Genomic DNA, 72,089 nt, shown 5'->3' on the forward strand with positions numbered 1-72,089 from the left:
TGTACGAGTTGTGGCTGTGCCTTAAAAAAATAATTTTACTCTAGCACTGTGTACGAATAGAGTGCCTAAAAAAGAATTATACTATGCAGCCTTCTCTTTGCGAGTAGTGTGACTAAAAAATAATTGTACTCTGCCTCTGTGTCTGTTTGAGTTGTAGCTGTGCCTAGAAAGCAAATTTTACTCTTCCACTGTATCTATACAAGTTGTGACTGTGCCGAATAAACTAATTTTACTCTACCTCTGTGTCTGTACAAGTTGTGACTGTATCTAAAAAAATTATTTTACTCTACTTCTGTGTCTGCGCAAGTTATGGGCTGACCTGAGTTGGAGTAGTGATATTGCAATCACTAGGGGCAGCACCAGCAGGTAGGGTTGTCAGAAAATAGCCAGAGGTCGGTACACGGTGCAGCAGTATAGTTGGGAGGATAAGCAGGTATGGTAGTGAGGAAATAGCCAGAGGTCGGTACACGGTGCAGCAGTATAGTTGGGAGGATAAGCAGGTATGGTAGTGAGGAAATAGCCAGAGTGCACGGTACACGGTGCAGCAATAGAATCTTGAGGATAAGCAGCAGGTGGAAAGAAGCTAAACTAAAGGCTGGGAGCGCAATAATCTTTGCAAGGAAGGAAGTGCAATGCCAGGTTTAAGTAGGGTGTTCAATCAGGAGATCAGAGGGTTGAGCCAACCAGGAGCAACACAGGTATTAGTATCAGGGTTAAGCGAGGAACTGTCCAGCGAGCTGAATAGCTCAGAGGGAAGAGCTTCCACCTGGTGCACAAAAGCTGCTGGGCTCGAGTTCTGACAGTACCCCCCCCCCTTCCAGGATGGCCTCTGGACATCTTAGCTGCTGGCTTCAGTGCATGGATGTTGGCCTCCGGCTCCCATGAATTATCTTCTGGTTCATAACCCTTCCATTGTAACAAATATTGCAATCTTCTAAATCTTCTAGAATCCAGAAATGTATCCACAACATTACTCTTTTTCATCATGGACTTTTTCTGGTGGAGCAGAAGGCTGAGTTCTTCCTGGAAACAGGTTCTCACTGAATGGGTTGAGCAAGGATACATGGAGTAGCATGGTGTATTTTTAGGATGTTAGGAAATTTTAACCCCTTCACCCCAAAGCCTGTTTTCATCTTCTTGACCAGGCCAATTTTTACAATTCTCACCACTGTCACTTTGTGAGGTCATAACTCTGGAACCCTTCAATGGATCCCACTGATTCTGAGACAATTGTTTTTCTCTTGACATATTGTACTCCATGGTAGTGTAAAAATTTATTTGACATGACGTGTTTATTTGTGAAAAAAAAACAGAAATTTGGCGAAAATGTAGAAAATTTTGCAATTTTCAAACTTTTAATTTTTATGCCCTTAAATCAGAATCATAGCTTACAAAATAGTTAATAAATAACATTTCCCACATGTCTAATTTACATCAGCACAATTTATAAACCTATTTTTTTTGCCAGGAAGTTATAAGGGTTAAAATTAGACCAGCGATTTCCCATTTTTATGACAAAATTAGCAAAACCATTTTTTAGGGACCACCTCACATTTGAATTGAATTTGAGATGTCTATATGACAGAAAATACCCCAAAGTGACACCATTCTAAATACTGCACTCTTCAAGGTACTCAAAACCACATTCAAGAAGTTTATTAACACTTTAGGTGCTTCACAGAAATATTTGTAATGTGGAAGGAAAAAATTAACATTTACTTTTCTTTCACAAAATGTTTCTTTAGACCTAACTTTTTTTAACTTTTGCAAGGTTAACAGGTGAAAATGGGACATTCAATTTGTTGTGCAATTTCTACTGATAATGCTGATATCCCATGTGTGGGGGAAATCTACTGTTTAGGCACACGGCAGGGCTCAGAAAGGAAGCAGCGCCATTTCACTTTTTGAATGTTAAATTTGCTGGCATAATTTGCAGACGCCATGTCATGTTTGGAGAGCCCCTGATGTGCCTAAACAGTGCATACCCCCAAACATGTGACACCATTTTGGAAACTAGACCCCTTAGGGAACTTAGATGAAATACACACTACCACTACAATGGAGGGTAGAAAAATCGAAAAAAGCCAAAATAAAATATAATGAATTTTATTAGATATATTATTAAAAAAGAATGATAAAATACCAAAGCAAGCTACTAGAGCCACACAAAAAGAAGGACACACTTGAGAGGAAACCTATGGACAGTGCCCAACATATATAAATGTCACAATGATGACTAAAAGTTTTGTCCAAAATCAATAGAAGCACATCAAAAAATATATAAATATTTGATAATAATAATAACAAAAATAACCTCTATGCAAAAAATAACAAATAACAATAGTAAAAAATACTAACAAAAAAGTGCCTAGTGCAGGATGTAGACAGAAAAATCCATGAATAAATACTAATGTCAGATGATAATGATATAATAATATAACCTCTGTGCAAAAAAATGCTACAAATGGCAATAGCTAGCAAATGCTAACAAAAAGTGCCTAGTGCAAGGTGCAAGCCGAGAGATACATGTATGCACAAATAAAGTCTCCAAATGAGTAAAAAACACAATGAATTTCTCCAGGAGTTACTGAGGGTCATAAGTGTACAAAAAAAAAAAAATTATATATATATATATATATATATCTAGCCTGACACAGCAGATCTATGCATATGCAAAAATTGTACCATGTAGCGCCGTCCTGTATAAAAAGTGCTTGGTGTGCTGTGCAACTCATGAACTATGGCCACTTTTTATATAAAGTGCTTAATGTGCTGTGCAAAGAGATATAAAGTACAAAGGTGTCTATATGAAAAGTATGTGTGAACCTGCAGTCTGCAACAAATATCGGTCTGAAGCTTTTAAGCACAAGTGCATATTATCAAAGACTGCAGGCATAATCATTACATACAAAATAAAGGGCAAAACGTAATCATACCTAAATGTGAATGTAGCAGGTCTCCAAAACACATGTGTGTCCTCACCCCGACAGCGCCGTTTCGCTAAATGCTTCCTCTATGGAGCATCTAGAGGATGCCTAAACAGTGGAAACCCCAACATGTGACACCATTTTGGAAACTAGGCTCCTTAGGGAACTTATCTAGATGTGCACTGAGCACCTTGAACCCACAGGCGCTTCATAGAAGTTTGTAATGTAGAGCTGTGGAAATAAAAAAAAAAAAACACATTTTCCTAGATAAATCTATTTAATTTACAAATTTTGCATTTTCATAAGAGGAACAGTATAAATTGCTCTATACAATTATTAAGATATTATCTTAGGTGATGACCATCTGGGTCATCTTTTGCGGCTGCTCAATTTTTGGACACTTTTGACGATCACATTTTTATCTATACATTTACTATATAATTGTCTAAGGGTCACTTCCGTCTGTCCTTCTGTCTGTCTGTCATGGATATTCATTGGTCACGGCCTCTGTCTGTCAAGGAAATCCAAGTCGCTGATTGGTCGCGGTAAAAAAGCCACGACCAATCAGTGACGGGCACAGTCCGGAAGAAAATGGCCTCTCCTTACTCCCCGCAGTCACTGCCCGGCGCCCGCATACTCCCCTCCAGCCACCGCTCACACAGGGTTAATGCCGGCGGTAACGGATTAATGCTATGCGGCATAAATAGTAAAAAATCTAATGTTAAAAATAATAAAAAAAACAAAAAACCTGCTATACTCACCCTCCGTTGTCCGCCGAGCCGCTCGCGACGGCCGCCATCTTCCGTTCCCGGCGATGCATTGCAAAATTACCCAGAAGACTTTGCGGCCTCGCGAGACCGCTAAGTCATCTGGGTAATTTTGCAATGCATCCTGGGAACTGAAGATGGCGGCAGCCGCGCTCTCATCGACTGCGCCAGATCTGAAGGTGAGTATGCTACAACTACAATGGGCCCTGGGATCCGAAGGTGAGTATGTTTATTTTTTATTTCTTAACCTGTGACATACGTGGCTGGGCAATATACTACGTAGCTGGGCAATATACTACGTCACTGTGCAATATACTACGTGGCTCTGTGCTGTATTCTACATCACTGGGCAATATACTACGTCGCTGTGCAATATACTACGTGGCTCTGTGCTGTATACTACGTAGCTGGGCAATATACTACGTCACTGGGCAATATACTACGTGGCTAGGCAATATACTATGTCACTGGGCAATATACTATGTCACTGGGCAATATACCACGTCACTGGGCAATATACTACGTGTCTGGGCAATATACTACGTCACCGGGCAATATACTACGTCGCTGTGCAATATACTACGTGGCTCTGTGCTGTATACTACGTATCTGGGCAATATACTACATGGCTGGGCAACATACTACGTCACTGGGCAATATACTACGTCACTGGGCAATATACTTCATCACTGGGCAATATACTTTGTGACTGGGCAATATACTACGTGTCTGGGCAATATACTACGTGGCTCTGTGCTGTATACTATGTCGCTGTGCAATATACTACGTCACTGGGCAATATACTACTTGACTGGGCAATATACGTGGCTGTGCAATATACTACATCACTGGGCAATATACTACGTGACTGGGCAATATACTACGTGACTGGGCAATATACTACGTGACTGGGCAATATACTACATCACTGGGCAATATACTACGTGGCTCTGTGCTGTATACTATGTCGCTGTGCAATATACTACGTCACTGGGCAATATACTACGTGACTGGGCAATATACGTGACTGGGCAATATACTACTTGACTGGGCAATATACGTGGCTGTGCAATATACTACGTCACTGGGCAATATACTACGTGACTGGGCAATATACTACGCGACTGGGCAATATACTACGTCGCTGGGCAATATACTACATCACTGGGCAATATACTACATGGCTGCGCAATATACTACGTGACTGTGCAATATACTACATGGCTGCGCAATATACTACATCACTGGGCAATATACTACGGGACTGTGCAATATACTACATGGCTGCGCAATATACTACATCACTGGGCAATATACTACGTGGCTGGGCAATATACTACGTGGCTGGGCAATATACTACGTGAATGAGCAATATACTACGTGGCTGCGCAATATACTACATCACTGGGCAATATACTACATGGACATGCATATTCTAGAATACCCAATGCGTCGAATCGGGCCACCATCTAGTATGTAATATTTATAGAATTAATCAGTTTATGTATTGTATTGAGTACTTATCTCATATATTTTTGTATTAATAAATATTGTATTTTCTAATATATGAAGACTCAGGTTCTCCTATTTTCAATTGTTCCATACAGTTTGTTGTGCAATTTCTCTTGAGTACACAGATACCCAATATGTGGAGGAAAACAACTGTTTGGGTGCACGGCAGGGCTCGGATGGGAAGGAGCGAAATTTCATTTTTTGAATGTAAAATTTGCTGGAATAATTAGCCGACACCATGTTGCATTTGGAGAGCCCCTGATATGCAAAGTGAGCAAGTGCCGTGAAACAAGGTCAAGTTGCCGAGCCTGCGCCGCAGCATAGCGGTAACCTGGCAACGTCGGCGCATGTATATCCAGTGCGCAGCAGGTAAAGAACCAACAGATGGCGCCACTGTCGGTAAGTACGTGAAAAAAGATAAGGCTGGAAAAGAGAATGCAACAATGATGCAAAAAGAATGAACAAGTGCCGTGAAACAAATGTTGTCGAACCAGCGCCGCAGCGTAGCGGTAACCTGGCAACGTCAGTGCGTGCATATACACTGCGCGGCAGGTACAAAACAACAGATGGCGCCACTGTGAAAAAAAGTAAAACTAAAAAGGATAATAGAAAGCTACTGGATAAGACTTAACCTTTATTAGGTATACGAATAAAAAATACGACCACTAAATAACATAACAAACATAAAGGACCGGGGGAGGGATAAACCCAGTGCTCTAGTGAATCCTAACAACCACAGAAAAGGGAAAAAAAGGGGGTATATAAAAACCAATACCTCTGGCAATACTATATGGTTGCTTTACCACAGCACACCGTGATGCATGTCACATAACTTAGGGTGTCCGGATAGGTGCATCCAAATATAGTAGGCTGTACCAAAGGATATTACGGTATGTGATCACCTGTATGATTGTCAACCTATATATCTGTTAATCAATACATATGACCTTTATGGTGGGTATTCACTATAGCCATCCACCCTATACTGTCACAGACTCCTCAACTTGTTAGGGTCCTGACAATGGTCATGTGTGCTTCTCACTACAACCTTTTAGCGTTCATAGGTTACTTTGCTACAGATATAGATTGAGCAAGATTAGTCATAGATATATCTGCCCCATACCATTGTTATCCTCTGTACCACCGCCTTACAAAAAACATGCCATCAGAGGTTTTATAGCAGCATAAGAGAGGTATATACAGTGGGGCAAAAAAGTATTTAGTCAGTCAGCAATAGTGCAAGTTCCACCACTTAAAAAGATGAGAGGCGTCTGTAATTTACATCATAGGTAGACCTCAACTATGGGAGACAAACTGAGAAAAAAAATCCAGAAAATCACATTGTCTGTTTTTTTAACATTTTATTTGCATATTATGGTGGAAAATAAGTATTTGGTCAGAAACAAAATTTTATCTCAATACTTTCTAATATATCCTTTGTTGGCAATGACAGAGGTCAAACGTTTTCTGTAAGTCTTCACAAGGTTGCCACACACTGTTGTTGGTATGTTGGCCCATTCCTCCATGCAGATCTCCTCTAGAGCAGTGATGTTTTTGGCTTTTCGCTTGGCAACACGGACTTTCAACTCCCTCCAAAGGTTTTCTATAGGGTTGAGATCTGGAGACTGGCTAGGCCACTCCAGGACCTTGAAATGCTTCTTATGAAGCCACTCCTTCGTTGCCCTGGTGGTGTGCTTTGGATCATTGTCATGTTGAAAGACCCAGCCACGTTTCATCTTCAATGCCCTTGCTGATGGAAGGAGGTTTGCACTCAAAATCTCACGATACATGGCCCCATTCATTCTTTCATGTACCCGGATCAGTCGTCCTGGCCCCTTTGCAGAGAAACAGCCCCAAAGCATGATGTTTCCACCACCATGCTTTACAGTAGGTATGGTGTTTGATGGATGCAACTCAGTATTCTTTTTCCTCCAAACACGACAAGTTGTGTTTCTACCAAACAGTTCCAGTTTGGTTTCATCAGACCATAGGACATTCTCCCAAAACTCCTCTGGATCATCCAAATGCTCTCTAGCAAACTTCAGATGGGCCCGGACATGTACTGGCTTAAGCAGTGGGACACGTCTGGCACTGCAGGATCTGAGTCCATGGTGGCGTAGTGTGTTACTTATGGTAGGCCTTGTTACATTGGTCCCAGCTCTCTGCAGTTCATTCACTAGGTCCCCCCGTGTGGTTCTGGGATTTTTGCTCACCGTTCTTGTGATCCTTCTGACCCCACGGGGTGGGATTTTGCGTGGAGCCCCAGATCGAGGGAGATTATCAGTGGTCTTGTATGTCTTCCATTTTCTAATTATTGCTCCCACTGTTGATTTCTTCACTCCAAGCTGGTTGGCTATTGCAGATTCAGTTTTCCCAACCTGGTGCAGGGCTACAATTTTGTTTCGGGTGTCCTTTGACAGCTCTTTGGTCTTCACCATAGTGGAATTTGGAGTCAGACTGTTTGAGGGTGTGCACAGGTGTCTTTTTATACTGATAACAAGTTTAAACAGGTGCCATTACTACAGGTAATGAGTGGAGGAAAGAGGAGACTCTTAAAGAAGAAGTTACAGGTCTGTGAGAGCCAGAAATCTTGATTGTTTGTTTATGACCAAATACTTATTTTCCACCATAATATGCAAAAAAAAAATGATAAAAAAACAGACAATGTGATTTTCTGGATTTTTTTTCTCAGTTTGTCTCCCATAGTTGAGGTCTACCTATGATGTAAATTACAGACGCCTCTCATCTTTTTAAGTGGTGGAACTTGCACTATTGCTGACTGACTAAATACTTTTTTGCCCCACTGTATACAACAACATGTGACCAATAAAGAACATGCTATCACTGTATTGTCCTAATTACGGGACCATGCTGCCTCATGAACATACATCCAGAGCGTCCCTCAAATAGACACAACAGTGTGGTCACCATTTCATTGCTCCAGCCCCTGTTACCTTCGGGCAATAATATATGCAAACTCTGCAACTAGGAGCAGTCATGTGTTGTATCGATCTCACCCACAGTTGGAGAGAGTTAACGTATCTCTCAGAAGGGTGAGCCTGCCTCTCATTCATGTGTAGCGTCTCCCGACGCGTTTCGTCCTAATGGGACTCATCAGGGGAGTAAAGACTGCCGCTTACAGAACTTACCCCATCTGTGATTTAAAAGCATTGACGGAGGCGCGCCATTGAGGCTCCGCCCCCAGCGTGTGACGCGTCTCCTGTACTGTGCAAAGCATTTCCGGTATATCGGAGCCTACGTACAAGCTGTGGGACGCAGGATGTCATGGAGATGGAACGCAAGCGCTCCACTTCATTCTCGTGCGCCGCTTGGCACCGGATAAATGTGTGCTCCATACCTATGTGTCAGTTAGACAAGACCACTATACGGTCTATAACTCATGCATTAAGTGCCCCCATAATAATGCGCCAATATATACAATCGGCCTGCATAACGGGCATCATGCATGAACATATAAGACCACTATCCCTGCATCGGTCCCATCCGCCCCTAATATGGTACAGTATTACTCTGACTACTACTACGAACACCGCAAAAATGGCTCACCAAGGCAAGAATGATGCATCAAGATAGATCTAAAAAGGAGAACGCAAAAATGATGCAAAAAGGGATGTAAATTTACAGCCCCAAATAAAGAATGAAGTACAATAAACAGAATATAGCCGAAAAGAAAAAACATTAGTGAGAAATATTGGGATACAAATTTACAACACAGCAGATATATATACGCTGAGTAAATAAAGTACAATATGCAGAATACAGACAACAGCCTATAAATAGGGCAATGGCAAAACAATAAAACGGCAACCATAGCGCAGCATTAGCATAAAACAAGACACATGGAAAGAACATGTACACTATTATAGACATATAAAATATGTATTTATGAATAAATATAACACCTAAGTAACCAAAAAGCAATAATAACATATATAACAATACAAAACACATACAGGAGATAATCTCTAGTGTAGGAAAAGTGATGAACATATACAATATAAATATTAAGCGACAGTGAGATGACGCATATGACATCAAGGGAATATAATTTGAAGGGAATGAATCACCCAGGGGCGGACATACCGCCGGTTCAACCGGTGCAACCGCACCGGGGCCCAGAGCGAGAGGAGGCCCGACGGACATACACGGCACGTCGGCATTGTTGTGATACACTGCTGCGTGGATTCTGTAATGAGCGCCGGCGCCGCGGTACCCAGAGCGAGTCATTAATGGTGATTAGAAGCTGCCGTGCCCGCCGCTGCCCGGAGTCTGCGGAGACCATCTGTGTTATGAATTCTGTTATCGAACTCCCTCCTGTGGTCATGAATGGTACTTCGGCGAGTTCTGTCCATGGACTCCCTCTGGTGGCTGTGAGTGGAGCTGCTGCTTCTGAGGTTCCTTCCACAGGTGACGTAGTTTATTCTTTGGCTGGCTGCTCTATTTAACTCCACTCAGATCGTTACTCCATGCCAGCTGTCAATGTTCTTGTACTGGTTCAGTTCGCTCTTGGATCTTTCGGGTGACCTGTCTACTCCAGCAGAAGCTAAGTCCCTGCTAGTTTATTATTTGTTCATTGTTTTCTTGTCCAGCTTGCTATCATGATTTTGCCCTGCTAGCTGGAAACTCTGGGATGCAGAGTGGCACCTCCGCACCGTGAGTCGGTGCGGAGGTCTTTTTGCACACTCTGCGTGGTCTTTTGTAGTTTTTTGTGCTGACCGCAAAGTTACCTTTCCTATCCTCAGTCTGTTTAGTTAGTCTGGCCTCCCTTTGCTGAAACTTGTTTCATTCCTGTGTTTGTGACTTTCATCTTACTCACAGTCAATATATGTGGGGGGCTGCCTTTTCCTTTGGGGAATTTCTCTGAGGCAAGGTAGGCTTTATTTTCTATCTCTAGGGCTAGTTAGCTCTTAGGCTGTGAAGAGGCGTCTAGGCCTGTTAGGTACACTCCACGGCTATTTCTAGTGTGTGTGATAGGATTAGGGGTTGCGTTCAGCAGAGCTCCCACTTCCCAGAGCTTGCTCTTGTTAGTTTAACCATCAGGTCATTCCAGGTGCTCCTAACCATCAGGTCCATAACAGTACAGCTGGCCCAAAGTATTAATGCATCTCAATAGAGGGATAAGAGAAGTTCTGAGACCATTTTTTTTTTCCGCAGTGTGTTTTGTCTTTCTTTTCCCCTTAACCTCTGGGTGGTTCAGGACACAGGTGTAGATATGGACATTCAAGGTCTGTCCTCTTGTGTGGATCATCTCACTGCAAGGGTACAAAACATTCAAGATTTTGTGGTTCAGGATCCAATGTTAGAGCCTAGAATTCCAATTCCTGATTTGTTTTCTGGGGATAGATCTAAGTTCCTGAATTTCAAAAATAATTGTAAACTGTTTCTTGCTTTGAAACCCCGCTCCTCTGGTGACCCCGTTCAACAAGTAAAGATCATTATTTCTTTGTTGCGTGGTGACCCTCAAGACTGGGCATTTTCCCTTGCGCCAGAAGATCCTGCATTGCGTGATGTTGATGCGTTTTTTCTGCCGCTTGGATTGTTTTATGATGAACCAAATTCAGTGGATCAGGCAGAGAAAATCTTGCTGGCTTTGTGTCAGGGTCAGGATGAAGCGGAGGTATATTGTCAGAAGTTTAGAAAGTGGTCTGTGCTTACTCAGTGGAATGAGTGTGCCCTGGCAGCAATTTTCAGAAAGGGTCTTTCTGAAACCCTTAAGGATGTCATGGTGGGATTTCCCACGCCTGCTGGTCTGAATGAGTCTATGTCCTTGGCCATTCAGATCGATCGGCGCTTGCGGGAGCGCAAAGCTGTGCACCATTTGGCGGTATTCTCTGAGCATAGGCCTGAGCCTATGCAATGTGATAGGACTTTGACCAGAGCTGAACGGCAAGAACACAGACGTCGGAATGGGCTGTGTTTTTACTGTGGTGATTCCACTCATGCTATCTCCGAGTGTCCTAAGCGCACTAAGCGGTTCGCTAGGTCTGCCACTATTGGTACGGTACAGTCTAAATTTCTTTTGTCCATTACTCTGATTTGCTCTTTGTCGTCCTATTCTGTTATGGCATTTGTGGATTCAGGCGCTGCCCTGAATTTGATGGACTTGGAGTTTGCCAGGCGCTGTGGTTTTTTCTTGGAGCCCTTGCAGTATCCTATTCCATTGAGAGGAATTGATGCTACGCCTTTGGCCAAGAACAAGCCTCAGTATTGGACTCAATTGACCATGTGCATGGCTCCTGCACATCAGGAGGATATTCGCTTTTTGGTGTTGCATAATCTGCATGATGTGGTCGTTTTGGGGTTGCCATGGCTACAGGTCCATAATCCAGTAGTGGATTGGAAATCTATGTCTGTGTCCAGCTGGGGTTGTCAAGGGGTACATGGTGATGTTCCATTGCTGTCAATTTCGCCTTCCACTCCTTCTGAAGTCCCTGAATTTTTGTCGGATTACCGGGATGTATTTGATGAGCCCAAATCCAGTGCCCTACCTCCTCATAGGGATTGCGATTGTGCAATTAATTTGATTCCTATTAGTAAGATTCCTAAGGGCCGACTGTTCAATTTATCTGTGCCAGAGCACGCCGCTATGCGGAGTTATATAAAGGAATCCTTGGAGAAAGGTCATATTTGCCCGTCGTCATCACCGTTGGGAGCAGGGTTCTTTTTTGTGGCCAAGAAGGATGGTTCTTTGAGACCTTGTATTGATTACCGCCTTCTTAATAAGATCACAGTCAAATTTCAGTACCCTTTGCCGCTGCTGTCTGATTTGTTTGCTCGGATTAAGGGGGCTAGTTGGTTCACCAAGATAGATCTTCGAGGGGCGTATAATCTTGTGCGTATTAAACAGGGCAATGAATGGAAAACAGCATTTAATACGCCCGAGGGCCATTTTGAGTACCTGGTTATGCCATTCGGGCTTTCTAATGCTCCATCTGTATTTCAGTACTTTATGCATGACATCTTCCGAGAGTACCTGGATAGATTCATGACTGTATATTTGGATGATATTTTGGTCTTTTCGGATGATTGGGAGTCTCATGTAAAGCAGGTCAGAATGGTGTTCCAGGTCCTTCGTGCAAATTCCTTGTTTGTGAAGGGGTCAAAGTGTCTCTTTGGAGTTCAGAAGGTTTCATTTTTGGGTTTCATTTTTTCCCCTTCTACTATCGAGATGGACCCTGTTAAAGTTCAGGCCATTTATGATTGGACTCAACCGACATCTGTGAAGAGCCTGCAGAAGTTCCTGGGCTTCACTAATTTTTACCGTCGCTTCATCGATAATTTTTCTAGTGTGGCTAAACCGTTGACTGATTTGACCAAGAAAGGTGCTGATGTGGTCAATTGGTCCTCTGCGGCTGTACAGGCTTTTCAGGAGTTGAAGCGTCGTTTTTCTTCTGCCCCTGTGTTGTGCCAGCCAGATGTTTTGCTCCCGTTTCAGGTCGAGGTTGATGCTTCTGAGATTGGAGCAGGGGCTGTTTTGTCGCAAAGAAGTTCTGATGGCTCGGTGATGAAACCATGTGCCTTCTTTTCTAGAAAGTTCTCGCCTGCTGAGCGCAATTATGATGTTGGCAATCGAGAGTTGTTGGCCATGAAGTGGGCATTCGAGGAGTGGCGACATTGGCTTGAAGGAGCCAAGCATCGTGTGGTGGTTTTGACTTATCTCGAGTCTGCCAAACGGTTGAATCCTAGACAGGCTCGATGGTCGCTGTTTTTCTCCCATTTTGATTTTGTGGTTTCGTACCTTCCGGGCTCTAAGAATGTGAAGGCTGATGTCCTGTCAAGGAGTTTTGTGCCTGACTCTCCGGGTGTTCCTGAGCCGGCGGGTATTCTCAAAGAGGGGGTAATTTTGTCTGCCATCTCCCCTGATTTGCGGTGGGTGCTGCAGAAGTTTCAGGCTGATAGACCTGACCGTTGTCCAGCGGAGAAACTGTTTGTCCCTGATAGATGGACTAGTAGAGTTATCTCTGAGGTTCATTGTTCGGTGTTGGCTGGTCATCCTGGAATCTTTGGTACCAGAGATTTGGTGGCTAGATCCTTTTGGTGGCCTTCTTTGTCACGGGATGTGAGTTCTTTTGTGCAGTCCTGTGGGACTTGTGCTCGGGCTAAGCCCTGCTGTTCTCGTGCCAGTGGGTTGCTTTTGCCCTTGCCGGTCCCGAAGAGGCCCTGGACGCATATTTCCATGGATTTTATTTCTGATCTCCCTGTCTCTCAAGGGATTTCGGTCATTTGGGTGGTTTGTGATCGCTTTTCTAAGATGGTCCATTTGGTACCCTTGTCTAAATTGCCTTCCTCCTCTGATTTGGTGCCATTGTTTTTCCAGCATGTGGTTCGTTTGCATGGCATTCCGGAGAACATCGTCTCGGACAGAGGTTCCCAGTTTGTTTCGAGGTTTTGGCGGTCCTTTTGTGCTAAGATGGGCATTGATTTGTCTTTTTCTTCGGCTTTCCATCCTCAGACAAATGGCCAAACCGAACGAACTAATCAGACTTTGGAAACATATCTGAGATGCTTTGTTTCTGCTGATCAGGATGATTGGGTGTCCTTCTTGCCTTTGGCTGAGTTCGCCCTTAATTATCGGGCCAGCTTGGCTACTTTGGTTTCGCCGTTTTTCTGTAATTCTGGTTTCCATCCTCGTTTCTCTTCAGGGCAGGTTGAGCCTTCGGACTGTCCTGGTGTGGATACTGTGGTGGACAGGTTGCAGCAGATTTGGACTCATGTGGTGGACAATTTGACTTTGTCCCAGGAGAAGGCTCAACGTTTCACTAACCGCCGGCGCTGTGTTGGTCCCCGACTTCGTGTTGGGGATTTGGTTTGGTTGTCGTCTCGTTATGTTTCTATGAAGGTTTCCTCTCCTAAGTTTAAGCCTCGTTTCATTGGTCCGTATAAGATTTCTGAAGTTTTCAATCCTGTGTCATTTCGTTTGGCCCTTCCAGCTTCTTTTGCCATCCATAATGTGTTCCATAGGTCGTTATTGCGGAGATACGTGGTTCCCTCCGTTGATCCTCCTGCCCCGGTGTTGGTCTAGGGGGAGTTGGAGTATGTGGTGGAAAAGATTTTGGATTCTCGTATTTCGAGACGGAAACTCCAGTACCTGGTCAAGTGGAAGGGTTATGGTCAGGAAGATAATTCCTGGGTTTTTGCCTCTGATGTTCATGCTGCCGATCTAGTTCGTGCCTTTCATTTGGCTCGTCCTAATCGGCCTGGGGGCTCTGGTGAGGGTTCGGTGACCCCTCCTAAAGGGGGGGGGTACTGTTGTGAATTCTGTTATCGAACTCCCTCCTGTGGTCATGAATGGTGCTTCGGAGAGTTCTGTCCATGGACTCCCTCTGGTGGCTGTGAGTGGAGTTGCTGCTTTTGAGGTTCATTCCACAGGTGACGTAGTTTATTCTTTGGCTGGCTGCTCTATTTAACTCCACTCAGATCGTTACTCCATGCCAGCTGTCAATGTTCTTGTACTGGTTCAGTTCGCTCTTGGATCTTTCGGGTGACCTGTCTACTCCAGCAGAAGCTAAGTCCCTGCTAGTTTATTATTTGTTCATTGTTTTCTTGTCCAGCTTGATATCATGATTTTGCCCTGCTAGCTGGAAGCTCTGGGATGCAGAGTGGCACCTCCGCACACTCTGCGTGGTCTTTTGTAGTTTTTTGTGCTGACCGCAAAGTTACATTTCCTATCCTCAGTCTGTTTAGTTAGTCTGGCCTCCCTTTGCTGTAACTTGTTTCATTCCTGTGTTTGTGACTTTCATCTTACTCACAGTCAATATATGTGGGGGGCTGCCTTTTCCTTTGGGCAATTTGTCTGAGGCAAGGTAGGCTTTATTTTCTATCTCTAGGGCTAGTTAGCTCTTAGGCTGTGAAGAGGCGTCTAGGCCTGTTAGGTACGCTCCACGGCTATTTCTAGTGTGTGTGATAGGATTAGGGGTTGCGGTCAGCAGAGCTCCCACTTCCCAGAGCTTGTTCTTGTTAGTTTAACCATCAGGTCATTCCAGGTGCTCCTAACCACCAGGTCCATAATATATCTGTCCACAGTCCGGGTCCGGGAGAAGGAGCCAGGAGCAGGTGAGTATCATATTTACCTGTCCACGATCCACGCGCCGGGCGCCGCTCCATCTTCCCGTCTCTCCGCACTGATTGTTCAGGTCAGAGGGTGCGATGACGTATTGTGTGCGCGCCGCCCTCTGCCTGATCAGTCAGTGCAGAGAGACGGGACAGTGAGGACCAGCGGGCGGGCAGAGACGAGAGTCGAGGTGAGTATGTCTTTTTTTTTTTTTAATTGCAGCAGCCTGCAGCAGCATTTACTGTATATGTGGCACAGCGTTATATGGAGCATCTATGGGGCCATAATGAATTGTATGGAGCATTATATGTGGAGGCACAGCTTTATATGGAGTCCATATAAAGCTGTGCCGCCACATATAATGCTCCATACAATTCATTATGGCCCCATAGATGCTCCATATTATGGAGCATCTATGGGGTAATAATGAATTGTATTGAGCATTATATGTGGCGGCACAGCTTTATAGGGAGCATGATGGCACAGCGTTATATGGAGTATCTATGGGGCCATAATGAATTGTATGGAGCATTATATGTGGCGGCACAGCTTTATAGGGAGCATCTATGGGGCAATATTCAATAATGAATTGTATAGAGCATTATATGTGGCGGCACAGCTTTATAGGGAGCATCTATGGGGCAATATTCAATAATGAATTGTATAGAGCATTATATCTGGCGGCACAGCTTTATAGGGAGCATCTATGAGGCAATATTGAATAATGAATTTTAATACAATCAAACTACATTCAAATGTGATACAATAAAACTTTGTTGCAGTATGGGGGGGGGGGGAGAGCAGGAAAATTTCTTGCACAGGGGCCCTCTGCAGTCTGTGTCCGCCCCTGGAATCACCGCACACAGAAAGACAGCACTGGGGGCCAAGACCTGAATAGAAAAACAAAAATTAAAACCAACGACTGAAAACAGCTCAGACACAAAAAAGGTTTATTAAAATTAAAAACAATTAAAACCGAGAAAGCAGACATAGGAGCAAAGCTGAGAGCAAAAAATCAGATGACGTACTAGACGTCAAACATTATAAGAAAGGCTGAAAGCTATTGTATTCATTCAATCCGGCTGGAGATAGTGTGTTTAGATTGTAGATCCATTTAGTTTCTTTCTGTGCTAATAAACGTTTACAATTACCCCCTCGTGATCCTATGAAAACCCTGTCGATGCCTTTAAAGACCAAGCCAGTGGGATCGCAGTTATGTGCCTCCCGAAAATGACGTGGAATAGACTTTAAAGTTGAGGTGTCGCTGATATCTTTAGCACCTTCGATGTCCACAATGTGCTCCCTAACACGTCTACGAAATTCACGAGTCGTCATGCCAACATAAATGAGGCCACATAAACATGTGGCATGGTATATGACGGCTCTAGTAGTACAGTTGATACTGTGGGTGATGGTAAATGTTTTACTCGAGTCAGGGTTAACAAACTCCTTGGCTCTCACCACGTTCTTACAGGCCACACACTTGTTGCAGGGATTACAACCCCATGCTGGACCCTTGGAGCCGAACATAAATTTAGACGTGTTGCCTTTATGATGACTGTGCACCTAATGGTCCCTTAAGTTACGTGCTTTTCTGTATGTAACCGAGGGGGAGTTGCCAATGAATCGAGCCAGGGTGCTGTCAAGCGACAGAATGGACCAGTGTCTCTGTAATATCCTGAAGACCTCGTCACTCCGAGAGTTAAAATCAAAGATACAACGTACTTTAGGGTCATAGACTTTGTCCTTCCTTGGTTTATATTGTAACAGCTCACTCCAGTTACTCATCCAGTTACTCATCCATGGCCGCGTGTAGGCTCGACAGATTGACTTCCGGCAGTACCCACGTTCCTCAAATCTTGTACACAGATCCTTGGCCTATTTTTCAAAAAACGAATTGTTAGAGCAAATTCTTCTCGCTCTCAAAAATTGACCGGTAGGGATATTTCTGAGCAGGTGTCTAGGATGTTGGGAAGTCGCGTGGAGTAATGTATTGGCTGCCGTCTAATTACGAAAAGGTCCGTTTGGATGTCCCCAAGTTCATCCACTTGGATAAGGACATCCAAGAACTCAATTTGTTGCCTACTACTCTTATAGGTAAGCTTAATGTTCAGATCCTTCCTATTAAGATGGTCAAAGAATGAATGCAAATCCTTTTCTGAACCCTGCCACACCGAGAGCACATCGTCTATAAAGCGCCACCACGCCACAACTCCTGTACAAAAAATATTGGGGTTGGTCTGAAAGATGTCCCTCTCCCACAGCCCCAGGAGGAGATTAGCATACGAGGGCGCACAAGACGCCCCCATAGCGGTCCCATGGAGCTGCAGGTAGAGGGACTCCTTGAAGTAAAAAAAGTTGTGTGTCAAAATAAAGGACAGGGCACTAACCAGAAAATCACAGAACGCTTGATCACAACCGCCAGATTCAAGAAAGAACTGTGTGGCCCGTATTCCATCCTTATGTCTGATTGATGTGTAGAGTGACTCGACGTCACACGTCACAAGACACATGTCCTCCTCAAGATGGATCCCCTCCAACTTCCTAAGGACATCTGTGGTATCCTTAAGATAGGACGGAAGGGTCTCAACAAAGGGTTTCAGGTGAAAGTCAATTAATTTACATAAGGGATCACAGATATTGTTGACCCCTGACACTATAGGTCTCCCAGGGGGGGTAACTGGATCTTTATGAATTTTAGGTAATAAATAAATTACCGCCACAGTAGGATCTTCAATCAAGAGTCCTTCCATCTGCTTCGTGGCGATGATGTCCTGTTCCACAGCTTTCATGAGGAGCTCACTCAGTTCGGATCTAAATTTCAAGAGGGGGTTAAAGGTCAAACGTTTATAGCACTCAGTGTTATTGAGTTGTTTTAACATCTCCCTCTCATAAAGTTCAGTAGGCCATACTACCACGTTGCCACCCTTGTCCGAGGGTTTGATTACCACAGACTTCAAGTTTTGTAATTCTTTAAGAGCCACTCTTTCACGTGGCGTGAGGTTGTCCCTAAGAATTGTTTCTGGGACATTTTGGATATCTCTCATGACTAGCCGGACAAAGAGATCAATCTCCGGGTAGGTAGAGATCTGTGGGAATTTAGTTGATTTAGGGAGGAGGTGACTGGGGAAATTACCTCTGTGTTGACCTTCTGCTTCTCCCGCTAGTTCCTCCAAAATCCCAAGAATCTGTGTATCTGATAAAATTGGCAACGTCTCATCATATGTCAGGAAGGAGTTAAATGGAAATAAACCGGGTTAATTGGTGCCGAAATTTGAAAAGGTCCTATGAATTTTTGACCCAATTTGTAAGATGGTCGTTCACTTTCAGATTTTTTTGCAGATAGCCAAACCTTGTCACCAACCTGAAGGGTAGGAGGGGCTTTGCAATGTTTATCCGCTGTCTCTTTGTAACTTCTTGGGCTTATTGTAACATGTCAATTAGCTATTCAAGAACTTTCTGCAACTTTGCAAGTCGTCTGCAACTTTGTAAGTCTGTCAGTAGCAGCATGAATCAAAGTATTTAATGGAAGATTAGGAATAAATACCGGATGCAAGCCATAGTTAGCAAGATATGGGCTTTAGAATTTAGAACTGTGCTTGAAATTATTATAGGCAAATTCTGCTGTTGGTTAATAGAAAACTCAGTCATTCTGCAGGTAAGAAATAAAACCGCTTAGGTATTGTTTGAGAGTTTGGTTAGTTCTTTCAGTCTGGCCATTAGATTGTGGGTGAAAGGCAGTAGACAAATTGACAGTAACTCCTAAAGCTATACAGAATCTTTTCCAAACTTTTGATGTAATCTGAACACCTCTATCAGAAATCACAGTCAGGAATTCCATGTGTTGTGAATTCTGTTGTCAGGCTCCCTCCTGTGGTCATGAATGGTACTTCGGCTGGTTCTGTCCATGGACTTTCTCTGGTGCCTGTGGGTGTTTCTGAGTTTCCTTCCACAGGTGACGAGGCTAATTCCTTAGTGGGCTGCTGTATTTAACTCCACTTAGATCTTTGCCCCATGCCAGCTGTCAATGTTGTACTATGGCTCTAGTTCGCTCCTGGATCGTTCTGAGTTCCTGTTGCTCCAGCAGAAGCTAAGTTCCTCTGTGCTATTTTGCTTGTTTGCTATTTTTTCTGTCCAGCTTGCTTTTGTCAATATTGCCTTGCTTGCTGGAAGCTCTGGGACGCAGAGGGGCGCCTCCCGCACCGTGAGTCGGTGCGGAAGGTATTTTTCCCTGCACTCTCTGCGTGGTCTTTTGTAGGTTTTTGTGCTGACCGCAAAGTAACCTTTTCTATCCTCGGTCTGTTCAGTAAGTCGGGCCTCACTTTGCTAAATCTATTTCATCTCTGTGTTTGTATTTTCATCTTACTCACAGTCATTATATGTGGGGGGCTGCCTTTTCCTTTGGGGAATTTCTCTGAGGCAAGGTAGGCTTTATTTTTCTATCTTCAGGGCTAGCTAGTTTCTTAGGCTGTGCCGAGTTGCATAGGGAGCATTAGGCGCAATCCACGGCTATTTCTAGCGTGCTTTGATAGGTTTAGGGATTGCGGTCAGCAGAGTTCCTACATCTCAGAGTTCGTCCTTATTATCAGTAACTATCAGGTCCATTATTTGTCCAAACCACCGGATCATAACAGTACAGCTGGCCAAAAGTATTGATGCATCTCAATAGAGGGATAAGTGAAGCTCTGAGACCATTTTTTTTTCTTTGCAGCGTGTTCTGTCTCACTTTTCCCCTTTACTCTGGGTGGTTCAGAACACAGGTGTAGACATGGACATTCAAGGTCTGTCCTCTTGGATGGATAATCTCACTACAAGGGTACAAAACATTCAAGATTTTGTGATTCAGAATCCGATGTCAGAGCCTAGGATTCCAATTCCTGATTTATTTTTTGGTGATAGACCTAAGTTCTTGAATTTCAAAAATAATTGTAAATTGTTTCTAGCTTTGAAACCTCGCTCCTCAGGTGATCCTGTTCAACAGGTAAGGATCATTATTTCCTTATTACGTGGCGACCCTCAAGACTGGGCATTTTCTCTTGCGCCAGGAGACCCGGCATTGTGTGATGTAGATGCGTTTTTCCTGGCGCTCGGATTGCTTTATGACGAACCTAATTCAGTGGATCAGGCAGAGAAAATCTTGCTGGCTCTATGTCAGGGTCAGGATGAAGCAGATATATATTGTCAGAAGTTTAGGAAGTGGTCTGTACTCACTCAGTGGAATGAATGTGCCCTGGCAGCAATCTTCAGAAAGGGTCTCTCTGAAGCCCTTAAAGATGTCATGGTGGGATTTCCCATGCCTGCTGGTCTGAATGAGTCTATGTCTTTGGCTATTCAGATCGATCGGCGCTTGCTTGAGCGTAAAACTGTGCACCATTTGGCGGTACTACCTGAGCATGGGCCGGAGCCTATGCAGTGTGATAGGACTTTGACCAGAGCTGAACGGCAGGAACACAGACGTAAGAATGGGCTGTGTTTTTACTGTGGTGACTCCACTCATGCTATCTCCGATTGTCCTAAGCACACTAAGCGGTTCGCTAAGTCTGCCACCATTGGTACGGTACAGTCTAAATTTCTTTTGTCCGTTACTCTAATTTGCTCTTTGTCGTCCTATTCTGTTATGGCATTTGTGGATTCAGGCGCTGCCCTGAATTTGATGGACTTGGAGTATGCTAGGCGCTGTGGTTTTTTCTTGGAGCCCTTGCAGCATCCTATTCCATTGAGAGGAATTGATGCTACGCCTTTGGCCAAGAATAAGCCTCAGTACTGGACCCAATTGACCATGTGCATGGCTCCTGCACATCAGGAGGATATCCGTTTTTTGGTGTTACATAATCTGCATGATGTGGTCGTTTTAGGGTTACCATGGCTACAGGTCCATAATCCAGTATTGGACTGGAAATCTATGTCTGTGTCCAGCTGGGGTTGCCAGGGGGTACATGGTGATGTTCCATTTTTGTCAATTTCGTCTTCTACTCCTTCTGAAGCTCCGGAGTTTTTGTCGGATTATCAGGATGTATTTGATGAGCCCAAAGCCAGTGCCCTACCTCCTCATAGGGATTGCGATTGTGCAATTAATTTGATTCCTGGTAGTAAGTTTCCTAAGGGCTGATTGTTCAATTTATCTGTGCCAGAACACGCCGCTATGCGGAGTTATATAAAGGAATCCTTGGAGAAAGGCCATATTCGCCCATCGTCATCACCGTTGGGAGCAGGGTTCTTTTTTGTGGCCAAGAAGGATGGTTCTTTGAGACCTTGTATTGATTACCGCCTTTTTAATAAAATTACAGTCAAATTTCAGTATCCTTTGCCGTTGCTGTCCGACTTGTTTGCTCGTATTAAAGGGGCTAGTTGGTTTACCAAGATAGACCTTCGAGGGGCGTATAATCTTGTGCGTATTAAACAGGGCGATGAATGGAAAACAGCATTTAATACGCCCGAGGGCCATTTTGAGTACCTGGTGATGCCATTCGGGCTTTCCAATGCTCCATCAGTGTTTCAGTCTTTTATGCATGACATCTTCCGAGAGTACCTGGATAAATTCCTGATTGTGTATTTGGATGATATTTTGGTCTTTTCGGATGATTGGGAGTCTCATGTGAAGCAGGTCAGAATGGTGTTCCAGGTCCTTCGTGCTAATTCCTTGTTTGTGAAGGGGTCAAAGTGTCTCTTTGGAGTTCAGAAGGTTTCATTTTTGGGGTTCATTTTTTCCCCTTCTACTGTCGAGATGGACCCTGTTAAAGTCCAGGCCATTCATGATTGGACTCAGCCGACATCTGTGAAGAGCCTGCAAAAGTTCCTGGGCTTTGCTAATTTTTATCGTCGCTTCATCGCTAATTTTTCTAGTGTTGCTAAACCGTTGACTGATTTGACCAAGAAGGGTGCTGATGTGGTCAATTGGTCTTCTGCGGCCGTGGATGCTTTTCAGGAATTGAAGCGTCGTTTTTCTTCTGCCCCTGTGTTGTGCCAGCCAGATGTTTCGCTCTCGTTTCAGGTTGAGGTTGATGCCTCTGAGATTGGGGCAGGGGCTGTTTTGTCGCAAAAAAGTTCTGATGGCTCGGGAATGAAGCCATGTGCTTTCTTTTCTAGAAAGTTTTCGCCTGCTGAGCGCAATTATGATGTTGGTAATCGAGAATTGTTGGCCATGAAGTGGGCATTCGAGGAGTGGCGTCATTGGCTTGAAGGAGCCAAGCATCGCGTGGTGGTCTTGACAGATCACAAAAATTTGACTTATCTTGAGTCTGCCAAACGGTTGAATCCGAGACAGGTTCGATGGGCGTTATTTTTCTCCCGTTTTGATTTTGTGATTTCGTACCTTCCGGGCTCTAAGAATGTGAAGGCTGATGGCCTGTCAAGGAGTTTTGTGCCTGACTCTCCGGGTGTTTCTGAGCCGGCAGGTATTCTCAAAAAGGGGATAATTTTGTCTGCCATCTCCCCTGATTTGCGGCGGGTGCTGCAAAAATTTCAGGCTGATAGACCTGACCGTTGCCCAGCAGAGAAACTGTTTGTCCCTGATAAATGGACTAATAGAGTTATCTCTGAGCTTCATTGTTCGGTGTTGGCTGGTCATCCTGGAATCTTTGGTACCAGAGATTTGGTGTCTAGATCCTTTTGGTGGCCGTCTTTGTCACGGGATGTGAGTTCTTTTGTGCAGTCCTGTGGGACTTGTGCTCGGGCTAAGCCCTGCTGTTCTCGTGCTAGTGGGTTGCTTTTGCCCTTGCCGGTCCCGAAGAGGCCCTGGACGCATATTTCTATGGATTTTATTTCGGATCTCCCCGTCTCTCAAAAGATGTCAGTCATTTGGGTGGTTTGTGATCGCTTTTCTAAGATGGTCCATTTGGTACCCTTGTCTAAATTGCCTTCCTCCTCTGATTTGGTGCCATTGTTTTTCCAGCATGTGGTTCGTTTGCATGGCATCCCGGAGAACATCGTTTCGGACAGAGGTTCCCAGTTTGTTTCGATGTTTTGGCGATCCTTTTGTGCTAGGATGGGCATTGATTTGTCTTTTTCCTCGGCTTTCCATCCTCAGACAAATGGCCAAACCGAACAAACTAATCAGACGTTGGAAACATATCTGAGATGCTTTGTTTCTGCTGATCAGGATGATTGGGTGTCCTTTTTGCCGTTGGCTGAGTTTGCCCTTAATAATCGGGCCAGCTCGGCTACTTTGGTTTCGCCGTTTTTCTGCAATTCTGGTTTCCATCCTCGTTTCTCTTCAGGGCAGGTTGAGTCTTCGGACTGTCCTGGTGTAGATACTGTGGTGGATAGGTTGCAGCAGATTTGGACTCATGTGGTGGACAATTTGACATTGTCCCAGAAGAAGGCTCAACGTTTCGCTAACCGCCGGCGCTGTGTGGGTCCCCGACTTCGTGTTGGGGATTTAGTTTGGTTGTCGTCTCGTTATGTTCCTGTGAAGGTTTCCTCTCCTAAGTTTAAGCCTCGTTTCATTGGTCCGTATAAAATTTCTGAGGTTATCAATCCTGTGTCATTTCGTTTGGCCCTTCCAGATTCTTTTGCCATCCATAATGTGTTCCATAGGTCGTTATTGCGGAGATACGTGGCGCCTGTGGTTCCATCCGTTGACCCTCCTGCTCCGGTGTTGGTTGAGGGGGAGTTGGAGTATGTGGTGGAGAAGATTTTGGATTCTCGTATTTCGAGACGGAAACTCCAGTACTTGGTCAAGTGGAAGGGTTATGGTCAGGAGGATAATTCCTGGGTTTTTGCCTCTGATGTTCATGCGGCCGATCTGGTTCGTGCCTTTCATTTGGCTCATCCTGGTCGGCCTGGGGGCTCTCGTGAGGGTTCGGTGACCCCTCCTCAAGGGGGGGGGGTACTGTTGTGAATTCTGTTGTCAGGCTCCTTCCTGTGGTCATGAATGGTACCTCGGCTGGTTCTGTCCATGGACTTTCTCTGGTGCCTGTGGGTGTTTCTGAGTTTCCTTCCACAGGTGACGAGGCTAATTCGTTAGTGGGCTGCTCTATTTAACTCCACTTAGATCTTTGCCCCATGCCAGCTGTCAATGTTGTACTATGGCTCTAGTTCGCTCCTGGATCGTTCAGAGTTCCTGTTGCTCCAGCAGAAGCTAAGTGCCTCTGTGCTATTTTGCTTGTTTGCTATTTTTTCTGTCCAGCTTGCTTTTGTCAATATTGCCTTGCTTGCTGGAAGCTCTGGGACGCAGAGGGGCGCCTCCCGCACCGTGAGTCGGTGCGGAAGGTATTTTTCCCTGCACTCTCTGCGTGGTCTTTTGTAGGTTTTTGTGCTGACCGCAAAGTAACCTTTTCTATCCTCGGTCTGTTCAGTAAGTCGGGCCTCACTTTGCTAAATCTATTTAATCTCTGTGTTTGTATTTTCATCTTACTCACAGTCATTTTATGTGGGGGCTGCCTTTTCCTTTGGGGAATTTCTCTGAGGCAAGGTAGGCTTTATTTTTCTATCTTCAGGGCTAGCTAGTTTCTTAGGCTGTGCCGAGTTGCATAGGGAGCGTTAGGCGCAATCCACGGCTATTTCTAGTTTGTTTTGATAGGTTTAGGGATTGCGGTCAGCAGAGTTCCCACGTCCCAGAGCTCGTCCTTACTATCAGTAACTATCAGGTCCATTATTTGTCCAAACCACCGGATCATAACATCCATGCAGCCTAAATATCTCTTTGACTACTAATTCTGCGGTTTGTTCAGCAGTAGGAATCCCTTTAGTTGGAATGAGTGCAGACATAAAACACGCTTTGTGAGCTGATCCACCACAACAAGGATAACTGTCATTTCTCTAGAGGGAGTTATGTCCACAATAAAAATCCATTGAGATATATCCCCAAGGCCTCGAAGAGGTTGAAGGAGTCCTAGAGGTGAATATTGTGCTTCTTGTTCCACGCACATGTTAAAAGATTCTTCCTACACTTAGGCCCCCCAAAAATGAAGCAGTAGTTCTTACCTTTTCATGACTCCATGGTGTCCTACAAGTTTAGAATCCTGTACAAGTCTGAGAACTTCAAGTAGAGCAGATTCGGGGACATACATATGGTGGTTCTGTATCCAAAACCCCTCCTTAAAAGAAAGATCAAAGTCTTTAGAAAGATGATTAAGAAAAAAGTCAGTTGATATCCATCTTTAATCTTTGCTAAAAATTCTTTGGTGTCCTGTATTCCCTAAAAAGTTTGGGGGCATACAATGGTACAGTCAGTGTTAGGCCTCTCATGAGGTTCGGTAAATATCCTGGACAGAGCATCAGCCTAGCCGTTTCTTTAACCAGGACGATAAGAAATGATAAAATTAAGCCTGAAGAAAAATAAGCCAGAACGTGCTTTCCTTGCAGACAACCTCTTAGCTGTACGGATGAATTCTAAGTTTTTGTGGTCAGTAGTTACAATCACTGGATGATTGTCCCCTTCTAAAAGATATCTCCATGTGAGGAAGTTGCCCATAAAAGCTTAACGTTCTTTATTTCGAATGTCAAAATTATTTTCTGCAGATGACATGATATGAGAAAGGAATGCATATGGATGAAGCTGCATCTCGTCTCCAACTCATTGTGATAAAACTCCTCCCAACGCAGTGGGAGACGTCTACTTCAACAACAAATGGCAGTTCAGGATTTGGATCGACTAGTAATGGTGTGGAAGTAAAAAGAGTCTTTAGTTTGTCAAAAGCCACTTGTGCCTCTGGAGACCAGGAAAACACTGGTTTCCTTTGTGTGTGATGCAATTGGTAAAATGATTTTTTAAAAGGTTTAATGAATCTTCTGTAGAAATTTGCAAATCCTATAAAGCGTTGGGCGTCTTTTAGTTTTACTGGGGTAGGCCAATCAAGTACCGCTCCGATTTTACTGGGATTCATGCTCAGACCTTCTGGCATACCTCCCAACTTTTGAAGCTGGGAAAGAGGGACAAAGTTTCCGGCGCGCAACGAGCGCCACGGCAAATTTTAGGCCACGCCTCTGGCCACACCCATTCACTAGCCACACCCATATTCACGTCCCAACCACACCCATTTAGCACTGCTGATCACACTGTTCATAAAGAATAATTATAAACAAAAAAATATGGCCACACATGATGCCCTATACTGTATAATGGCCACACAGTGCTCCACACAGTGCTCCATACTGTATAATGGCCACACAGTGCTCCATACTGTATAATGGCCACACATGATGCTCAATACTGTATAATGACTGCATATGATGCTCCATACTGTATAATAGCCGCACATGATGCTCCATACTGTATAATGGCCGCACATGATGCTCCATACTGTATAATGACCACACATGATGCTCCATACTGTATAATGGCCGCACATGATGCTCCATACTGTATAATGACCGCACATGATGCTCAATACTGTATAATGGCCGCACATGATGCTCAATACTGTATAATGGCCGCACATGATGCTCCATACTGTATAATGGCCGCACATGATGCTCCATACTGTATAATGACTGCACATGATGCTCCATACTGTATATTGGCTGCACATGGTGCTCCATACTGTATAATGACCCCACATGATGCTCCATACTGTATAATGACCCAACAGGATGCTCCATACTGTATAATGACCGTACATGATGCTCCATACTGTATAATGACCGTACATGATGCTTCATACTGTATAATGACCGCACATGATGCTCCATACTGTATAATGACCGCACATGATGCTCCATACTGTATAATGACCGCACATGATGCTCCAAAGTGTATAATGACCGCACATGATGCTCCATACTGTATAATGACCCCACATGATGCTTCATACTGTATAATGACCGCACATGATGCTCCATACTGTATAATGACCGCACATGATGCTCCATACTGTATAATGACCCCACATGATGCTTCATACTGTATAATGACCGCACATGATGCTCCATACTGTATAATGACCGCACATGATGCTCCATACTGTATAATGGCCGCACATAATGCTCCATACTGTATAATGACCACACATGATGCTCCATACTGTATAATGGCCGCACATGATGCTCCATACTGTATAATGACCGCACATGATGCTCAATACTGTATAATGGCCGCACATGATGCTCAATACTGTATAATGGCCGCACATGATGCTCCATACTGTATAATGGCCGCACATGATGCTCCATACTGTATAATGACTGCACATGATGCTTCATACTGTATATTGGCTGCACATGATGCTCCATACTGTATAATGACCCCACATGATGCTCCATACTGTATAATGACCCCACAGGATGCTCCATACTGTATAATGACCGTACATGATGCTCCATACTGTATAATGACCGTACATGATGCTTCATACTGTATAATGACTGCACATGATGCTCCATACTGTATAATGACCGCACATGATGCTCCATACTGTATAATGACCGCACATGATGCTCCAAAGTGTATAATGACCGCACATGATGCTCCATACTGTATAATGACCCCACATGATGCTTCATACTGTATAATGACCGCACATGATGCTCCATACTGTATAATGACCCCACATGATGCTTCATACTGTATAATGACCGCACATGATGCTCCATACTGTATAATGACCGCACATGATGCTCCATACTGTATAATGACCCCACATGATGCTTCATACTGTATAATGACCGCACATGATGCTCCATACTGTATAATGACCCCACATGATGCTCCATACTGTATAATGACCGCACATGATGCTTTATACTGTACAATGACCGCATATAATGCTCCATACTGTATAATGGCCGCACATGATGCTCCATACTGTACAATAGCCGCACATGATGCTCCATACTGTATAATGACCGCACATGATGCTCCATACTGTATATTGGCCGCACATGATGCTCCATACTGTATAATGACCCCACATGATGCTCCATACTGTATAATGACCGTACATGATGCTCCATACTGTATAATGACCGTACATGATGCTTCATACTGTATAATGACCGCACATGATGCTCCATACTGTATAATGACCGCATATGATGCTCCATACTGTATAATGGCCGCACATGATGCTCCATACTGTATAATGACCGCACATGATGCTCCATACTGTATATTGGCCGCACATTATGCTTCATACTGTATAATGACCGCACATGATGCTCAATACTGTATAATGACCGCACATGATGTTCCATACTGTATAATGACCCCACATGATGCTTCATACTGTATAATGACCGCATATGATGCTCCATACTGTATAATGGCTGCACATGATGCTCCATACTGTACAATAGCCGCTCATGATGCTCCATACTGTATAATGACCGCACATGATGCTCCATAATGTATAGTAGCCACACATGATGCTCCATACTGCATATTGGCTGCACATGATGCTCCATACTGTATAATGACCGCACATTATGCTCCATACTGTACAATGACCGTACATGATGCTCCATACTGTATAATGACCGTACATGATGCTTCATACTGTATAATGACCGCACATGATGCTCCATACTGTATAATGACCCCACATGATGCTCCATACTGTATAATGACCGCACATGATGCTCCATACTGTATAATGACCGCATATGATGCTCCATACTGTATAATGGCCGCACATGATGCTCCATACTGTATAATGACCGCACATGATGCTCCATACTGTATATTGGCCGCACATTATGCTTCATACTGTATAATGACCGCACATGATGCTCAATACTGTATAATGACCGCACATGATGTTCCATACTGTATAATGACCGCACATGATGCTCCATACTGTATATTGGCCGCACATGATGCTTCATACTGTATAATGACCGTACATGATGCTCAATACTGTATAATGACCGCATATGATGCTCCATACTGTATAATGGCCGCACATGATGCTCCATACTGTATAATAGCCGCACATGATGCTCCATACTGTATAATGACCGCACATGATGCTCCATACTGTATAATGACCGCACATGATGCTCCATACTGTATAATGGCCCCATATGATGCTCCATACTGTATAATGACCGCACATGATGCTCCATACTGTTTAATGACCACACATGATGCTCCATACTGTATAATGACCGCACATGATGCTCCATAATATATAATAGCCACCCACATATGATACTCCATACTGTATAATGACCGCACATGATGCTCCATACTGTATAATGACTGCACATGATGCTCCATATTGTATATTGGCAGCACATGATACTTTGTACCGTATAATGGCCACACATAGCTATTCCTAACACACGCGGCTGCGCTCTGTAAACTTTGCACACACGGCTCCGCTCCGTACACACGGTTCCACTCCATACATCTCATACACACATGGCTCCGCTCTGTACACCTCGTACACATTCAGCTCCGCTCCATACACCTCGTACACATTCAGCTCCGCTCCATACACCTCATACACACACGGCTCCTCTCCATACACATTGCACAGGCTGCTCCGCTCCGTATACCTTGCACACACATGGCTCAGCTGCGTACACCTCATACACATAAGGCTCCTCTCCATACATCTCGTACACACACGGTACTACTCCGTACAACTCGTACACACACCGCTCCGCTCCATACACATTGCACACGCTGCTCCGCTCCGTATACCTTGCACACACATGGCTCAGCTGCGTACACCTCATACACATAAGGCTCCTCTCCATACATCTCGTACACACACGGCACTACTCCGTACACCTCGTACACACACCTCTCCGCTCCATACACATTGCACATGCTGCTCCGCTCCGTATACCTTGCACACACACGGCTCTGCTGCGTACACCTCATACACATATGGCTCCTCTCCATACATCTTGTACACACACGGCACTACTCCGTACACCTGGTACACACACGGCTCTGCTCTATACACATGGCACACGCTGCTCCGCTCCGTATACCTTGTACACGCATGGCTCTGCTCCGCACACGTGGCTCTGCTCTGTACAGCTCATACACACGTGGCTCCGCTCTATACACCTTTCACACTCTGCTCTGATCCGCACACCTCTTACACACACGACTCTGCTCCGTACACCTCTCACATGCTGCTCCGCTCCATACACCTCTTACACACGCGGCTGTGCTCCGTACACCTCGTACACATGGCTCCGTACACCTCTTACACATGACTCCGCTCCGTACACCTTTCACATGCTGCTTTGCTCCGTACACTTCGTACACACGCGGCTGTGCTCCGTACACCTCGTACACACGGCTCCGTACACCTTTCACATGTAGCTCCGCTCCGTACACCTCGTACACATGCGGCTGTGCTCCGTACACCTCGTACACACGGCTCCATACACCTTTTACACACGACTCCACTCCATACACCTTTCACATGCTGCTCTGCTCCGTACACCTCGTACACACGGCTCCGTACACCTTTCACATGCTGCTCCGCTCCGTACACCTTGTACACACGTGGCTGTGCTCCGTACACCTCGTATACACGACTCCGCTCCGTACACCTTTCACATGCTGCTCCGCTCCGTACACCTCGTACACACGCGGCTGTGCTCCGTACACACGGCTCCATACACCTCTTACACACGACTCCGCTCTGTACACCTTTCACATGCTGCTCCGCTCCGTACACCTCATACACACGCGGCTGTGCTCCGTACACCTCGTACACACACGGCTGTGCTCCGTACACCTCGTACACACGCGGCTGTGCTCCGTACACCTCGTACACACGTGGCTTTGCTCAGTACACCTCGTACACACGGCTCCGTACACCTCTTACACACGACTCCGCTCCATACACCTTTCACATGGTGCTCCACTCCGTACACCTCGTACACACGCGGCTGCGCTCCGAACACCTCGTACACACGCGGCTGTGCTTCGTACACCTCTTACACACGACTCCACTCCGTACACCTTTCACATGCTGCTCCGCTCCGTACACACGCGGCTGCGCTCCGTACACCTCATGCACACGGCTCCGTACACCTCTTACACACGACTCCACTCCATACACCTTTCACATGCTGCTCCGCTCCGAACACCTCGTACACACGCGGCTGCGCTCCGAACACCTCGTACACACGCAGCTGCGCTCCGTACACCTCTTACACACGACTCTGCTCCGTACACCTTTCACATGCTACTCCGCTCCGTACACACGCGGCTGCGCTCCGTACACCTCATGCACACGGCTCCGTACACCTCTTACACACGACTCCGCTCCGTACACCTTTCACATGCTGCTCCGCTCCGTACACCTCGTACACACGCGGCTGCGCTCCGAACACCTCGTACACACGCAGCTGCGCTCCGTACACCTCTTACACACGACTCCGCTCCGTACACCTTTCACATGCCTCTCTGCTCCGTACCCACGCAGCTGCGCTCCGTACACCTCATGCACACGGCTCCGTACACCTCTTACACACACGGCTCCGCTCCGTACACATCGTACACACACAACTCCGCTCCATACACCTTTCACACGCTGCTCTGATCCATACACCTCGTACACACACGGCTCTGCTACATCCACACTGTAAACACCTCCTGACTTCACACATACACTTTAACTTACCCTCCTCCGGCGCCCATGGCAACCAGCAGAGTCCTGTACAAGGATGTCCTCCCGATCATGTGACCCCTGACTCCTCCCATCCTGTGACCTCATCACAGGTCCTGTGCGCACAGAGCAGCCATCATGTGGTTTGCTGCTGTGCGGGCCGGGTGCATGGACTCGGAGCTCTCAGCTGACCGGGTAATATCACATACCTCCCAACCAGTGCGGGACAATTAATGTCCCGCCCGGGATCGCGGGGCTGACTGTCAAAATCAGGACAGTCCCGCTGGATCCGGGATGGTTGGGAGGTATGCTTCTGGGGAGATGATAAATCCCAGAAGTTGAGTCCTGGTTTGTTCAAATTAACATTTTTCGAGTTTGATATAGGGCTGATTCTCCTGTAGATGTTTCAGGACTAACTGGACATGCCTGCAATGCTCCTCCAAGGACTCTGAAAATATAAGAATATCATCGAGATAAACAACAACAAATCAATCCAAGAAATCTCGGAAAACATAATTAATGAAGTGCTGAAAGGTGGCAAGGGTGTCGCTAAGGCCAAAAGGCGTAGCCATATGTTAAAAAGTCCATATATAGTTCTAAAGCCAGTTTTCCACTCATCTCCCGGTCCAATTCTTATGAGATTATAAGTCCCTCTTAGAATAAGTTTGGTTAAAATCAAGGGGAGTTTTTAGCGGTTTTAATGGTAATCTTATTTCTTTCCCTGCAATAAATACAGGGGCACAGGGTTGAGTCCTTATTTTCTACAAAGAACAAGTATGCTCCTGCTGCCTAAGAAGAAAGTTGAATAAGGCCTTTCTCTAAATTTTCATCTAGGTATTCCTTCAATACTTTCAATCCCGGTTCAGAAAGATTGTAAATTCTCCCAAATGGAATGGAGGCTCCAGGAAGCAATTCCATGGGACAATCTTCTTACTGCAGACCTCACTGAACTGTTACTGAGGTGGTAGTTTATCATAATTCTGATGAGAAATCTCGGATACTTGAATTTGTTTGAGAACAGATGAATTAGCATGGCAATTGTTCTTACAGTACTCAAGGGGAAAGGTAATGGTCCTCGATGCCCAATTGATAGACGGGTTATGGATTAAAAGCCAGGGTATTCCTAGCATAACTGGAAATTTTGGAGAGGAAATAAGATGTAAACTAACAGCTTCATGATGATTCGGTTCAATACAGATTTAAAGTTCAATTGTCTCGTGAGTGACAGGTCCAGAAGATAAAGGTGATCCATCCACAGATTCCATGGATTTAGTCGTAATTGAAATGTTATTATTAAGTGTAAATTGTAAGTCCATAAAATTTCCTCTTGCTCCAGAATCTGACATGGTAGATCATTGTATTGTTTGTGTTGTGTTGGGTCCAAAGTTTAATGGTCCATATAAAATCTTAGAGGTGGTCAATCTTGTGGCATTTAGATTAAAGGTTCCCCTATCCCTTCACATCCCTAATGCATTCCATAAATCCATATTAAATATGAAGTTTAGAGGGTTGTAGATTCTCTGAGGATCTGTAATTCCTCCCCAGTACCTCATCCACTGGAGGTGATATGGACCAGAGAAGAGATCCTGAGTCCCTGCTTGAGATGTGAAGGCCGATCGTTTAGTCAGGACCTTTCATATAAAATTTCCTGGGAAGACTGGGAGTCCGGCGGCCCCCTAGAAGAGGGGGTACTGTCACAGTTCCACCCCTCAGTGTATCTGGGATGCAGTTACTGACAGCTCGACCGTCCAATCCAGTACAGGGGTGTGCTGAAGCTGTCAGTACATTGACTGACAGCTTGGCCATCCAATCAGGTACAGGGGCATGCTGAGCTGTCAGCGTGTTGATTGACAGCTCGATTATCCAATCTGAGACTGGGAGGCATCGGCTGCTTCCAAGTGTTCATTATTCCAGGTGATTGCCATGCTACTTAATTGAGCTGCTTCTCCCAGACCACTGCCAGATATACATTCAGCTTGTGAGGTTTGTTCACCTGTGCCTTGAGTTCTGTATGCTTGATCTTTTTATGCCTGACCTTGGACTTTGTTCTGTCTATCCGACTGTTTAACCCCTTCTGCTCTGATCCGTTGTCCTCCTGGTATTCTGACCTCATAACGTTACCTGACCAAGCTTTTGTCTCTTCCTTCTGTGTATGGTGTACCCTCCTGGCTTCTGACCGTGGACTCCTTGACCATTCTGACTCACGGCTTGGCTGTGAGAAGTGACTAGCGGTACATTACTTCTGGCCAATACGCTTTTCTTTTTCGCCAGTATGGATCCTGTTCACACGCTGTCATGATGTGACACGACCCACCGGGGAGTCGGTCAGTGAAGAGAGCCAAGAGCCTGGACATGTGGTTGCTAATTGCCCCCTAACAACAGAACCCATGGACTGTGGGTATACCCGCCGTGTATCTATGTATTGTCAGCCAGTCTGCACTGCCACTATAGACCCTGCCGGTACCAAACCTCAGTTGTGCGAGGTACTCGTTAATGGGTACCAGATGGAAACTCTCTTGGACTTGGGGAGCTTGGTGACCCTCGTACATGGGTCTCTCGTTGCTGGGGACAGTCCTAATGGATGGAAGGTGGGGGTAGTGTGCATACATGGGGACCTCCAAGAGTACCCGACTGCAGAGGTCACATTCTCCACCCCGTGTGGGGAAATAAAACACGTGGTGGGAGTGGTTAAAATGGCTCACACTCACATGCTGGGAGGGCAAATGGGGCCAAAAAGACGCTACAGTGCATAGTACAGATTTTTTTGGGCCTGATGTCTATGCTGAGATCAAAAGGTACTGTGGCACATGTCCGGTGTTAGGGTTGGCGGAACGCACCAAATATATTTATTAAATGAGATAGGTGCATTCGCAACCCCCGGGATCCACCGTGCAGGAAAGAACCTGCTGCTAAGCAAGGCGGCGAAGCAAATTAGCATAAACGAACTCTGTTACTTCACAGAACCCGTAGTAAGGAGAACACTGTGCCCTGTTTAGCTCACAGGGGACACAGCTACTGTGTAGATCCGACAGTGGTCATGCAGTCCAACCAACACACATAAACTCTTCGCCGAAGGTGCCAGCATTCTAGGGGCTTATTTCAGCCGGGTCCCTGACTGCATACACAAAACTCCTCGCCGGAGGTGCCAGCATTCTAGTGGCTTATTTCAGCTGGGTCCCTGACCACACACATGACCACACTGGCGCTGAGCTCATACATATTTGATACTAGCGCATGGCCGTGCCGTCATAAGAACCTTTTATAGCTGTAGCACCTACAGGACCTTCCAAGAAGGACCAATGGAAGGTTGCCACCAAACTTGATCAGGTACAGGACCTTCCTGGAGGACCAATGGAAGTTGCTGCAGTACCTGAGCATGTGACCCTTGATCTCCACTGAGAGATCTTACCCTGGGCATGCTCAGTGTGTGCAAAGCAGGACTTAGTCCCAGAAAAGCCCGCTCACCGCAGACCAGTGCAGGGTACAATAGCAAAGCCTGGAGAAGCAGCAGTAAGCCTTTGCACAGTATCAGATTCAGTGAGATGCTGGGACCGACGTCTCCGCTGAGCAGGCTGCACTGCGGCCGATGCAGAATGGGAGACCGCAGCAGACATGGTTCGAGATTCCCTCTGTGCAGAGACAGGAACTCGACTCCTAACATTTCCCCCCCCTCCTAGGGCCCCCCCCTCCTTGAGCCTCGCTACGCTCAAAAGCTGCAATGAGCAGCGGAGCCCGAATGTGCTCCACAGGTTCCCAGGTTCTATCTTCTGGACCGTGACCCTTCCAGTCCACCAGATAAAATTTCTTGCCACGTACCACCTTGTACCCCACGATAGCATTCACCTCAAACTCATCCGTGGATGAACCCGATGTCCAGGCAGATGACTCAGAAAACTGGGACAAATGAACGGGCTTTAAGAGGGAAACGTGAAAAGTGTCAGTGATACCAAGGCGTGGAGGAATAGCCAAACGGTAGACCACAGGGTTGACCTGTTCCAGAACCTTGAACGGGCCAATGTAGCGAGGCTCAAACTTAGTGGACTCAACTCGCAGCCTGATATTATGGGCGGAGAGGCACACTAAGACGCCAGGAGCAAAGGTCTGAGCGGGGCGCCAGTGTGTATCAGCAGAAACCCTCATTCTCTCCTTGGAGGCCCGGATGGCATCCTGTGTGCGGTCCCAAATGTCACGTGCCTCCACCGCCCAGTCTGCCACCCTAGAATCGGTGGATAACACAGGCATGGGCACAGGGACACGCGGATGCTGGCCGTAATTAAGGAGAAAAGGAGTCGGCCCAGTGGAATCGGCTACAGCGTTGTTCAAGGTAAATTCCGCCTAAGGTAACAAAGATGCCCAGTTATCCTGCCTAGCAGAGACAAAATGTCGCAAGTATGTCACCAGAGTCTGGTTAGTCCTCTCTACCAACCCATTCATCTTGGGATGGTATGCAGAAGAGAGATTCAACTCTATGCTGAGTAAACGGCAGAGCTCTCTCCAAAACCGAGACGCAGACTGGGGACCCCGGTCGCTGACAATTTTATCAGGCATTCCATATAAACGGAAAATATGCTTAATGAGTAACGCCGCCAAGGCCCGTGCAGAAGGTAACCGTGGAAGCGGCACCAAGTGCACCATCTTAGAGAAATGATCGGTGACAACCCAGATAACGGTGCAGCTACGAGACTTGGGTAAGCCCACAACGAAGTCCATCCCGACCATTTCCCAGGGCCTGTCTGCCACTGATAGGGGGTAAAGCAACCCAGCAGGCCATTGCCAAGGAGACCGATTCTGAGCACAGGAAACGCATGCCCGAATATAGTCCCCGACATCACGGGGCATATGCGGCCACCAGTACGTTCTCGCCAAAAGCTCAGATGTCCTTTTGGTCCCAAAATGCCCACCCACTCTGGACGAGTGAGCCCAAGAGAGAACCTCTGGTCACAAATTCGGTGGCATGAAAGTTTTGCCCGGGGGCACAGACTCTAGCGAAACCGGAGCTACAGTTCTCAGGCTCTCAGAAGGGACAATAAGCCGAGGCTCCTCCTCCTCAAATGACACTACGGAGCGGGAGAGAGCGTCGGCCCGAATGTTCTTCTCCCTGGAGAGAAAATGAAGCGTAAAATGAAACCGGGAGAAGAACAGGGACCATCTAGCCTGGCGAGAATTCAGCCGCTGGGCCGACTGTAGGTATACCAAGTTTTTGTGGTCAGTAAAAACCTGGAAGGGAAAGCGAGCTCCCTCCAAGAGGTGTCTCCACTCTGAGAAAGCCAACTTCATGCCTAGCAACTCCCTGTACCCGATGGAATAATTCCTCTCCGCCGGTGTGAAGGTCTTGGAGAAGAAGAAGCAAGGATGCTTCCGACCTTGAGCATCCTTTTGGAAAAGGACTGCTCCAGCACCAACGGATGAGGCATCCACCTCCATGATAAATGGCTTATCTACATCGTGGCGATGTAGAATGGGAGTGCTAGCGAAGTGTGACTTAACCGAGAGGAAGGCCTTAGAGACATCCTCCAACCACAACTTGGGATTTGCTCCCTTCTTGGTGAGAGCAACCAAGGGAGCTACCAAAGTTGAGAAGTGTGGGATGAACTGGAGATAGTAATTAATGAACCCCATAAAGCACTGCACCGCTTTAAGGGAATGGGGTTCCTGCCAGTCCATCACAGCCTGTAGCTTGGCAGGATCCATAGCCAAACCCTGGGCAGAGATGATATAACCAAGGAAAGGCAAGGACTCCTGCTCAAACACACACTTCTCCAACTTGGCGTAGAGGGATTTTGCCCGTAAGAGGTTGAAGACTTTGCGAACATCTCTCCAATGGGAGTCAATATCTGGAGAGTAGATGAGAATATCATCCAGATAGACTACGACCGAGGTGGTGAGCATATCCCGGAAGATGTCGTTCACAAAGTCTTGGAAAACGGCTGGGGCATTACAGAGCCTGAAGGGCATCACCAGATATTCATAGTGTCCATCCCTGGTGTTAAAAGCCGTCTTCCATTTGTCCCCCTCACGGATGCGAATCAGGTTGCAAGCACCCCGCAGATCTAATTTAGTAAATACCCTAGCTCCCCGTAGCCTATCAAAAAGCTCAGATATCAGGGGTAGTGGGTATATGTTCTTAACGGTGATGGCGTTAAGAGCCCTATAGTCTATGCATGGACGTAAGTCTTCACTCTTCTTCTGCATGAAGAAGAACACAGCCCCTGCAGGTGACACTGACTTCCTAGTGAATCCTCTTGTCAGATTCTCTTGGATGTACTGAGATATTGCCTCCGTCTCCGGGAGAGATATCGGATAGACTCGACCCCGGGGAGGCTCAGCACCAGGCAAGAGGTGCTGTTAACTTGCAGGGCTACAGCCTGTTCAGAAATGACCGTACAGATAAGCGAGGGGGTGGGGTGTGTCTATATGTAAAATCATCCTTAAAACCCATCCTGCGTGATAATATAGGTGAATTTAATGAAAATGTAGAATCCCTGTGGGTGAAGATAAGGGGAGGGGGAAAAAAATAAATTACTGATAGGGGTTTGTTATAAATCTCCAAAAATAATGGAAGCAATGGAGAATATCCTCGTAAAGCAAATAGATGAAGCTGCGACTCAAGGAGAAGTCATTATTATGGGGGACTTCAACTACCCTGAAATAGATTGGGGAACAGAAACCTGCAGTTCCAGCAAAGGTAATCGGTTTTTGACAACTATGAGAGACAACTACCTTTCACAACTGGTTCAGGACCCAACAAGAAGGGGGGCACTGCTAGACCTAATATTAACCAACAAGCCAGACCGCATATCAAATATAAGGGTTTGGGGGTCACTTGGGAAATAGCGATCACAAAATAATAAGTTTTCATGTATCCTTTAAAAAGATGTGTAATAGAGGGGTTACAAGGACACTAAACTTCAGGAGGGCAAATTTCCAACGGATGAGAGAGGATCTTGGTGCAATTAACTGGGACGATATACTGAGACACAAAAATACACAAAGAAAATGGGAGACGTTTATTAGCATCCTGGATAGGACCTGTGCACAGTATATACCGTATGGGAATAAACATACTAGAAATAGGAGGAAACCAATATGGCTAAATAGAGCTGTAAGGAGCGCAATAAGTGACAAAAAGAAAGCATTTAGAGAATTAAAGAATGTAGGTAGTGATGAGGCATTAAATAAATACAGAAAATTAAATAAATTCTGTAAAAAGCAAATCAAGGCAGCAAAGATTGAGACAGAGAGACTCATTGCCAGAGAGAGTAAAAATAATCCTAAAATATTCTTTAACTACATAAATAGTAAGAAACTAAAAAATGATAGAGTTGGCCCCCTTAAAAATAGTCTGGGTGAAATGGTGGATGAGGATGAGGAAAAAGCCAATATGCTAAATGACTTTTTTTCATCAGTATTTACACAAGAAAATCCCATGGCAGACAAAATGACTAGTGATAAAAATTCCCAATTCCCCAGATGCCCACAACCATAACACTTGTGCTCTGCTACTTCCTCTCCTCGTCGTATTCCATAAAACGCAGTAGAAGCAACTGGAGGCACATTTACACGGGTATCATCATGAGGTGGTGGCTTAGAGGAACTGGGAACAATGGGGACAGAAGAACAGGGGGCCACCGGTGTTGTGGAGCTGGTAGGCCTCTCTCCATCCTCCAACAGAACCCTCCACTGAGGCTTGATGGTGAGAGCCTCATCAGCTAGAGCTGCAGCTTCCTCCACAGTGGCTGGTCTCCTCTCACGCACCCATTCCCGGATCTCAGCAGGGCACTTGAAGTAAAACTGCTCTTTTAGGATAACCTGGAGGAAGGTCTCCCAGGTTAAAGCCTCATCTGCCTCAAGCCAGCGATGACATATCTGTTTGAGTCTGTGGGCATACATCTTGAAAGACACTTCCTCATCACAGGCTAAAGTACGGAACTGAGTCCTGTAAGTGTCTGGGGTAACAGCATAATGTTCTAGAATAGTCCGTTTAATCTCCGCATACTCACAGTTCCCCTGAGGGTCCATAGCTCTATAGGCTGCGGCAGCTCCACCCTCTAAGAGCCCCACCAGATGTCGGACTCGGTCCCTTTCCGGGACTTCCATTAATCGACACTGATGCTCAAAGTCCTGGAAGAAGCCCTCAATGTCGCCTGCAGCCTCATTAAAGGGCTTGAAGTCTTTGCGGGACACTCTGGGGAGTTCCCTCATGGTGGGTGCTGGGGTTAGAGTCTGTCTGGAGCTTCTAGCTGCTTCCAAAGTGATCTGCCTCTCCAGCAATGCCATCTCCTGAGCTCTGTCCTCGGCTCTGTGAATGGCCTCCCTCTCCCTCTCCTCGGCTCTGTGAATGGCCTCCCTCTCCCTCTCCTGAGCTCTGTGAATGGCCTCCATCTTATAGTCTATGGTGGCCTCTTCTCCCAGCAATGCCAACTCCTCCTCGTACCACACAACCCACTGACTTTTTTGGGTATTTACCTCCGGCTGCCTTCTTTCCTCCATTTGCTGTGAGGATCCTTCCTCAGCGTCATCTTGCAGGCGAACTCCTTCCAAAGCCTCAATAAGCTGCTCCTTGGAGAGTCCTTTAAAACGGACTCCTACTTCCCGGGCCTTTGATTGTAGGCTCCCCAAACTCCAGTTCTTGTACTCTGTGGTGCTGGCTCTCGATGTTGATGGGCCGTTGTCCTCCATTCCTTCTGCTCTGATCCCACTGCTTGCCACCAGTTTGTGACGGGGTGTACGGCAGAGCAAGAAGGGACAACAGGCCGAGGGATGATTCAACAGATTTATTATCAAGAACGCTGGAACATCACATGCATGTAGATCTACAGAGTCCACAATTAGTCCAACAGAACAGGTTCGGGGGCACCTCCCGATAATCCTTGTGCCAGGTAACAAAGCAATAGTCCACAATTAGTCCAATGGATCCCAAAACAATCTCACGAACGACGAGATATGTCCTCAGCTCAAGTCTCGCCCCATTTGCTTCCGCAGTCCCAGATGGGCGTGGGGTCTTGCCTCAGCTAAGAATCCCCACTCCTTCTCCTTCAAGGATCAACTCACATCTGATCTCAAAATAAGAATGGATTGTCTGAGCTCCCGGGATCCGCCCATGAAGGGGGTAGGGGTTACACCTTCTATTCAATGGTTGGGTCCACCAGAAGATTCTAGACTGGTGGGCTCCAGGCAGTGTATGTAATATGTACATTTGACTAGCCACCTGCTGTGAGGAAGAATGGCTATTCCTCCACTAGTGATGTTGACAAAGCTTAATTACATTAGAGCTTAGGGCTGCAAGTATTGGGGGAAGGAGACATTGTTACAGGTGAACTCCCAGCCAAGAAAATACATAAATTACAGCTAATAGAAACCAGAGAACAGTTACATACATCAAATGGCATATTATTCAAATACAGGACAGGGCAAAAGTACATATCATGACAAATAGGACAGTCATAGGGGCAGTGAGGCGGAAGGGTCTCCGCAGCCCTTTTGGAGAACACGTCCGCATAGGGCAAATAGTGCTTGGGGAGAGAGGAAAGATCTGCGGGTACCTCTGTTTTAGCAACCTGAACGCACTCCCTCTGACATCTACCCTCACAGGATTTACTCCATCCCAAAATTCTCCCTGAGGACCACTCTATATGAGGAGAATGATAGCGTAGCCATGGTATCCCCAACAGGACCTCATCAATTCCCTCAGGAATGACTAATAGAGAGATAATCTCCTGATGTGATGGAGACACAGAAAGAGTGAAATGAATGGTTTGGTGGGTAATCTGTGGGGGTAGTGTCGACCCATTTACCACTTGAACGGTTACTGGTTTGGCGAGCATCACCAGGGGTATTGCATGATGCTGGGTGAAAGCGGATGACATAAAATTACCTTCCGCCCCAGAGTCCACGCATAGCTCTACCATAAGAGTGGATGGGCCTATGGTAATTGTCCCCTTGAAGGACAACTTAGAGGCAAACGTCGCCATGTCTAGTGTACCTCCTCTAACTGCCACTAGACGCTGACGTTTCCCCGACCGCTGAGGACACATGGAGGCAAGATGTCCTGACTGCCGGCAAACATGACAGACCTTAAGTTCACAAGCGGACTGGAACTTGGACCCCGCTCGTGTCCCCTCTATGGCCTCATGTGACTTGGACGCCTGGACTGGAGATTCCAAAGGTCTGGCGAAGGTGGGAGCCAGCCAAAACCTCTGCCTACACTGGGCTCACTCCAACCTTCGCTCGTGAAAACGAAGGTCTATGCGAGTTGATACAGCTATGAGCTCCTCCAGTGTGGCGGGAATCTCCCTGGTGGCCAAAGCATCCTTCACATCGTCAGCCAGCCCCCTCCAAAATACAGGAATGAGGGTTTTATCTGGACATTCCAACTCAGACGCTAATGTCCGGAAATGGACGGCAAAATGGCTGACCATGGTCGAACCCTGAGTCAAAGCCAGCAGTTGGAGCGCTGTATCATGGGTGACTTGAGGTCCTACAAAGACCTATTTCAGAGTGTCCAGAAACCGAGGAACACTCCGCACCACATGATCGTTGCGCTCCCACAGCGGCGTAGCCCACTCCAAAGCTCTGTCCGACAGGAGAGAGATTATGAATCCCACCTTTGCCCGCTCTGTGGGAAAACGTGCAGCCAGGAGCTCGAGGTGTATACTACACTGGCTCGCGAAACCCCTACAGGACTTACTGTCACCAGAGTATTTTTCAGGCAATGGGAGGTGAGATAAAGTCGGAACAGAGGTGGCAGTGGGTAAAGCTGCTGCAGCCACGCTAGCAGCCTGAACAGCTATTGCGGTAACATTCACCGCCGAAGTTGCACGCTCAAGAGACGCCAACCGGCCCTCCAGCAGCTGGATGTACCCCTGTAATCGCTGTTCATCCGCCATTACTTAGCTAGATGCTGGCGCTAGTATACTGTTAGGGTTGGCGGAACGCACCGAATATATTTATTAAATAAGATAGGTGCGTTCGCAACCCGGGATCCACCGTGCAGGAAAGAACCTGCTGCTAAGCAAGGCGGCGAAGCAAATTAGTATAAACGAACTCTGTTACTTCACAGAGCCCGTAGTAAAGAGAACGCTGTGACCTGTTTAGCTCACAGGGGACACAGCTACTGTGTAGAGCCAACAGTGGTCAGGCAGTCCAACCAACACACTTAAACTCCTCGCCGGAGGTGCCAGCATTCTAGGGGATTATTTCAGCCGGGTCCCTGACTGCATACACAAAACTCCTCGCCGGAGGTACCAGCATTCTAGGGGCTTATTTCAGCCGGGTCCCTGACCACACACATGACCAGACTGGTGCTGAGCTCGTACATATTTGATACTAGCGTATGGCCGTGCGGTCATGAGAACCTTTTATAGCTGTAGCACCTACAGGACCTTCCAAGAAGGACCAATGGAAGGCTGCCACAGAACTTGATGAGGTACAGGACCTTCCTGGAGGACCAATGGAAGTTGCTGCAGTACCTGAGCATGTGACCCTTGATCTCCACTGAGAGATCTTACCCTGGGCATGCTCAGTGTGTGCAAAGCAGGACTTAGTCCCAGAAAAGCCCGCTCGCCGCAGACCAGTGCAGGGTACAATAGCAGAGCCTGGAGAGGCAGCAGTAACCCTTTGCACAGTATCAGATTCAGTGAGACGCTGGGACCGACGTTTCCGCTGAGCAGGCTCCACTGCAGCCGATGCAGAATGGGAGACCGCAGCAGACATGGTTCGAGATTCCACTTGTGCAGCGACGGGAACTCGACTCCTAACATCTGGAGTGTCAACTAATCTCACCCACCATAAACTACCATTGGTGCCTCTGCCCGTTATAGAGGTACTTTTTGAGTGGATTGCGATAGATCTAGTAGGACCAATAGTAAAATCTGCCCTGGGCCACTAGCACATATTAGTAGTCGTAGACTACGCCACCCGGTACCCAGAGGCAATACCACTCCGTCACACTTCGGCTAAACTAATAGCCCACGAACTGTTCGCCATGTTCTCTCGTTATGGGCTACCCAAGGAAATCCTTACAGATCAAGGAACTCCTTTTATGTCTAAGGTGATCAGGGAGCTATGTAAGCTGCTCCAAATTAAACTATGTACATCGGTGTACCATCCACAACCTGACTGGTTAGTATAGAGTTTTAATAAGACCCTTAAAGCCATGCTCAAAAAGGTGAAGACACAAAAGTGGTGTGTGAACATGTTCCTACAGACTTGTTCAATGTGCAAGTAGCCCATGTGTTTCTGGTTTTATAATTGTTCTCTTGTTTCTACAAGACTGGGGAGTCCACCACTCCTTATGGGTCATTTGCACTAAAGCTGTTCCATCCAGCACGTCCACATGGATATTCCCTCTCTGAACCCTGCTTATACAGGTACTATACAGATGATCAGGTTTTTAAATACATCAGTTAGGGATTATATACATTAGTTAGGACTGCTCTATATGGGTATACCTTGATGATTGGTGGAGCAGCTTAGTATACATTTTTTTTGCAAAAAAACGTATCAACTAAATACCCTGGGTTTTTTTTCCATCTTTTGACTAGCACTTGCTTATTACTGTGATTTTTTTTACAACAGAGTATTTTTGGCCTCACTGTGCTCTTTTGTGTCTTCAAGTTTCTTGGTGGTGTGTGAACATGTTCCTACAGACTTGTTCAATGTGCAAGTAGCCCATGTGTTTCTGTTTTTATGCTCAAAAAGGTGGTAGCCAAGGATGGGAGGGATTGGGACATGTTACTGCCCTATCTAATGTTCGCCATCCGCAAGGTACCGCAGGCGTCCATGGCATTCTCCCCATTTGAGCTATTGTATGGCTATTGTATGGCAGGCATCCGAGGGGACTGTTGGATGTGGACAAAGAGACTTGGAAACAGGAGCCCACTCCACATAAGAGTGCCACTGAGTATGTGGCAAATATGCAGGATCACATTGCAGTCGTACGGCCCATAGTAAAGGAGCATCTGTTGGATGCCCAGGCCACTCAGAGTAGCATGTATAATAAAAGGACCATACTTAGGACCTTTAAAGAAGGAGATGGGGTGTTGGTACTAGTACCCACCCCAGAGAGTAAACTGATGGCCAAGTGGCAAGGGCCTTATGAGATACGGGGGAAAGTGGGGGAAGTAACATAGTAACATAGTCCATCTAGTTTGACCCACAGCCTAACCTAACATGCCCTAACATATTGATCCAGAGGAAGGCAAAAAAAAAATGTGGCAAAGAGTAAGCTCCATATTGTGGAAAAAATTCCTTCCCGACTCCACATATGGCAATCGGACTAGTTCCCTGGATCAACGCCCTATCAAGTGAATTATAAAGTGTACCAACCTGGGAAAAGCAAACCTGAACAACTGTACCATGTAAACCTGCTAAAGGCCTGAAAGAACCGAGAATATTTGGTCACAGAGGCAACTGAGGTCATACAAATGGGGGTCCCTCAGGCACTGGCAAAGGACACAGCCGGATGTGAGGTAAAAGTAAATGACACCCTCACAAAACAGCAGCGATGGGAGGCTTGAGCTTTGGTGCAGCAGAATATGGATGTATTCTCAGTGCTGCTGGGGCGAACCTCAGTGATTCAGCATGACATTGTCACTGAGCCCTGGGTATGGGTGCGGATGAAACCGACCCAAGTGCCAGAAGCCCAAAGGCAAGCCATCGCGGCCAAGGTGAAGCAAATGCTCCAGTTGGGAGTAATTGAGGAGTCTCGCAGTGAGTGGGCCAGCTCCATTGTCCTAATCCCAAAACCAGGTGGGTTATTACGCTTCTGTAATGACTTCAGGAGGTTAAATGAAGTGTCAAAATTTCACCTCTATTCCATGCCACGGGTGCAGGGCCGGCGTCAGCACCAGGCGTACCTGGGCAAGTGCTGGGGCCCTGGCGAGATGGGGGGGGCCGGCCCTCTCACGCTGTCGGGGATAGATTCGCTGCTTGCCAGCTATTTTTCCTGCCGCCGGCCCTTTAAATCTGCGGGCACGGCGGTTCTACAGGTGCGGACAGTGGGAGCTGGCACAAGCATCTCAGACTCAGTCAGGGCAGGCAGGCACATAGGGGTTAAGAACACAGCATGACATTGTTTGTGGGCAGAGAGAGCACATTCTCCTGCTCTGCTCGCCCCTGGCTGCTGCACTGCTGAACTTAGCAGATTCCGGAGGAGCTCCTACCTATGCCTGAGTGAGTGCAATCAATGTGATATCGCTGTATTCTGACGGCCCCCAGCACCTGTCCTGTATATGTATATACTGTATCTATACATATATATCTATAGAACCTGTCCCTGACCACACACATGACCAGACTGGTGCTCAGCTCGTACATATGTGATACTAGCGTATGGCCGTGCGGTCATGAGAACCTTTTATAGCTGTAGGACAGTATCGACGTAGAAATCCCGCGCCTCTGATTGGTTGCCAGGCCTCGACCAATCAGCGACGGGCACAGCGACGATGATGTCATAAAGGACGTAGACATCCCGCGTCTCTGATTGGTCGAGGCCGCCAAACGGGCACAGCGACGATGATGTCATAATGGTTGCCATGGCGACGATGATGTAATAAAGGTTGCCTCGACCAATCAGCGACAGGCACAGTCTGCCGCGAATTCTGGAATCATCATTGTCCATATACTACGGGGACATGCATATTCTAGAATACCCGATGCGTTAGAATCGAGCCACAATCTAGTCTATATATATAATTGTCTAAGGGTTTTTCTGTCTGTCTGTCTGTCCTGGAAATCCCGCGTCTCTGATTGGTCGAGGTTGCCAGGCCTCGACCAATCAGCGACGGGCACAGCATGGCGACGATGATGTCATAAAGGTTGCCTCGACCAATCAGCGACGGGCACAGTCTGCCGCGAATTCGCCTCGACCAATCAGCGATGGGCACAGTATCGACGTAGATGTCATAATGCTTGCCATGGCGACGATGATGTCATAAAGGTTGCCTCGACCAATCAGCGATGGGCACAGTCTGCCGCGAATTCGCCTCGACCAATCAGCGATGGGCACAGTATCGACGTAGATGTCATAATGGTTGCCATGGCGACGATGATGTCATAAAGGTTGCCTCGACCAATCAGCGACGGGCACAGTCTGCCGCGAATTCTGGAATCATCATTGTCCATATACTACGGGGACATGCATATTCTAGAATACCCAATGCGTTAGAATCGGGCCACAATCTAGTTTATATATATATATATATATACACAAGACAGGTGCTGGGGGCCTGGGTGGCTGCTGAAGCATATACAGGTCCTGGGGGTCTGGGGTCTGCTGACCTATATACCGATGCTGGGGGTCTGGAGTCTGCTGACGTATATACACTGCACAGTACCACTCTTCCTGTCCTGAGGGGCCGCTGACGTACGTATATACAGGTGCTGGGGGCCTGGGGTCTGCTGACGTATATACAGGTGCTGGGGGTCTGGGGTCTGCTGACCTATATACCGATGCTGGGGGTCTGGAGTCTGCTGACGTATATACACTGCACAGTACCACTCTTCCTGTCCTGTATATACACACTGCACAGTACCACTCCTCCTGACCTGTATATATACACTGCACGGTACCACTCCTCCTGTCCTGTATATATACACTGCACACTACCACTTCTCCTCTCCTATATATATATACACTGGACAGTACCTCTCCTCCTCTCCTGTATATATACACTGCACAGTATCACTCTGCCTCTCCTGTATATATACACTGCACAGTACTACTCCTCTTGTCCTGTATATATACACTGCACAGTACCACTCCTCCTGTCCTGTATATATGCACACTGCACAGTACCACTCTTCCTGTCCTGTATATATACACTGCACAGTACCACTCCTCCTGTCCTATATATACACTGCACAGTACCGCTCCTCCTGTCCTGTATATATACACTGCACAGTACCACTTCTCCTGTATACATATACACTGCACAGTACCTCTTCTCCTGTCCTGTATATATACACTGCACAGTACCACTCCTCCTGTCCTGTGTATACACACTGCACAGTACCACTCCTCCTGACCTGTATATATACTGTACACTGCACAGTACCACTCCTCCTCTCCTATATATATATACACTGGACAGTACCACTCCTCCTCTCCTGTATATATACACTGCACAGTACCACTCCTCTTGTCCAGTATATATACACTGCACAGTACCACTCCTCCTGTCCTGTATATATGCACACTGCACAGTACCACTCTTCCTGTCCTGTATATATACACTGCACAGTACCACTCCTCCTGTCCTGTATATATACACTGCACAGTACCGCTCCTCCTGTCCTGTATATATACACTGCACAGTACCACTTCTCCTGTATACATATACACTGCACAGTACCTCTTCTCCTGTCCTATATATATATACACTGCACAGTACCACTCCTCCTGTCCTGTATATATACACTGCACAGTACCGCTCCTCCTGTCCTGTATATACTGTATACACTGCACAGTACTGCTCCTCCTGTCCTGTATATATACACTGCACAGTACCACTCCTCCTGTCCTGTATATACTGTATACACTGCACAGTACTGCTCCTCCTGTCCTGTATATATACACTGCACAGTACCACTCCTCCTGTCCTGTATATACTGTATACACTGCACAGTACTGCTCCTCCTGTCCTGTATACATACACTGTACAGTACCACTCCTCCTGTCCTGTATATATACACTGCACAGTACCACTCCTCCTGTCCTGTATACATACACTGCACAGTACCACTCCTCCTGTCCTGTATATATACAGTGCACAGTACCACTCCTCCTGTCCTGTATGTACACTGCACAGTACCACTCCTCCTCTCCTGTATATATAGAGCGCCCCCAGACACAGGGCCACGAGTTCTCGGTACCGGGCCTCTCTGGTTCAGTTCTGAGGCTGTCATGGTGGCTAGACCCGGTCCGTGACCCTGCTAAGGGGCGTCCAATAAAGGTGGTAAGAGTCTGTCAGGGATTCGTGATGCCACCTGTGGTGTTCGGTCAGGGTGACTGACGCTGCTGTGGGGTCCGCTGGGGTGATGGAATGGCAGCTAGATGGTATACCTTCCCACAGGTGAAGTATGTCCCCAGGGCTTCCCAGTAAGGTGGATGGTGATGGTGTGAGGTGCAGTCAATAACGAGGACACAGGGTTGCAGTCTCTTTACTGAAGACTTCAGCATCCTCAATCCAGAGCACGCTTAACAGGGCTATCTGAGACCGGCTGGACCCATGGGCACATCCAGAGTTCCCTTTGCAGGTGGAAATCAGTGCCTACCACTAGCGCCTGTGTGTTGTAATGCTACCCTGCTGAGCATTCGGAATAGTCCTCACAACTTCTGTTCTCGTTCGTTTGTTCTTTCTAATTCTCTCTCTCTTGTTCCAGATGTTACTAGTTTCTCTTCCCCCAGGTATGTTATGGCTAGGACGCACCCATATGACAGGAAGGCTCGGAGCTCTTCCGGGACCCTAGAGACGCCCCTCTCCACGCGTTGCCCCCTATGTCTTCGTAGGAAATTTAAGGTAGACAGCCAACCTATAATTAACCGTCCTGCGGGGTAAGGCCTAGAGTCAGTTACTCCCGCGGTGTTCCGGCCACCGGCTACGCGCCTCAGTAGGATGTTGCCTCGGTCTCACGGCACGACTCCTACTGGTTCTCCTTTGTGCTTGATCTCGTTTCTCACTGTTCCACAATATCCTTCCCTTCGTGTCACTTTCTTAGGATACCTCCGCGGGGTGTGCAGGCGCGGTTCCGTAACGTTCTGCTCTGTTCGCTAGGCACCTGCCAGGTTCCCACGCCTGACAGGGACCCCCCTGTGTCTTCTCCCTGCAACACCCCCTGCCATGGGATGTTGCCTGAATCCAACCCAGTCAGCTTCTGACTAACTTCCTATCCAACCCCTAGTTTTACCAGTGTGAGGAGTGGCCCAATAAATAAAGCCTTTTTCTCCCCTAGTGGCCGGAGTGTGAAGTGTAATGTGTGCTGGTGATACCTGGTCAGTAGAATTCCTTCAGTGCCATCAGACGTACCATCACTCCCCTTAGCGGCAGAGTGTCATACTGCAACGACCAGATCTCTGGGGCGCTGCATATATACACTGCACAGTACCACTCCTCCTGTCTTGTATATATACACTGCACAGTACCACTCCTGCTGTCCTGTATATACACTGCACAGTACCACTCCTCCTCTCCTGTATATACACACTGCACAGTACCACTTCTCCTGTCCTGTATATACACTGCACAGTACCACTCCTCCTGTCCTGTATATATACACTGCACAGTACCACTACTCCTGTCCTGTATATATACACTGCACAGTACCACTCCTCCTGTCCTGTATATATATACACTGCACAGTACCACTCCTCCTGTCCTGTATATATACACTGCACAGTACCACTACTCCTGTCCTGTATATATACACTGCACAGTACTGCTCCTCCTGTCCTGTATATATACACTGCACAGTACCACTCCTCCTGTCCTGTATATATACACTGCACAGTACCACTCCTCCTGTCCTGTATATATACACTGCACAGTACCACTCCTCTTGTCCTGTATATATACACTGCACAGTACCACTCCTCCTGTCCTGTATATATACACTGATGCACTGCAAGGCTTGCGCATCGCTCTCGCATAATTGGCATATAAGGGGATGACTTATATAAAGCCCCTCTGCTGTATTGTAGAATTTACAATAGTTATCACTCATGTAAGAAGTGAAATCTGGCATTGTACTATACCTATATTTTTCTGCTGTATCTGTGCATCAAGAATCGTGGTATGTGTTAAAGGGGGGCCCAATGAGACTTTCGCCCGGGGCCCTCAAAAACCTGGAGCCGGCCCTGCACGGGTGGACAAGCTAATTGAGAGACTGGGGGAGGCCCAGTACTTCACCATGCTGGATCTCACAAAAGGTTACTGGCAGGTCCCCTTAGCAGAGTCAGCGAAAGAAAAGACTGCTTTTATATCACCCGAAGGTCTCTATCAATATGTTGTCTTGCCTTTTTGGGTTACATGGGGCTCCGGCCACATTCCAGAGGCTGATGGACATTGTGTTAGCGCCTCATCAGTATTATGCATCGGCTTATTTGGATGACGTAGTCCTCTTTAGCACCAACTGGGATACCCATCTGTCCCAGGCACAAGCAGGGCTGGAGTCTCTTAGAGTTGCGGGGTTTACAGCAAACACAAAGAAATGCGTAATAGGTCTCACAGAGGCCCGGTATTTAGGATACGTGATCGGCTGTGGGGTTATCAAGCCCCAAGTGAACAAGATTGAGGCCATTCAAAACTGGCCCAAGCCCTTAAGTACCAAACAAGTGAGGGTATTCCTTGGCATAATTGGGTACTACCGCTGATTTATACCCAATTTTGCTGGGAAATCAGCACCCCTAATGGACCTGTGAAAAGGGAAGAAGACGGTGAGGGTCCGGTGGAATCCTCAATCGGAGGAATCGTTCCAGTCTCTGAAGTCAGCGTTGTGTGGACAGTAGGTCCTCATCATCCCCGACTTCAAGAAAACCTTTATTGTGCTAACCAATGCCTCAGAGGTAGGCTTAGGAGCAGTGCTGTCACAAGAGGTGAACGGGGATGAGCATCCTGTCAGCTACAGTCGGAAACTGTCCCCGGCAGATTATAGCATAGTGGAGAAGGAGTGCTTGGCGATTAAATGGGCCTTGGAATTCCTACGCTACTATTTACTCGGGCATCAGTTTCGGTTGGTAATGGACCATTCACCCCTCGTCTGGATGAGAAATGCAAAAGAGAGGAATGCCCGCGTCACCAGATGGTTCTTGTCCCTACAAAACTTCAGTTTCTCAGTGGAACATCGGGCAGGGAAATCACAGGGAAATGCAGATGCCCTGTCACGGCCCCCCCAACAAATGTTCAACTCCACAAGTTTGAACAGAGGGGGTATGTGAGGCAGTGACCGGTGTCATATGTGAGGGTCGCTATGTGTCCCCCAGGAAGTGTTCAGAAGTGTATTAGATCCGCTGGAGGGCGTTGTGCTCACAGCAAGTTGCCTGTGAATCACAAGGCAAAATAAAAGTGAGCGTGAGTGAGTGTGAACTTGGTCAAGCTATTTGACCAAGGAATTGTTCAGGAAAACCAAGTATGGGCTTTTATTTTTGAAACGGACTGCAGGAAGGTAGTGGGGCCGGTCCGTTTCCTCCAGCCCAGATCTTATAAGTGGCCCATGGCCACAGAGTCTGGAGGAAAGAAAAAAAAACCCTGCAAGAGGGTTTTGGGGTGTGTCAGTTTTGGTTGTGCAAGCAGACAGAGCAGTTGGTCTGCAGATCACTCCCTGTGTGAGGCAGGACATGGCCAAGTGGAGCCAAAAGGTCTGGCACCCCTGCGAATACGGCAGTGTGGTCACTCACGGCAACCGGTCCACGAGTGTCTTTTTGTTTTCTGGGCTGCGATCTGGAAAACACAGCATGCTGTGCACTGTGTGAGTTTTTCTGGACATTAAACACTTTTTGTTTTTAACTTGCTTGGGTCACTGCCTCCTCACTGCACTACAATAGGCACACATAATTTAGATCTCTGGGTAAGCTACTGTAACAACCCTGCTGGCATCACTGCATGGCCTCCCATTCCCCACCTGCCTCACACTTACTCACTGCTCCAGGCCATGCTGTAAGTTCTGTCTGCTGCCGGCTTGATGACTTCATGTTGTGTGCCTCATGTCTCCTGTATGCTCTTTGCATACTTCCTGGCTGTGTGCATAGAGCGTCACCACCTGCACTTCCTGAGTCTTATGGAGATGGTATGGACCTTCCTAAGGTGTCCCCAGCCAATTGCCATGAAGCCTCAGGTACTTAAGACATCCCCACCCCTAGGGTGAGGCCTGAGCAACGTACTCTGTCAGTCTGTACTTTGTTGCTGAGTTGCCAGGTCCTGTCTCTGCCTTCTCTGGGGGCTGCATACCCAGACCTGTTTCTGTGCTTTGCATGTTCTGTCTCTGCCATTTCTGGGAGCTGCATGCCCAGACATGTCACTGTGCTTTGTATGTTTTGTTTCTGCCTCCCTTAGGGTTGCATACTCAGGCCTGTGTCCTTGTCCACTATCTGTTGCCGTGTCCGTTCTTGTCTGTACTGTGTCCTACTCTTGTATCATATCCTGTTCCTGTACCTGACCTAGTCTGAATTCAGTCCTATACCTATGTCTACTTGTAACCTTGCCTGTAGCCTTCCCTACCCTGCTGGGTGTATCCTTGTGCTCTGCTTTCTGTGTTTACTTCTGCTCTGCTCGCCACACTCTGTGGCTTTGCTCTGCTCTGCTCTCGGTTCTGCTCCTTGTGGCTCCGTTCTGCTCTTGGCTCCGGTCTGCACCCGGCTCCACTCACTTGTGGTTCCGTCTTGCTCACACTCTGCGCTCTGTGGTTCCATCCTGTTCTCGCTCCAGACTCTGCCGTTCCGTCCTGTTCTCGCTTCATGCTCTGCGGTTCCGTCCTGCTCTCGCTTCGCACTCTGCGGTTCTGTCCTGCTCTCGCTCCGCACTCTGCGATTCTGTTCTGCTCTTGCTCCGTTCCTTGAGGTTCTGCCCTGCACCGCTCCTTGCGGTTCTGCTCCGCTCTCGTTCCGCACCTCGCAGGTCTTTGTTCTACAGTCTGAACAGGTCCCTACCTGTTCTCATATATTTCTCATACCTGTCCGTGTTCCTGTCCTCCCTGAATCTGTCCCTTCTCCCCCAGTGTGAACAGGTCCCTATCTGTCTCCATATACTACGCATACCTCTCTATGTTCCTGTCTTACCTATACTGGTTCCAGTCCTGTTTGCTGTGCCCGCCTGCCAGTGTCTCAGCTGTGCCCGCCTGTCTGCCATTGTCTCAGCCGTGCCCGCCTGTCTGCCAGTGTCTCAGCCGTGCCCGCCTGTCTGCCAGTGTCTCAGCCGTGCCCACCTGTCTAACAGTGTCTCAGCCGTGCCCACCTGTCTGACAGTGTCTCAGCTGTGCCCGCCTGTCTGCCAGTATCTCAGCCGTGCCTGCCTGTCTGCCAATGTCTCAGCCGTGCTCGCCTGCCTGTCAGTGTTCCATTCCCCAGTGGGATCAGCAGCCACAGCCAGACTTCACCCTGGAGTGGTACCCGGCAGCTACCTGCCGCACAAGCCTGACCTCACCATCAGAGGCTCCAGTGAACACCAATGAAGCTGCTTAATCACGCCCCTTCCAGGGAAGTCTGGTTTGTGGCACAGTGGGGTCACATCCCCCACCGTGCCCCATTACCGTTACCATAAAAGCGGACTACAAGACGCACCACTATATTATTGAAAACATTTTTTTCCTATTTTCCTCACCAAAATTTGGGTGAGTCTTATAGTCCTGTGTGTGTTATTATCTGAAAAATATGATATATTACAATAAACCTTCCAATAATATCAAGAAAATGTCATTCATAAAATTTTGAAAGACTGCTGGTGAATTGGTTAAACCAAAAGACATGATAAGATTTTCAAATAGACCCTCAGACGTTAAAAACGCTGTCTTTCCCTCATCACCCTTCCAGATACCTTTCAAACTATAATCCCCTCCAAGGTCCACTTTAGAAAACCATTTGGCTCCAGTAAGCTGATTATATAGGTCGGGGATGAGTGGAAGTGAGTAAGTATTCTTAACCGTAGTTTTGTTTAATTCACGGAAATCGATGCAACCGTGGAGACCCCATCTTTCTTTTTCACAAAAAAGAAACTAGCAGCTATAGGCGTTGGGGAAAAGCGAAAAAGCGAATATAACCTTTCTGTAAACTTTCGCTTACATATTCTTTCATGGTGGTACGTTCAGGTCCCAATAAATTGTACAGGTGAGCTTTAGGCAATTTAGCATTAGGGATAAGTTTACTAGCACAATCATAAGGACAATAGGGAGGTACTAACTGTGTCTCTTTTTCCAAGAACACATTTCCGAAGTCTTTCAAGTATGCCGGCAGACCCTCCAGACTAGTGAAGTGAATTTGTACAAAACTAAGACCTCTCTTATGACACTTAACAATATCCTTCTGACACCAATCAATGACAGGATTGTGAATTTGCAACCTAGGAAATCCCAACACCAACCCCGCAGGTAATTTTATCCAAAACATAGCAGGAGATGGACTCAGAGTGAAATATTCCAACTTTAAGTGTGAATTCCAGGGTTACTAGTTGGACAAAGTTCTGGAGTAATGGTGTCCTGTCAATGCCGACATGTGAATTATTTTCTCTAATCTATCACTAATCCTAATTTGAGAGTCAGTCCTGAATCAATGAAGTTGACAACAGACCCGCTGTCAATGACCGCAAGTGGAGATAAGCACAAGTTCTGAAAACATAGCATTACTTTATCAGAGGAGTAAATAGGTACCTTAAAGTCTGGGTGATCTCCTAGACAATCAGCTAGACTTAGGCATTTCCCACCAGCTTGTTTGCTTGAGTACGTATCATGCAGTCCTGAAGAAAAATCCCAGTGCGACCACAGTAAAAGCAGAGTCCGCGATTAGGCCAGCATCTTTTCTCAATGACCCAAGAGCTTCTATCTCCAACCTACATCGGTTCCACATTAGAGAAGTGGACAGGTTCGGGGGAAAATTACTGAATCCCCCTGTCGCTCATCACGCCTTTCCCGAATACGGCGATCCAAACAAATAGCCTGGGTCATGGCTTCATTCAAGAAACAAGGTGTAGTATGTAGTCAGAGTCCTTCAGTGTATCTGAGAGGCCTCTACGGAACAGGCACCAGAGAGCTGCATCATTACACAACACTTCTGTGGTCCACTGCCGGACCTCGGTTTAGAAATCCTCAGTGATGTGGCCCCCCTGTATCAGTGTCCTGTCCTTTGCCTCTGAGACCTGTACCCTGTCCGGTTCATCATAAATTAACCCTAACGCGTCAAAACGGCGTTATCTGAAGACTGTTCTAGTGCTAGTGAGGACAAAGACGAAATCTGAGAGCCACCTTTCATTAGGGACATGATTATTCCTACCCTCTGGAACTTTTTGAGAACCTTGTGGAAGCTCACTAATATGCATTTGCACTTTATAAAAAAAATTTCAAATGAGCACTGGCACTTTTGTTAACATGTGGACTGATTTAAATTATTTTTCATATGCTGTCACATGGTTGTAGATATAGATATACCTTTTATTGCCCTTTTTATAGTTTAACACCATTAGGTGATACTGTTAGGGTATGTGCACACGTTGCTGATTCTCTGCGGATCTGCAGCGTTTTTTGAGGTGCAGAAACGCTGCAGATCTGCAATTGATTTACAGTACAATGTAAATCAATGAGAAAAAAAAATGCTGTGCACACTTTGCGGAAAATCTGCTGCGGAAACACTGCGGTTTAAAAGAAGTAGCATGTCACTTCTTTTTTGTGATTCTGCAGCGTTTTTGTACCCATTCCATTATAGAAAACCGCAGGGGTAAAAAACGCTGAAAATCCGCAAGGAAACCGCAGCAAAAACGCACAAAAAAAGCTGCGGAACCGTACAAAAAACGTGACAAATCCACAGGTGCGTTTTCTGCCAGGAGAGGCAGAATCCGCACCAGAAATTCCTAAGCCTAATCCACAAGGTGTGCACATAGCCTTATGCTACAAAGTTCTACCTTCCAGCAAGGTTTTCGATACATATGAATGCACGTGTCTGCGCTCCACATGGATCAGTTTACCATTTACATTTGTAACATTTCATGCTAGATATACTATTGACTTATATGTCAGTTTTTCATTCTGTAATACATCTTTTTAACTGGTTTTATTCTTCTGCTTAAATAAAGATTTTTGATTAATATTTTGTCTCTCATGGGATTAATTTTTTGTAAGTTTTTTTATATATATTCACTCCCTTTTAATTGATTGATCGCTATAGGTTCTCCTGTAAAAAAAATAACCCACAGCTTTCCCTAAACACTCTGAACTGATCTTTCTCCCCCGAAAAACCGAAAATTTATCAAGGAGAGCAACTACAGGTTCTGGAGAGACTAACTGTACATAAGAGGGTACATCTGTCATAATTACTGCTGCCAGAGAAGCAGGGGCGTAACTACCACGGTCGCAGCAGTCGCCATTGCGACCGGGCCCGGGGTAGTCAGGGGCCCCGGCAGATCAGATGCACACCGACACCAGCAAAAAGTTAAAAACTGTTGCCGTGCAGGTGATTCCTCCCGCATGGCAACAGACAGACTGGCCCTCCGCCTGACCTGCCGGGCGCACACATCAGATCAGCAGCCGACGCCTGATCTGAAAGGAAGAGCTGAAGATCCTGTGGTGACGTCATCACTATCATAGGTCTTTCACCATTTATCAGCTCCGCCTCCTGATCACATGACGATGACGTCACCACAGGTCCTTCAGCTCTCAGCAGCTCAGTCCTGGTTGTGTGCATCTCGTGTTCTCTGGTATCAACCAGCAGCAGATTTCCGGTTCCTGCTGTTCTGGTGAGATTTGGAGACGGGCAGAATGTGGAGATGGATGGGGCAAAATGTGGAGATGGATGGGGCAGAATGTGGAGATGGATGGGGCAGAATGTGGAGACGGATGGGGCAGAATGTGGAGACGGATGGGGCAGAATGTGGAGATGGATGGGGCAGAATGTGGAGACGGATGGGGCAGAATGTGGAGTTGGATGGGGCAGAATGCGGAGACAGATGGGGCAGAATGCGGAGACTGATGGGGCAGAATGCGGAGTCGGATGGGGCAGAATGCGGAGACGGATGGGGCAGAATGCGGAGACGGATGGGGCAGAATGCGGAGACGGATGGGGCAGAATGCGGAGACGGATGGGGCAGAATGTGGAGACGGATGGGGCAGGAGCATGGGCAGGATGTGGATTTGGGTGGAAAATGTTTTGGTGGGGGGGCCCCATTTGAAAGTTCGCACCGGGGCCCATAACTTTGTAGTTACGCCACTGCAGAGAAGGGTTCTGGGTAACATCCATCGAACCAGTAAACTGACCTTGCAGTTGAGACTGTGACATTTCTAATCTCTTGTGCTCGCTGTACACATCCTGAACCACCAAAGTTAGATTTGTCACTTGATCACAAAGTGTGCAAATTGGTTCCATACTGGTGGCAGGAGGAAAAGAAAAAAGTATATGTCCAATTGTAGTGTGACATTAGTCATTACTCACGGGCAAGCCACGAGGCTTTACAATCAAAAAGTTCTGAGGTCAGAAGCCAGGAGAGTATGTCTTATACAGAGGGATGAGACAAAAGAATAGCTGGGTCACGGTCCAGGGGCTCGAAATACCACGAAGATAGTGGATCAAGCAAAGCAAACGGATGGTCAGAGCACGATCCTAGCTCAGGCGGCAGTAGATCAGAGCACAGAGCTCAAGGAAACAAAGAAAACAGCTGGACATTGAGCTGGACATTGCGTTTACATAGCTTCCCATTGCTGGGTATCCATATTCGGGACCCAGTCCTGCTCAAAATCTTATTTACGTTGACATCACTTTGATATATGACACAGTTTGACACACTTTGAAAGAAATTTTAATATTAGAGATTAGGACCATCCCAATTTTGACACACCTTGATGCTGGTGGGATGGCTTTTATGCTTTTTTCATCAAAAACAGTGTTTATTAAGTACCTTATGTTATTTATATGCATTACTGCATTTACATGCAGCAGGATATATGTTCATTTTGTTTCTATCTAAGGGTATGTTTCCACGTGCAGGAAACGCTGCGTGTCTGACGCTGCATAGAGCCGCAGCGTCAGACACGCAGCGTCCAGATGTTACAGCATAGTGGAGGGGATTGAATTAAATCCCGTCTCCACTATGCGTGGTAACACGCACGCGGCGGCCCTGCGACTCCGGATATGCTGCGCGTCTTTTCAGATCGCAGCATGTCCGTATATCTTGCGGCGACGCTGCGTCGCCGCAAGATATAGCACAGGGCCCTGTGGTGGGGAGCGATGATCCCGGATGTGTGCTGTGAACACATCCGGCATCATCGCGTCCCAGAAAGGGGGCGGGGCTTAGCGCAGAGCGGCTAAGCCACTCCGGCGATACCGCCGGCCATCCTGAAAGTGGACACATACCCTTAGACTTTGTTTAATGTCCAGTGTGAACATGCTCCTAAATTTTGTATTCATATTCAATTTTTTTCGGTTAATTCTAATTCTGGTTTCAATTGAATAAAAACCCAATAGTTTTGCGTAGGTAATTGCTATAAAATGAGTTCACAAAACAAGAAGAGTGGAGGGCACCATCATCCTTACAGGCATAAAGTTGTTATGGCCATAACAAATGAAAAATAATAAAAAATTGTAAGTAACCAATTACACTGTTGTTAGTATACATAAATGCACCCTATGTGCTGAAAGGGCCCCATATGGAAAGTGCTGTATGCAAGATGTACAACGTCTGTAGTGTGGGGTGAAAGACAATACTTATACCACACAAACTCCAGAGAACGTAAGTGTAGACCTACAAATACAGGTATGTAAGTATCGCACCTGCCTACCAATAATAGCTAGATGGAGGAGGACATGTATACAAACAATATCCTATGGCTAATTAAACAGGCGCTAATATATACAAATACATCTTATACCTTGCATAAGCCCAATATATTAGATGTCATATGCCAAATATCAGAGTCTATAATATGGGATAGAGGGAAATGCCTGAACCCCACAGACTGAATGTTAGATCCATATAGGTCACAAATGAAAAGCATGTCACTATTACAACTGCCTACAAGCAGTGACTAGATGGAAGGAAAGAGGCATACAGGTACGCACAAAGGGAAGCAAAAAAAGGCCATGTGCACCAAAAAATAACTGCCCAGAGCTAGAGCCGGTACTAGAACAGCATACCACTGGTCATGGGGGGCAAAAAGAGCCCAACGCGTGTCGCCACAGCGTGGCTTCGTCAGGAGCAAGAGTGCCAATGTCCACATATTGACTACTATATATACAACTAAATCAGGAAGAAGTATCATACCAGCTGTGTGGATCCTCAAGCAGGGGGTGGAGATGTGTATCATGGTAATGCTGCAGCGCCATGCTGAAAGGCGGAAATGCCCCAGCGTCATGAACACCTAACTAAGCAAGGTGTACCAATATGGCGAAGTATGTCGTAAATGCGCATGCGCCAAAATCAATTAACAGCATGTTGCCATTCATTACAGATGCCTGCAACACACAAAGAGGAGTGCCAAGATGGAGACAAATTAACACCGTGCGCAGGTGCTAAATATAACCATAGAAAACAAATGTATCACATGGAATAATCACGCACAGTAGACATATAATGAATCCCGCAGTAATGAGTCTCATATATGATAAGGAGCGGCATATTATGAGAAACACTATGCTGGGAAATAGAAATACCCCAGCGACTAACCCGGCAAGGTGTGCCAAGATGGCGGACTCCGTCGCAAATGCGCATGCGCGGAGATCGATTACAGGCATAATACCATTCATTGCAGGCACCCGCAACACACAAGAAGGAGTGCCAAGTTGGAAGCATATTAGCACCATGCGCAGGCACTAAATATGTCAATCAAAGACAGGAGAGTCACCTCGTAAATAAGAATAATAGCATAAGATGGGCATAGCTTAAATCCCACAGACATAACATCACATAAGTAATAGTGGACAACACAAAAGGCGATGCGACAGATGTAGTAACCTAAGGACGAGATTTGATGCAGCCAGATCTAACAGAATACATAAATTATGTATGGGCAAGACAGACGTAGTAGTCTAATAATAAAGATCATAATGGAGCAAGTGTCTGACTAGATCGAAATGCCGCACACATGAAGCGGGGGTACAGATAAAAGAATCACAAATCAAGAAATAGTTTGTCGACTTTACACTTTATAGAAATCCTGTCGAATAGCAAATATACATTCCGCATTGCACAAACGCCATAGCAAAGATCACAGACAAAAAAATAGTCTGTACATCGCTCATAGAGAAATAAATAAATAGCTCCAAATGTACAAAAATGGGGACAAGTTTAAAACAACCCCTATGCCCAGTAAGACAGGTACACCTGGCGTGCTGCCAATAATATACTATCAAGGGTAGGATGAAAAAAATGCCACAAAGGTGGTCTAAGTGGCAAATATCCGATATGTTGATATAATAACTACAGAACGACAAAATATGAGCTGAAGTACAGTGAAGATATTTGTATGTGGCAAGCCCACCCAAATGGGGACCCTATATCCTACCAAAGACTAAGAGGCACTGTATATAACGGCGCAGTTGGAAAAATGGTGTTGTTGAGAGAGCTAGTTAGCAATAACAGTAATGCACTCCAATAATACAGCACATAGACACATCCTCCAGCATGCCACTAACTGTGTAATATTAAGAATAAAGATGGAAAAAATAAAGCCAAAGGAGAGCATGGCAACTTTATTGGGATCCGAAGGGAATTGTAATAGATAATATAAGCTATTACGGCTATGAGCAAAGCTGCCTGACCCAAAGGGGACAGAGATCCATATGAAGAAGTGATGAGGAAAGCATCACAAGAACAATACAATACTGGAGGGGTCAAAGCCTCCATGACATGGTTTCAGGTTGTAATAGCACATGCCAGGGCACATAGACCCACCCAAAATGAGAGTCAAGTATAGAACCTTTGCCCCAAACAGATGAATTCTTTATTACAAGAATATGTATGACAGAAGATATACACCCATCACAGAGTCTGAATGAGATCAAAGAGTGACGTACAGGATGTTATGGATAATAGCAGGGTCACAGTTTTTTGTAGAAACCTGTAAAAAGTAATTCCTCATTAAGACCCTGAGGAGCCAAACTCTTCAAGTTGAATATCCACTTTGTTTCACAGCGGAGTAAGCTGTTGATGGTATCACCACCCCTAATATTAGTCTGAACACTTTCAAGTCCCATAACTTTAAAGCCAGATGTCTTGCCCTGATGGACATCCAGAAAATGCATTGCCACTGATGACAAGACTTTCTTCCTTTCTCGATCCCTGTGGGCTGTGGAGATGTTGGATAGATGTTGTTGAGTGCGTCTTCTGAGTTCTTGTGTAGTTTGTCCAACATAAATTTTTGGACAGTCACAGATGATCGCATATATGATGTTTCTGGATCTGCAGGTGAAGAATTCCTTGGGACGGATCTGAAAAGGGAGGGTAGATATAGAGTAACCATCCTGTGCAATCATATATTATGATTGCACAGGATGTGTGGAAACTTCCTGAAGAAGAAGCCATGAGCTTCGAAACACGTTGAATAAACCACCCGAACATCTTACAAGTATATCTGGATCTATTATTTGTCGCAGCAGCGCGGATGTAATCCACATTTCATTTATTATAACGGTTCTGAGAGGTTGCAGCGCCGACCTGTGGATCTGCAGCAGCTGACAAACTACACGCTTGTACTGTGTACTACCAGGTGAGCAGTTCTCTCACAATTGATTAGAAACAATCCTGGGGATAAGACCCTATTTGCGCTTTTTTTGTCTCCTATCTTTCAATACCAATCATGTATTGACAGACCGTGCACCCGCCACATGGATACAAGCCATATATCCTAGTGCCTCTGTTTAATCTTGAGGCAGGCCGTTGGTAGTGGCTATGGCACAAAGTGTCCCTCAAATTTCTGGCTCTTCTGGCCACTAGGCAGGGTGAGCTTGAAACAAAAGGTACGATTCTTCTCTCACTCATGAGGATATCCCAGTTATTTTGGAGTATTTTGCGAATATCCGCCCACTGGTTGTTGTAAGTGGTAATTAGAGAAAGTGGTCGATACTAGAGTTGAGCGACCTTGACCTTTTTAGAATCGAGCCGGGTTTCGCGAAACCCGACTATCTCAAAAGTCGAGTCGAGTGGAATCGGCCGATTATCGCGAAAAATCGGGGATCGACTGAAACACGAAACCCAATGCAAGTCAATGGGGGAGCATAGTCGGCAGTGAGTAGAGGCCAGGAAAACATGTACAGAGCCCATTGTATTGGCAAAAACATCCATTCTTGCTACTGAAGCTTGTCAATCGTAATTTAGCTTATAATAATTGTAAGGCATTTGAAATTGGGGGTCATTTGGCTAAAGTTGTGGGGGTACGGCTGGTTCAAGCAATTAGTGGGCCAAGGACATCTGGACCACGTCACGGCAGTGGAGCAGGGAGAGGTAAGTATTTCAACTTTGCAAGTGCTGTGATCCTGAGCAAGCAGGGGGGGCCCACTCGTTGGCATTGGCACTGGCACAGGGCCCCTCAAAGTACAGCGGTGTGTTTGCACGGCGGGGGCGCCTCCCACCGGCAGCAACACTTTTGCGTACTATGAGAGGCCCTGTGCCAGTGACGTCGCCAACGAGTATTCCTCCCCCCACCTGATGAAGGAACCTGCACCTTCATCTGCACCTTCCTCTTTGTCCCCGTGTAATGTGGTATGGTATGCGGGAAGGGGGACCTGACTTTCAGCAGGGTCACAATCTTGCAGTGTAGCGTGCACGGGGAATGTTGCGTTATGGGTCAATGTACCACCAGACTCATCTATTACTGGCTGGGCAATGGGCAGGATGAGGGGGAAACAGATATGGGCCCAAAGAATAAAGTGGGCTAAATGCAGTTCAAAATTGGTAACAGGACTAACCAGGGGGCATTGCTTTGTTCAGTGGAGTACAACTGGAATGAGAGGCTGACACAGAGAGTAGGCCCAAATCAGTAAGTATTCTAAATGCAGTTCAAAATTGGCAACAGTAGTAAACCGGCGGCACAGCTTTGTTCACTGGAGGAGAACAGCAAGGAGCGGCAGACACAGATAGAAGGCCCCAACCCAACTAGTAGGCCTAATGCTGTGTTGTTTTCAACAAGTACTAAACGAGAGTCGGAAGACCGAAGCAATGGAGAGGAAACCAGGGGAACACCTTGGAGTGGAACACACCGTCTCTACACCCCATACCCAATTTGTAGGCCTAATGCAGTGTAGTTTTCAACAACTACTAAACGAGAGTCGGAAGACCGAAGCAATGGAGAGGAAACCTGGGGAACACCTTGGAGTGGAACACACCGTCTCTACACCCCATACCCAATTTGTAGGCCTAATGCAGTGTTGTTTTCAACAACTACTAAACGAGAGTCGGAAGACCGAAGCAATGTAGACGAAACCTGGGGAACACCTTGGAGTGGAACACACCGTCTCTACACCCCATACCCAATTTGTAGGCCTAATGCAGTGTAGTTTTCAACAACTACTAAACGAGAGTTGGAAGACCGAAGCAATGGAGAGGAAACCTGGGGAACACCTTGGAGTGGAACACACCGTCTCTACACCCCATACCCAATTTGTAGGCCTAATGCAGTGTAGTTTTCAACAACTACTAAACGAGAGTCGGAAGACCGAAGCAATGGAGAGGAAACTTGGGGAACACCTTGGAGTGGAACACACCGTCTCTACACCCCATACCCAATTTGTAGGCCTAATGCAGTGTTGTTTTCAACAACTACTAAATGAGAGTCAGAAGGCTGAAGCAATGGAGAGGAAACCTGGGGAACACCTTGGAGTGGAACACACCGTCTCTACACCCCATACCCAATTTGTAGGCCTAATGCAGTGTAGTTTTCAACAACTACTAAACGAGAGTCGGAAGACTGAAGCAATGTAGACGAAACCTGGGGAACACCTTGGAGTGGAACACACCGTCTCTACACCCCATACCCAATTTGTAGGCCTAATGCAGTGTTGTTTTCAACAACTACTAAACGAGAGTCGGAAGACCGAAGCAATGAAGAGGAAACCTGGGGAACACCTTGGAGTGGAACACACCGTCTCTACACGCCATACCCAATTTGTAGGCCTAATGCAGTGTTATTTTCAACAACTACTAAACGAGAGTCGGAAGACTGAAGCAATGGAGAGGAAACCTGGGGAACACCTTGGAGCGGCAGACACCGTCTCTAGGCCCTACCGAAGTAGTAGCCCCAATGCAGTTTTCAGATTCCTAGAGGCTGAAAACAAGACTATTGACGCTCTGCTTTTTTCAAAGGAGGACAGCTGTATTGAGTGGTGCAGACAGACACAGGTAGTAGGCCTTAAACCAAAAATGTGGCTCAATGCAGTTTAAAAAAGGTTACAGGGGTACACAGGCAGCATTGCTATGGTCAGTGGAAGACAATTTCAATAGTGGACCGCAGACAGACTTTGTACGCCTACTATTAAAAAAGGATGCTCTATGCAATTAAAAATATGTTACAGGGGTCCACGGGCAGCATTGGTGTGGTCAGTGGAGGAGTATTGGAAGGAGGGACCGCAGACAGGCGTAGTAGGCCTAACATAACAAAATTAGGCTGTAAGCACTTTAACATTGGTTCCAGGGGTACACGGGCAGCAGTGGTGTGGTCAGCGGAGGACAATTTGAATTAGGGACTGCAGACAGACTTTGTAGGCTGTCCCCTGTGGACCATGCATCCAACACATTAACCCAGTGCGCCGTAATGGACACGTAACTTTTTGTGGACATGCCTACTGGTCCATGCGTCTCTTGTCAGGTGCACCTTTCTACTGTTTGATTGCCTGAGTGCTATGACAATGCAGACTTTTTCATGCCGGTGGAGGGCTGGGATGGCTTTTCTCGCAAAAGAAATGTCGACTGGGTAGCTTGAACCGTGGTACAGCGTAGTTCATCTGGGCTTTCTAAATATAAAACAAAGAAAAAAAGTAGGCTCCATGCACTTTCACCTGGGTTCCAGGGGTACACGGCCAGCATTGGTCTGGTCAGTGGAGAACTATTGGAAGGAGGGACCGCAGACAGGCTTAGAAGGCCTAACATAATAAAATTGGGCTGTAGGCACTTTAAAATTGGTTCCAGGGGTACACGGGCAGCAGTAGACAGGTCAGTGGAGGCCTAGTGGAAGGAGGGTCCGCAGACAGGCTTCGAAGGCCTAACATAATAAAATTGGGCTGTGGGCACTTTACAATTTGTTCCAGGGGTACACGGGCAGCAGTAGACAGGTCAGTGGAGGCCTAGTGGAAGGAGGGACCGCAGACAGGCTTCAAAGGCCTAACATAATAAAATTGGGCTGTAGGCACTTTAAAATTGGTTCCAGGGGTACACGGGCAGCAGTAGACAGGTCAGTGGAGGCCTAGTGGAAGGAGGGACCACAGACAGGCTTCGAAGGCCTAACATAATAAAATTGGGCTGTGGGCACTTTAAAATTGGTTCCAGGGGTACACGGGCAGCAGTAGACAGGTCAGTGGAGGCCTAGTGGAAGGAGGGACCGCAGACAGGCTTCGAAGGCCTAACATAATAAAATTGGGCTGTGGGCACTATAAAATTGGTTCCAGGGGTACACGGGCAGCAGTAGACAGGTCACTGGAGGCCTAGTGGAAGGAGGGACCGCAGACAGGCTTCGAAGTGTTGTGAATTCTGTTGTCGGGCTCCCTCCTGTGGTCATGAATGGTACTTCGGCTGGTTCTGTCCATGGACTTCCTCTGGTGGGTGTTTCTGAGTTTCCTTCCACAGGTGACGAGGTTAATTCGTTAGCTGCTGCTCTATTTAACTCCACTTAGATCTTAGCTCCAGGCCACCTGTCAATGTTCCAGTATTGGTCTAGTTCACTCCTGGATCGTTCTTGTGACCTGTCTTCCCATCAGAAGCTAAGTTCCAGCTTGTATTTCTTTGGTTTGCTATTTTTCTGTCCAGCTTGCTATTTAATTTGTTGTCTTGCTTGCTGGAAGCTCTGGGACGCAGAGGGAGCGCCTCCGCACCGTGAGTCGGTGCGGAGGGTCTTTTTGCGCCCTCTGCGTGGTCTTTTTGTAGGTTTTTGTGCTGACCGCAAAGTAACCTTTCCTATCCTCGGTCTGTTCAGTAAGTTGGGCCTCACTTTGCTAAATCTATTTCATCTCTGTGTTTGTATTTTCATCTTTACTCACAGTCATTATATGTGGGGGTCTGCCTTTTCCTTTGGGGAATTTCTCTGAGGCAAGGTAGGCTTTATTTTTCTATCTTCAGGGCTAGCTAGTTTCTTAGGCTGTGCCGAGTTGCATAGGGAGCGTTAGGCGCAATCCACGGCTATTTCTAGTGTGTTTGATAGGTTTAGGGATTGCGGTCAGCAGAGTTCCCACGTCCCAGAGCTCGTCCTTTATTATCAGTAACTATCAGGTCATTCCGTGTGCTCTTAACCACCAGGTCCATTATTGTCCTGACCACCAGGTCATAACAGTACAGGTGGCCCAAAGTACTAATGCATCTCAATAGAGGGATAAGAGAAGTTCTGAGACCATTTTTTTTTCTTTGCAGTGTGTTTTGTCTCAATTTTCCCCTTTACCTCTGGGTGGTTCAGGACACTGGTGTAAACATGGACATTCAAGGTCTGTCCTCTTGGATGGATAATCTCACTACAAGGATACAAAACATTCAAGATTTTGTGGTTCAGAATCCGATGTCAGAGCCTAGGATTCCTATTCCTGATTTGTTTTTTGGTGATAGATCTAAGTTCTTGAATTTCAAAAATAATTGTAAATTGTTTCTTGCCTTGAAACCTCGCTCCTCAGGTGACCCTGTTCAATAAGTAAAGATCATTATTTCTTTGTTACGTGGTGACCCTCAAGACTGGGCATTTTCCCTTGCGCCAGGAGATCCGGCATTGCGTGATGTTGATGCGTTTTTCCTGGCGCTTGGATTGCTTTATGACGAACCTAATTCAGTGGATCAGGCAGAGAAAATCTTGCTGGCTCTGTGTCAGGGTCAGGATGAAGCGGAGATATATTGTCAGAAGTTTAGAAAGTGGTCTGTGCTCACTCAGTGGAATGAATGTGCCCTGGCAGCAATCTTCAGAAAGGGTCTCTCTGAAGCCCTTAAGGATGTCATGGTGGGGTTGCCCATGCCTGCTGGTCTGAATGAGTCTATGTCCTTGGCCATTCAGATCGATCGACGCTTGCATGAGCGTAAAGCTGTGCACCATTTGGCGGTACTATCTGAGCATGGGCCTGAGCCTATGCAATGTGATAGGACTTTGACCAGAGCTGAACGGCAAGAACACAGACGTCGGAATGGGCTATGTTTTTACTGTGGTGATTCCTCTCATGCTATCTCCGATTGTCAGATTGTCATAAGCGCACTAAGCGGTTCGCTAGGTCTGCCACCATTGGTACGGTACAGTCTAAATTTCTATTGTCTGTTACTCTGATTTGCTCTTTGTCATCCTATTCTGTTATGGCATTTGTGGATTCAGGCGCTGCCCTGAATTTGATGGACTTGGAGTATGCTAGGCGCTGTGGTTTTTTCTTGGAGCCCTTGCAGTATCCTATTCCATTGAGAGGAATTGATGCTACGCCTTTGGCCAAGAATAAGCCTCAGTATTGGACCCAATTGACCATGTGCATGGCTCCTGCACATCAGGAGGATATCCGCTTTCTGGTGTTGCATAATCTGCATGATGTAGTCGTTTTGGGGTTGCCATGGCTACAGGTTCATAATCCAGTATTGGACTGGAAATCTATGTCTGTGTCCAGCTGGGGTTGCCAGGGGGTACATGGTGATGTTCCATTTTTGTCTATTTCGTCTTCCACTCCTTCTGAAGTTCCAGAGTTTTTGTCGGATTATCGGGATGTATTTGATGAGCCCAAAGCCAGTGCCCTACCTCATCATAGGGATTGCGATTGTGCAATTGATTTGATTCCTGGTAGTAAGTTTCCTAAGGGCCGATTGTTCAATTTATCTGTGCCAGAACACGCCGCTATGCGAAGTTATATAAAGGAATCCTTGGAGAAAGGCCATATTCGCCCGTCGTCATCACCGTTAGGAGCAGGGTTCTTTTTTGTGGCCAAGAAGGATGGTTCTTTGAGACCTTGTATTGATTACCGCCTTCTTAATAAAATTACAGTCAAATTTCAGTATCCTTTGCTGTTGCTGTCTGATTTGTTTGCTCGTATTAAAGGGGCTAGTTGGTTCACCAAGATAGATCTTCGAGGGGCGTATAATCTTGTGCGTATTAAACAAGACGATGAATGGAAAACAGCATTTAATATGCCCGAGGGCCATTTTGAGTACCTGGTTATGCCATTCGGGCTTTCCAATGCTCCATCAGTATTTCAGTCCTTTATGCATGACATCTTCCGAGAGTACCTGGATAAATTCCTGATTGTGTATTTGGATGATATTTTGGTCTTTTCGGATGATTGGGAGTCTCATGTGAAGCAGGTCAGAATGGTGTTCCAGGTCCTTCGTGCGAATTCCTTGTTTGTGAAGGGGTCAAAGTGTCTCTTTGGAGTTCAGAAGGTTTCATTTTTGGGGTTCATTTTTTCCCCTTCTACTATCGAGATGGACCCTGTTAAAGTCCAGGCCATTTACGATTGGACTCAGCTGACATCTGTGAAGAGCCTGCAAAAGTTCCTGGGCTTTGCTCATTTTTATCGGCGCTTCATCGCTAATTTTTCTACTGTTGCTAAACCGTTGACTGATTTGACTGTTATGAACAGGTGATTCAGAACCACAATGGACCTAGTGGTTAAGAGCACACAAAGTGACCTGATAGTTACTAACATAGGACGAGCACTGAGACGTGGGAACTCTGCTGACCGCAATCCCTAATCCTATTGTGACGCCCAGGAGACCGGGATACCCAGCACCGGACCAATGGAGTCTGTCTCTTGAGGGAGATGTCACGGGTGGCTTGACCCGGTGCTGTGGCCTCAGGCAATGCACAGTGTAAGGGGTATCATGAGGGGACAGGCACTTACTTGATCAGCAGCAGGTTCTCCCAGCGGTGACGATCCCGATCCTGGATAGATGGCTATTGTCCAAATGAAAGACTGAGGCACTGAAACGTTTAACCAGTTTACTTTAACATAAAAGGATTTACAACCAGTCCTGTCACCGGAGTCTGTATGGGAACTCTGAGTTACTTTGACCCTACCGGGGTCTTCGCCTCTTATTGTGCGCAATTTCTGTGTGGCCCTGCTGCTGTATGTGAACTGGCTGCCAGCCCAATCTGTCCCCTCCGGGTCCTGGTTCGACGGGCAACCCGAGTCCTTTTATCGGTTTACCCCCTCTGGGAGTACCGCTGAACTCTGTGTCTGTTGCTGCATCCGACCCTAGTGAAGCTGATATCACCTCACGTTTTTCCGGTTGCTGTATTATATATAATGAATACAGCCACGGATCCGGTATCCGTCTTTGCGCCTGTTCTGGGTAGTGATTAATGCTACCCGGTTCTCACAATGTCCTTTTTCTCTATCCCTCTTCTCCTCAGGCCGGTGATTTAGGCCTGGTAACAGTCACAGGGCTGTTAGAGATTCAACTGTATGACCTCTCACTTTCAGCTCCTTAGCCCAACTGCCATTTCTTCTCTCAGACCAGAATGGATCAAGGGGAGTCTCTGGAGCTCCCCCTTCTGGCCGGAGGTGGTAGTGCAGTCTTGCTATTTTAGTATTTGTACTTACTGTCAGTAACTATTTTTGTGGCAAATACCCCTAGGGGTGCCACACTATCATACCACACTAGAGGTAGCCGTGGATTGCGCCTAACGCTCCCTATGCAACTCGGCACAGCCTGAGAAACTAACTAGCCCTGAAGATAGAAAAATAAGCCTACCTTGCCTCAGAGAAATTCCCCAAAGGAAAAGGCAGCCCCCCACATATAATGACTGTGAGTTAAGATGAAAATACAAACACAGAGATGAAATAGATTTTAGCAAAGTGAGGCCCGACTTACTGAATAGACCGAGGATAGGAAAGATAGCTTTGCGGTCAGCACAAAAACCTACAAACAACCACGCAGAGGGGGCAAAAAGACCCTCCACACCGACTAACGGTACGGAGGTGCTCCCTCTGCGTCTCAGAGCTTCCAGCAAGCAAGAAAAACCAATATAGCAAGCTGGACAGAAAATATAGCAAACAAAAGTAACACAAGCAGAACTTAGCTTATGCAGGGCAGACAGGCCACAAGAACGATCCAGGAGAGAGCCAGACCAAAACTGGAACATTGACTGGAGGCCAGGAACAAAGAACTAGGTGGAGTTAAATAGAGCAGCACCTAACGACTTAACCTCGTCACCTGAGGAAGTAAACTCAGAAGCCGCAGCCCCACTCACATCCACCAGCGGAAGCTCATAGACAGAACCAGCCGAAGTACCACTCATGACCACAGGAGGGAGCCTGACCACAGAATTCACAACATTTGACCAAGAAGGGTGCTGATGTGGTCAATTGGTCTTCTGCGGCTGTAGAGGCTTTTCAGGAGTTGAAGCGTCGTTTTTCTTCTGCCCCTGTGTTGTGCCAGCCAGATATTTCGCTTCCGTTTCAGGTTGAGGTTGATGCGTCTGAGATTGGAGCAGGGGCTGTTTTGTCGCAAAGAAGTTCTGATGGCTCGGTGATGAAGCCATGTGCTTTCTTTTCTAGAAAGTTTTCGCCTGCTGAGCGATGTTGGTAATCGTGAATTGTTGGCCATGAAGTGGGCATTCGAGGAGTGGCGTCATTGGCTGGAAGGAGCCAAGCATCGCGTGGTGGTCTTGACAAATCACAAGAATTTGACTTATCTTGAGTCTGCCAAACGGTTGAATCCGAGACAGGCTCGATGGTCGTTATTTTTCTCCCGTTTTGATTTTGTGGTTTCGTACCTTCCGGGCTCTAAAAATGTGAAGGCTGATGCCTTGTCAAGGAGTTTTGTGCCTGACTCTCTGGGTGTTCCTGAGCCGGCGGGTATTCTCAAAGAGGAGGTAATTTTGTCTGCCATCTCCCCTGATTTGCGGCGGGTGCTGCAAAAATTTCAGGCTGATAGACCTGACCGTTGCCCAGCGGAGAAACTGTTTGTCCCTGATAGATGGACTAGTAGAGTTATCTCTGAGATTCATTGTTCTGTGTTGGCTGGGCATCCTGGAATCTTTGGTACCAGAGATTTGGTGGCTAGATCCTTCTGGTGGCCGTCTTTATCGAGGGATGTGCGTTCTTTTGTGCAGTCCTGTGGGACTTGTGCTCGGGCTAAGCCCTGCTGTTCTCGTGCCAGTGGGTTGCTTTTGCCCTTGCCAGTCCCGAAGAGGCCCTGGATGCATATTTCTATGGATTTTATTTCGGATCTCCCCGTCTCTCAAAAAATGTCGGTCATTTGGTTGGTTTGTGATCGCTTTTCTAAGATGGTCCATTTGGTACCTTTGTCTAAATTGCCTTCCTCCTCTGATTTGGTGCCATTATTTTTCCAGCATGTGGTTCGTTTACATGGTATCCCGGAGAACATCGTTTCTGACAGAGGTTCCCAGTTTGTTTCAAGGTTTTGGCGATCCTTTTGTGCTAGGATGGGCATTGATTTGTCTTTTTCCTCGGCTTTCCATCCTCAGACAAATGGCCAAACCGAACGAACTAATCAAA

The sequence above is a fragment of the Ranitomeya imitator genome, chromosome 10 (assembly GCF_032444005.1).
Source record: "Ranitomeya imitator isolate aRanImi1 chromosome 10, aRanImi1.pri, whole genome shotgun sequence".
Classification (NCBI taxonomy): domain Eukaryota; kingdom Metazoa; phylum Chordata; class Amphibia; order Anura; family Dendrobatidae; genus Ranitomeya; species Ranitomeya imitator.